Genomic DNA, 72,089 nt, shown 5'->3' with positions numbered 1-72,089 from the left:
AATGATTATTATGCTAAAAATGTGAGCTAGTCTCTCATTGTGGTCACTTCTGAGCTGAGAATCTGGACTGGAAAATTTTCCTGTTAAAAATGTCCTTTTCAACTCATATAGTTCTGTGAAATGTTTTGGCTTCAACACAATGAAATCACATGAAAAATATTTTAATCAGTTCTTTTCAAGGCATTATGATGTAGTCTTTAATTATACATGTTCTTTTTCTGTTCCCCAAAGCCCCAGCCCATTTTGACGTTATTTGTATTTTATCCATATTTTTATTGTCAGAATGCATTCCAGGGTGGAAAGCAGTTTAAAAAAAAAAAAAAAACAAACAAACAAAAAAAAAACAAAAAAAAAAAAACAGAATAAATAAAGGGAAATGGGTAGCTGTTTCTTTAATGTGTTTCACATAATAACAGTTGGAAACTTCTTAAATAAAAATAAAATAGTAGCATTTTTCACACAGACTACTACAGAGAAGTATCAGTGTCTCTATGAAGAGCCTGTTCATAGGCTCATATTTGTTACTCTAATAAAGTTCACTCCTTTTCTTTTGTATAAGTGTAGTAGCACAATAAATCAATAGTAATGTTACAGGATTATAAGCTTTTCTAGCAGCAATCCCACTCATCCTAAAACCAAAAGCTTTTAGTTTGTTGTAGATGCTTCTATTGTGACTAACTGTATTGATGGTTTGACACATATAATTTCAGTAGGTAGAATGCATTATTCTGTATCGTGCACAAAAATATGCATATGTGAACACGCGTACATCTACAGTACTTAGAATAAAGTAAATCCACATGCACACCTATGTCTATATTTAAAGTATCCTTCATACATACACAAGTCATAAATATTTATGGCATCAAAACTATGACATAAGGAGTTTTTCTGTGCAGATTGGGTCAAGATTTCCTGAGATCTTGTACAATAAATGTGGTACCATTTTTACAAGGTAGAATACAGAAATGTCTAGAGGATTGGGGTGTTGAAAAAGGCTCTTGTCTACCAGTAAAGACACAAAGTGAGAGGGTGGACTAGACTACAGTGAACTTACAAACTCACTACACATGATCACTCAGATCATACATGAATTATATGACAGAAATAGAAATCAGATTTTGACTACTCCAGTGCTGTTATATGTAAGATCAGCACTCTTTTTTGTTATATGTAAGATCAGCTTACCCTTTGCAATCAAAATACTTTTTTTTTTTTTTTTTTTTTTTTGTGTGTGAAACTGAGATAGAAATAAGGATTCCAGAATAAATAGAACAGGAAGAGACCACTTCAAAGAACTCTGAGGACAGGATACTTTTTCTCTTCTTCCTTGCCTTTACTATCAGAAATAAAATAAAATAAATAAAATAAAATAAAATAAAATAAAATAAAATAAAATAAAATAAAATAAAATAAAATAAAATAAAATAAAATAAAATATTGTGATTTCATGAATGCTTTCATGCTGATCTTCCTTGCAGGCTCTCATGTTGTTTTGCCTTTTCTGAGAGTAATGCACTTTCAGTCTGGGACCAGTGATCTCTTTGAACTTGCTTCAAATATGAGAAGGCAAATGGTGAAACACAGTTTAATCTTGGCATCTTGGCAGTAGATGGTGATGGGTACTGGAAAATGAAGGCTGAATTGTGAAAATAAGATTTTCTTTTATTTCTTTTTTTTTTTCTGGGGCTCTTTGGTCCCAGAATTATTCATATTCTGAGTCTCATTCATCAGCTTCTTCTTTTTGTTTAATTTCCTTCTCATTGCTTAAGTCCAATGGGAAAGAGAAAGAACACCTGTAAGAATTTCCTTCCTTGATTAATTCTAACTTTTATTGGGATACAATGAATGAGCCAGTTTTCCCCAAAGCGTCCTTGTTTTTCATTATTTATATGGGAGAAAAGCCACACTGATAATAGAATCATAGAATCACAGAATGGTTTGGGTTGGAAGGGACTTTAAAAATCATACAAGCTCCCTGTTTGAGCACCAAAGCATCTTCCCAGTGCATTCAAGCACCATTCTGGAGCACCCAAGCATCTTCTTGGATGCGGTCTTAAACTAACAGAGGATTAATTTCCCTTAGATATTTGGAGGAAATTCTTCACACTAAGGGTAGTGAGACACTGGAACAGGTTGCCAAGAGAACTTGTGGATGCCCCATCCCTGGAGGTACTCAAGGCCAGGCTGGATGGGGCTTTGGCCAACCTGAGCTAGTGGGTGGCATCCCTGCCTATGGCAGAAGGGTTGGAGATAGATGATCTTTAAGGTCCCTTCCAACCCAAAGCCATTCTGTGATTCTACAATTCTGTGATTCTATGATTCTATGATCTAATTCCAATGCTCCTGCCATGGATAGGAACATCCTCCACTAGACCAGGTTGCTCAAAGCCCCATAGTGGGGCAAAGTTTTCAGAACAAAGCAAGAAGGTGTGTGTGAGGTACTGTTTCTTGATGGTATTGGTCATCATTGCCATCAAGTCACTCTCTGAATAGCACATGAACCTCCTTCTGCTTTTGCTCTTCGTAATAGATCCTTGATAAAAGTGTGCTATGAAGGGTGTTGTCTCCCAAAGTTTTCTTCAAGAGAAACAGATCTGATTAGGACAATCCCTGAAATACTGTCCACATGATCTCCTACTACAGTCTGCATTTTCCTTGAATTGACTGTTACTACCATAATTTTGCCAATGTCTGTTCTTTAGAAATTCTCCAGTACAGGTCTCTTGAAGCATGACTTGCTGCCTTCTCATCAACAACAGGGAAGAATAGAAAGGTCAGGGCCAACTGCATAATTTTGTTAGTATTTCTATAATTCCAAAAGCTAGTTAAAAACAGCCCAAATTAAATCATACCTTCCATTTTTTAACTCTATTTATTACAAGAACTACATCTCTTGCACAGCAGCTTCCCTTCACTTTTTTAATGAATAAATAATTAATTATTTTTATATGTGTATATATATGTATCTGAATGTATGTAAGCAAATATAACATTTTATCTTGTACTCTTAATATTTTTCCTTTTTATTCTATCTATAAGTGCTCTGTATATAGTGGATATATCCTGCAGAAGGCTTTCTATCCCATGTACTAACCTTGACAATCTAATCTCTGTAGTTTCATTCTTTTTGCTTGCAAATTTGTTTTTCATTTGATGTTTGAAACATTATAAACCCCAATCCATATCATTCCTTGAGCTTGTCATAAGCAAATTCAAGGGCATTTAAAACAGAAGAGGAACACTGACATAGCTAGCTAAGTGTCTCTCATTTTTCTCTCAAGGCCTCGTCATCAGGAACACCGTTCATCAGTCATCCATGGAGTAACATCTGGCATCACTTTCTTCACAAGAAAGTGAAGTAAAAATTGTGCCTGTTTTTTTGGGAAGACTGGGAGTTTCTGAGTACTCACCAAGCCCACCAGTCAAGAATCTGCTTTGTGACTGGCTGTGCACAGCTTTCTCTTCTACTTTTCAGAGTTGTGAAATAATCAGTGTGAGAGTTTAATACAGTTGAAAACCTTCTCATTGTCATGGACCAGTCAAATCTAGTTTATTTTAATACCTTTTTAAGGACTCAGCTGCAATTTGAATGTTCACTGTTTTTGTGCTTGTACAAATAAATGATCATAAAACAAAAAGTTGAGAACCTTTGGTGTTGAGTAGTGGACAAGTATAGCAACGGAAGAGGCAAAGGATGGATATTTAAGTTATGCACATCTATTTCAGAGGCAGCCATCCTTTCAAGACTACTTTCCACGTCACCACAAATAACTACTTCCAAAGTACCAAAGTATTTCCACCTTAACCTAAACTGTAGGATAGGTCACCCTCTGGAAGCTCCTGTGTCTTCTCCTTGACTGTAAGGTGAGCTCAAGTTTATTTACAAGAGCCTAGACAGACATCTGTTGATAGCTACATGAAGGAAAGTGAGCCCAGCTCAAACTGCCTGTGGGTAGCTGTATCTGCATTCAAATGCTTCTGCTTCCTGTCTATGTTACAAAGTGAAGTTACCAGCAGTAAAAGATAGGCTTCAAGGTTTTGCTCTAAATTCTTGGAGGATGTGGGTTTGGGGAGTTTAGAAAAGAAAGGATAATTAACCTTTTGAACATGACCTGTACATAGGCTGAGCTGTAGACCTTCTGCAGAGTAAAATGTCACTTCAGGGCCTGAATACCAGATTAAGCTCAAGGCCAGTGCTTTACAGAACAGTGAACTGAAAAAATAATAAAATAAAATCAGCCTTTAGCAAACTCTCAGATGCAGTATAAAGGAGAACATTGCATGGATAATGTAAAACAGGATCAAATAGAAAAATATTAAAAGCAAACCAGGCAACACTGTAACTATCAACTGTTAACTAAGTATAGTTGTAAGTTCCCTCTAAAATGCTCTCATCAAATCTATTGTTATCTCAACCCTTTGAGACCCACATGGGGTGCCAAAATGGATTGTGGTAGTTTAACCTGCTGGGCAGTTAAACTTTACCACAACCACTCTCTCACTCCCCTATCCTCAAAAAAATAAAAAAAAATAAAAAAATAAATAAAAAAAAAAAGGGGGAGGGAGAAGAGGAAGAGGCTCATGGGCTGAGATAAGGATAACTTAATTAATGGGAAAGCAGAGGGAAAACAAATGAACAAACAAACAACAGCAACAACAAAATCAAGGAAAGGCCAGGTGGAATCACAGAGGGAAAAAAAAAATTCTCTACTTCCCTCCAATGAGCAATATTCAGCCACATTCTGGGAAGCAGGGTCTCAATTCACGTATTGGTTGTTTGGGAGGACGGACACCTCTGTAGTGAGATCTCCCCCTTTTCCGTCCTCTTTCCTACCTTTTATTGCTGAGGGTGGCATCCTAGGCTATGGAATATGCCTTGGTCAGTTTAGGTCAGCTGCCCTCCCCAGTTCTTTCCCACCTTCAGCGTACTGGCTTTGGGGGGTTTGGAGGGAGTCTCGATGCTGTGCCAGCACTGCTCAGCAATAGACAAAACACTGGTGTGTTACCAATGCTGTTCTAGCTACAAGTGCAGAGTACAGAACTGTATGGGCTGCTGCAGGGAAAGTACTTTTACACACCCATTGTTTTATATAGCCCAACACAATAAAGCTTATGGTTAATTTAATGAATAACACACACTATATTGGATGTAGCATATTTAAAAACTTGTAAGCTGTTCCCACAGTGTTGTACAACATGAAAAGTTGTGATAAATAGAGATACTAGATAGATAAATAGATAGATAGATAAATAGAGAGCTACTATTAGGAAGAACCAGAGATAAAGTATCTGGGAACAACTCAATCTGCAGTGTTCTCTCAGACTTTTTGCTTGGATATTGATTGAAGTTTTTTTCTTCAATAAACCTGTGGGTGAGATACAGAAGAAAAAAATAAAGATCAATAGAAAGCATAAAAATTTACATCTTTTGAGTAAGTACTATATTTCACTTCCCTCTTTTGAAAACTAGACAGTTTTATTATGAAGATAATCCAACACTCTCACCTTGATTGTTGCAGCTCTGTGCCTTTCATCATGCTCATCAAGATTGCTCTGTCTGTGGTTTCTGCCACTGTGTCATGATGAAATTTCAGTGTGCAAAGTCCCTCATTAGTACAGCCACGGGAGAGAAATAAAAATGTAAGATATAAACACCTCAAAATCATTTGTGTGTGTGTTGTTTTAGCTAAATGAAAACATTGTCACTCCTGTGTAAATCTGGATTGAATGTTTCTGTTTCCAGATTTTGTATTTTCTGCTAGGGTTAAAATGTGCTTAAAGCAAAAATACCAACATTGAAATACAGAACTATTGGTGTAGTGATCTACTCAGTACATGTCACCATAGCTTTTCATTGCAAGGTTTAGAAGTTACAAACTGATCTTCTTTTCAGTTACCCAGATGTCAGGATGTTTGGGGCATACAAGAATGAAGTCATCAGCTTTGCTTGAAATTTGGCAATTACAGGTAATCATTTACACATTAACATTTGAAAAGCTGACTTTACAAATGAGAATGATAACTAAATTATTTCTTCAAAAATAATTTTTATGTGTAAGATATTCAAATCTAATGAGAATATACATTTTCTCTGTAGCTTATGCCTGTAAGCATATATTTAACTCCCCACTGTATGTATTTATTTTATATTTCAAGCCATCCATTTTCTTTGCATACAATATTTTTGGACATTACAGTATAACTCTTAGATTTCAATGATCTATCAAGGTCCTTACCAACCCCTACAATTCGGTGATTCTGTGATTTCAAAAAGTAGACACTGTATTTACACTTGCTGCAACTCCAAAACTCGGCTTGATATCTCTTGTTCTGTGGCCTTCCAAAACTGTCCTGGAAATTGGTGCCCACTCTTCTACAAACTATGTGCACTCAAAATCTTTTGTGTGGCTTTTTTTGGTAAGTCTAATTTTAAGTCCTCTGATCTTTGATGGATGTACAAATTCATTTAATCAGTCAGTTATCCTGCAATACAGACATCTGAGTCATATGCTCTCCACCAGCCTTTGCTTGGTTAAACACCAGATGGATGAAACATCTGTATAAATCTTTAATTTCTGTGACAGTGTTTCCTTCATTTATTCTTTGATTTATGTGGTTAGTTTCACTTGTCTGTTCTTCCAATTAGTGAGTTGACCAATCTCTGTCAGTCAGATCTGTCCAACACACTTTACTTGATTTTAGCTTAAGGAATTTTGCTTTTACATTGTGTTTTCAACATGTACATTAAATATTTAGCTTTTGTTTGAAGCAATATTGATGTATTTGATATCATTTTTCATTATCTTTATTAATCTATCAACAATGTTGCTATAATTTAAAATACACATTATCATGACACTTTGTAGTTACAGTCTCTTTCTTTGGAATGGTACGTTACTGTTAAGAAGATAATCCTCTCCTCCAAAACTCTGTTACATTTATAACCAAAGTTGGTTTTTTGGTTTGTTTGATTGTTTGTTTGTTTTTGTTTGTTTTTTTGGTTTTTTTTTTTTTTTTTTTTTTTTATGTCAGTTTGGTTTGCATTTGCACTTTCACAATTTCTGCAATTTTATTACTACAATAAAATAATATAAAACTAAACAAAATGACAATGATTGAACAATCTCTTGAAGTGTACGTCCTTTTAAAGAGCTCAATTTATCTTTTTTTTTTTTTTTTTCCTAAACTATTGTTTAGAAAAAATAAACTATTGTTTAGAATAAAACTGTGTGGCCATGATTAAAGGACCTGACTCTAGGACAATATGTGTGGTACTAAAGCTTGAGGAGATTTCCAAAGACCAGATGCTATCAAAACAGTTTACAAACCCACACATGTACCATGCTCAGCTAACCTTAAAAGGATCTAGAATAAGACGTTCAAAGAGACTCATAAGACATGAAGTGGATCTAGAAACAAAAACATGGGAAACGTCATGCAAAGAAAGACAACTTTGCTTTGAATGCTTTGAATGTTGAGGAGGATGTTGTGAACTCCTCCCATCATAGAGCTTAGAGAGACAGTACAAAAAAATCCCTTGTGAAGAAATTTTTAGGAAAAAATAAAATTAAAAAAAAAAATAACATGTTCATCTAGTTTGTCTGGTTAGAGTTAAGGCATCTGTTTATTTCCTCTCCTACCCAGAAAAGAATGCATTGTTTTGGCCAAGATTCCAGTAAAACTAAGATCACTTTGCTACCTAAGAAAAAGGAAAATATGAGACTAGTAAGTAATATTATGCTGAGCTAGGAAAGACCATTGTGGTATTTGTAGGATTAATAAGCAGTGCTTTATTGGCTGATTTTAACACTTTGCCCAGAAATGTTGTTTACACGTTCCAAAAAAAAAATTACAGTCCAGAGCATCATGGGTACAACCTAAGAAGTCCTAAAGCTTTCAAATCAGAAAAGATATGTGCATATGGAAAAGAATGGGAGTAAAAAGTAATAGGAAAGTAAAAGCTTTCATATCTTTCATGAAAACTTGCCTCTGGCATATATGAAATAAATCTAAAACTCTAGCATGTCCCTAGAGATGCTGAGATGCCATGGAGACTCAGGAAGCTCTCTGATGCTCTGAAAGGTTGTGGTGCTACTGAGTCCCAAGAGATGCTTGAAACCATTTCATTTTCAAATTTCTTCTTCTTTATGTTTGCTCTTTCTTTTCATGTGTGTGTCTGTGTCTGTCTGTGAATGTGTTTTTGAAGCCTGTGGAAGAGAATACAAGTTGAGAATAACCCTTCTTAACTCACCCTCTTCTGTGTGTGAATAATACACTGTCTAAATGAAATAAAGGGAGTGCAGGTGTAAGGACACGTGAGGTTTCTCCCTTCTCCTTGGTGTTTCAAGGATACAATTTATAATAGCTCCATCATTTCAGGGCTGGCAGTTGACTGAGTTCATGCTCTCTTTCTAATAGCTTTTCAACAATGTGTGCTTTTGTTATCCTGCTTTCTATCCAGGCACGCTGGGATTTTATCAAGGTAAAAAGAATCAGAGTGACCACAGAAGAAAGAGAAGAAGCTCTTCCTTACACAGTAGCAAAAAAATCAGTGTTTCATATTCCTTATAGAAATACAATCTTGTGGTCAAAAATACTTTGATGTGTTTAATATATTTCAAGTATTTCCTGAAATATTTCCATGTATATTAATATGAAATATTGATATATTTTTAACATGCGGGAAGAACCTTGAACTTTAACTATGTATCTGAAATAAAAGGTCTATTCTTCATTCCAAGGTGTGTATAAAGTTTAGGTAAGGAGTTTTGCTCATTTCAAATCTATGGGACCATAAATTGTATGTACATGTATAGAAATCTACCTTTGAGCTTTTGGTTTGATACCAATACTGATTATGCTTGCAGTGTGACAACAGTTACACGTCCCTTGTTTATTTTCCCCTCCATCTGCATGCAAAGAAGTCCTTGCTGTCAATATCCGTTACCCACATGTAGCCAGAAGAGATTGGACCTCACCCCATTCCACCAGCATTTTTCAAACTGTTATAGGTATGAGATGAAATCTCATTTATTTTATGGCCACAAATTTCAACAGGAAATAGAGGGATAATTTGTTCTTTGTGGGGAAAAAAAAAAAAAAAAAAGAGTTTCTGATACCACCCAACACTTCATTCTCAATGAAGTTAGCTTTAAAGTTTCTTAAAGAGTTATCTCAAAAAGAGAGAGAATTTTTAAGTAACTTACAAAATTGAATATATAGTTGATGGTTGAACTTAACATGTCTGATTCTCTGTTGCTATGGAACTGGGAAGAATCTGCAATCTTTCATTTGATTTCATTGATGTAAGACAGCCAGTGACATATGGGAACACACTTCTTGCATTACTATTTCTAGAGTTTTCCTGATTCTTTACCTGTGGAGTTTGAACTGATAACTGATTTTTTGATCACATAGACAAAAGGACAATATAATATGCTATGTGATTTTAGAAATCCTTATTAAGCAAGACAGAGTGTTGTACTTGCTCTCAGCACATTTCATGTATGTGAAATTGAGTAATATTTTCCCTGCATGTCTTATGTAGACTAGACTAGACTAGACTAGACTAGAATCATTTAGGTTGAAAAAGACCTCAAAGATCATCTAGTCAAACGATAACCTAGCATTGTCAAGTCTATCACTAAACCATGTCCCTAAGCAACACATCTACATGTCCAGGGATGGTGACTCAACTGCTTCCCTGGGCAGTCTCTTCCAATGCCTCATGACCCTCTCAGTGAATAATTTGTTCATTATATCCAACCTAAACCTCCCCTGGTACAACTTAAGGCCATTTCCTCTTGTCCTATTGCTTGTTGCCTGGGAGAAGAGACCACCTCCCACACCGCTACAATCTCCCTTGAGGTAGCTGTAGGGAGTGATAAGGTCTCCCCTGAACCCCCTTTTCTCTAGTCTAAATAACCCCAGTTCTCTCAACCATTCCTCATAAAACTTGTTATCTAGACCCTTGTTTGTATACACTGAAGCACTTTAATGTTCTTTGTGTAGTGAGGGGCCCAAAACTGAACACAGTACTCAAGGTGCAGCCTCACCAGATCTGAGTACAGAGGGACAGTCACTTCACTAGTCCTGCTGGCCATGCTACTTCCAATACAAGCCATGATGTCTTTGGCCTTCTTGGCTACCTAAGCACAATGCTGGCCCATATTCATTTGGTTATTGACCTTTCTACTGGGCAGCTTTCCAGCCACCCTTGCTCCAGCCTGTAGCGTTGCATGGGGTTGTTGTTCCCCAAGCGTTGTGACCCAGAATTTAGCCTTGTTGAGACTGACCTAACAATAAGCCTACCTTAAATTTCACTCCGACTGTGAAGGCAACTGATAGAGCTGAGAACAATTTTACAAAGAGAAAAACATCTGAAACATCTTCTAAAGAATTATTATTCTTAGCTATGGTAGTCAGACTCCTCTTCCAAAAATATCTCAGTCTGAGTAAGTGTTCCTCAAACCTGCTGAGTCACAGCAGATAAATCTTGCCAATACTCAGGGCTTCATGAAAAGCTGGTGAAAATGTTTTGGTTTGAAAGATATTTTGTGATCTTCTGATTATGAAATATATTCTGTAATAAGCAGATCGTTTATTACTCAGAAATAATAATAAAATTTCTATATTTCTATATTTCTTATTTTTCTTGAAAAATAAAATAAAACAAAAAGTAAAATAAAATAAAAAAAAAACATCTCCAGACATGCTTTTCTGCAAATCAGGAACAGAATGTGTTTCTCCTTGCCCCTGCTTTATCTTGCCCTTTAGAACATGCAAGAACCAAAACAGAAAACAGGGTAGATCACAGTATCCATATGCCGAATGACCATTCATACAGGTGAAGCAAGATGAAGAGGGGAGGCAAAACAAGCAGGAAGGTCTAACTAATGAAATCCTGAGGAAGCAAAGTGAAAAGTCAAAGAGATCAAATAGAAACAAATGGCAAGAACCTCTCACTTCTGCTAAATAAATAGTAGCAATACATATGACAGATGATACCAGACTGGATGAAACAAAGAGTGGCATTTTTTTCACACCTTGCTTTTTTCAAAATTCACTTCTCAGCTAAAGCAGATAACACTCCAGCTGAGAAAAACTGATTTTCTGAGACTTGCCAGTATACAGAAAGGATTTTACATAGAGGAATTCTTGGCAGAACCTCTTATTTCCCCTTAAGGCACATTAAACCTGGGCTCCAGTCTCAGGTGGGTGATGGAAAGACAATGAAAAGGTAGATTATAAAGATGAGAAAGGAGAAAAAAAAAGAAAAACAAATTAACCCAGAGGGATTGTAGTATTACGGTATGTTTGTAGTTGTGCAGATCGTTTGCCTTGTTAATAGTACACCTATACTAAATAAGCTTTCTATGATAGTGTTAAACCAATTTGAATTTGCACTTTGACTGATGAGGTCTTCTCTGTGGTTGTCTGTTTTTAAAGGTGAAAGAAGTATTAGTCTATAAAACCTTTAGGTAACAGACTAGTTTCTGACACAGCTGCTTAGGGGGAGCCAAATTCATCATAAGCTCTATTTACTGTGGTAAAAAAAAAAAAAAAAAAAAAAAAAAAAAAAAAAAAAAAAAGAAGCCACAGAATGATGATGAATAAACTGTTTGCTCAAAAGAAACAAGCAGTTCATACACAAGATTATTGTATTACCACCATTTAGTATTCAATTCAGGAAAACACGAGTACGTGTTTTAAATCCATTAATTGTTGTTAATTAGTTGAAACTTTCCTTGTAACACTGACAGCTTACCTTTGAAGACACACTATTCAAATTCATTGCAATGTACAATTAATAAGGTTTTCTCTGCAGATTCATGTTCCTGTCTTCTTTAGCTTTTTTTCTTTCATGCCCAGAATGAGGACTGCTGCAGCAGGCATTCACAAGCCTTAGAGGCTGACAGAATCCCTAACCTGCGCCCTGTAGCTATTGCCTTTAGTTTTATTGTTGACTTTCCGGTTCTCAGTTCTGTGAAGTGCCTGGACTGAGCTGAAATTAATTATGACTGAAAGAATGGCATTTTCAAAGTTGTTATGACAATCTGCTTCCTTCATTGAGATGCATAAAACCTAGATATTCCATTTTTTTCCAAGGCCACTTGCGTAATTCTTGGAAAATATATTGGCTATGTGGTAGATGACTCAATTGTCTTGGAATAAAATACTGCTTTGACAAATCTACTTGTACTTCTGAGTGCCACTGAGTAAGTGATATTCATTCTTAAAGCAGACATTTCCTGCCAAATCCCCAATTGAAATTATTAGTTATAGTTAATAAAAATGGTTCTATGGGGACTTAATTACAATTCTCTGTTTTCAAGTCCCTCTTTAAAAAGACTTTGAATTAAAAGATCAATTCACTCTACCCCAAAACACATTATAACTGATAGGCCAGACTAACAAAACAGTTCAAAAGTTGCTAGTTCTTCTGAAAGCGTTACATCTCTTTCAAAAACCACCTTTTCATTCTGTTCCTTTGTTTCCTTTATTCTTTGAGGGAAAGGAGCCCAAAGAAACTCTGTCAGTGTTCTTTCTTATCCCAGTTTGATTCTTTCTTATCCCAGTTTGAACACATGCAAACCAGAATCCTAAACCTTGAAGCTTTTACAGTGAACAAAAAACAGCATGTGTCTTTCCTTAAGGCTATATATTCAAAAACAGCCTTGACTTGTGATAGCCACAGCTTTTGTGTGGGCATAAGCTTGTTTGCTCTCCTCTTCTTCTCTAAAGCAGGCATAGTGCAATAATCCTGTGAACACTGCTTCTTCTAAAACCTGGAAACAATCTTGTTTAACTTGATTTATTTTTTTTTTCTTAACAAAGTCAGTTTTTCCAGCCAACAGAGTAGATGTAGGTAGAATTTGGATCATGGTGCCTACAGTCAGTGTCCAAAACAGCAGTCAGAACTGGATCCTTTCCTAGTTCCTATGGGAAGAGTCAGAAGGATGGAGAAGTTCAGTAGGCTGCAGCAAACAAGAGAAAGAAATACATTCAGTCTGGAATAACAGAGTAGAATATCAGCAGGGTAGTCTGAACAAGAATAACCAGATAGAGACCTAACACAGCAGGAGGAATGAGGACGGGGACAAAAAAAAAAAAAAAAAAAAAAAAAAAAAAACTGCAGAAATACAGAAAATTTGAAGTTTCTTGTTGGTTGGTTATGTCAAATCAGGAGGCATGGAGATTTGGACAGGGTTTAGAAAGGGGTCAAGGAGTGAGTTTTGGAGCTGGAGAGTTTGAGCTCTGAAGGATAGCTGAGAGCTTAGAAGGGAAGGGATTAGGTGCCAAGGGAAATCTTGTCAGGACAACCCCCCCCCAAAACACAGAAAAATAGTATGAGAAAGCTCTAGCAAGCATAGTCCAAAGAGTCTGTGCTTTACCTGATCTCTATTTTTATTAGCTCTCCTACGCACAACAACCACAAAGCCATAATATTTACATAACAGAACATTCTTCACACAGAAACAAGTATAATACTGACAAGTCTGATGTAAGAAGTTGAAGGCTGGATGGATTGGTGAACAGGTGCAACCATAGACTTGGAAACGTGGGAACACCTTGTTATGGTTTAAAACCAAATGATAATGCAGGATTTGGATACCAAAACACTTTAATCACGACTAAAAGCAAAACTTGCAAATTAAGTGGTCCAGGAGAGAGGTCAGGTAAGTTAAGCTAGCTTCTGGCCATGACAGGCATAGTAATGATTCAGGCATTGGGGGTCCATGTGTCTTTTCCACAAGCAAACCTGAGCACCATCAGCTATAAGAATCAGTACAGAAAACCAGATTCTTGATTGTCTCATTGAAATTCACTTAGTACTGACAATCTGTTTGTCTCAAAAGTTATGCAACAATCATTAGGCTGTTCACACTGGTGTTGCTCCTCTATTTTTGTAACTAAGCTACTAAGCTATTTCCTTATCCCATGGAGTTAACTAAAGACAATATGCAAATAGTATTTGCCAACTAGATGTAACTTGATAACTGCTATGTAACCCATCCCTTATTAGGCATTTCTATTACTGTTAATTCAGATTAGTTTCATGCATTACCATTTGTGAGATTACATATACAATGCAACATTCTCCAGATCTTAATATAAGAATACTATTAATATGAAAATTTTAGATAATTCAGGTATAATTATTTATTATAAATGTGGTATTATTAATTTACCCAATTTTTCATGTAACATGCTTATCATTCTCTGTGTTGTTGCATACTAGATTTAAGATTTGGGCTTCAGTCTAACACAACGATTACCATATTTTGCCTTTCCCACAGGTTGTTGTACATGTATTGTTGTATGCCTGCCACATAATGACCGCCCTCCCCCTCCAAATCATTTCCCAGTCTGTTGAGAGAATCATGGTAGCAGAAGTGTTTGTGGGTGGATAGCATATGCTGACACTGCATTTAGAGTATAGCAGTCCTTTAAGCACAACTAAACCAATTGGGTATGTCAGGATGTCTGTTTTGACCTTGGTGGCCGAGATGGGTTATCCAAATATTTCCATCTGCATATTTTCTAGTGTTTTATTCATCCCCACATAACACTGACTGCCATATGGGAGTCAATATCAACATCCAGAGCAGTATTGGCAACTGGGGTACTAACTTAAATGCTTATTTTGTTCCTAGTATTTAATATGCCTCTTGGACTCTGTCATGTTCACCTTTCCATAACTGGATTGAGACACCAAAACACTTTGATCACAGATATATTCAATTTAGTGAATTACATGACTGACTTGTTCTGCAGGAGTGTCAATGTGCAGCATCATGCCTGGTGTAATCCTGGTGCAACACTGGTAAGTCCCTGGTCCTCTTCTGAAGTGATCCTGCCAGTTATAGGACTGTGTATAGAATACCCTATTCTTGCTTGTCTCACTCAAATTCATTCACTGCTCAGCAACAGTCTGTTACCATGGCTTGGTGTTTACACTTTGTTCCTCTCAAAGGTGCTCAGCATCTTCACCACTCTCACAGTAACTCAAGTATTTGCACCTTTCACAGTGATTAACAAGTTGCTTATGCTCAGGGTGGTCTTCTTTTCTTATCTTAAGCTACTCTCTTGTCATATGCAGTTAACAAATGTCCATACACTAAATCTTTTCATCTAGGCCTCATTTATTGGGCACAAGAGGGATTTTAAGTCTGTGCAAAGCTGACAAGTCTAGAGCAATATGTAAGGCAGACATAGTATTTTGAGTCTAGAAGAGATGGTTAGTTCATGAGTAGTGATTTCAGACAAGAGCAGGGCAGGCTGAGGGGAGGCCTCATGGCTCCCCTCACAAGGGGAGCAGAGGGGCAGGCGCTGAGCTCTGCTCTCTGGGGACAACGACAGGACCCGAGAGAATGGCATGGAGCTGGGACAGGGGAGGGTCAGGATGGGGGTTAGGAAAAGGTCCTTCACCAAGAGGATGGTCAGGCACTGGGACAGGCTCCACAGGGCAGTGGTCATGACACTGAGCCTGCCAGAATTCAAGAAGCATTTGGACACCACTCTCCAACACATGGTCTGATTTTTGGGTGGTGCTGGGTGGAGCTGGGAATCGGACTCAGTGATTCTTGTTGGTCCCTTCCTACTCAGGATATTCTACGATTCTATGATTCTAGCCTTAGAACCTGTGCATTGCTATCAGGGTAGTGATGCAAAAAGGAGATTGCCTCTTCCTCTTACTCCACACTGTGCAGAACAACTGAAACCACAGTTCCTTTATCCTTTTTAAAGTGTAAATTTAACCCTGGAAATACAGCAGTCAGAAACTGCAAACAAGAGAACAGAACTACTTTGAAACCTGACAGGGTATTTTGGAACAAAGCTAAAGAAGTCCTCTCACTAAGTAACCAAAGTGAAGTTTTGGAAGAGGAAAATCTGAAGAAAAATACTGTTTTCATCAGTTTAAATGCAAAAGACATTTTGCCTGGTGGATTGCAAAAGAAATAAAGGTTTTGATCGGGTTTGGTTCCTGAGGACCTTCCTCAGGTCCTTATCTGAATTCTTCAGTGCAACCTGTCTTCACTACAAAGACAGAGTCATGCAAGCCTTTATTAGACAGCAGAAAAACAAAAAGTTTCACTCTTCAATAAAATGAGTGACAATTTCAATTAGATTTCTCAAGCAATTTTTTCCTGGGCTCACTGTAAAAAAAAAAAAAAAAAAAAAAAAAAAAAAGGATAGAGTAGTTTGTTGGACTCAGTTACCATATAGCTTTCAGGGTCAGCCTAGTTTTTTAAAAGGAACAAAATAGAGAAAAACTGATGAAAAAAAAAAAAAAGACCTGTGTTATTCTCTGGCATTGTAATGAACTCCTGAATTTACCATATGTTCACTATAGCCTAAATGTGAAATTCTACCCCAGTGTGTAAGTCTGATTAGGTTATTGACCAAAATCAATTTTTTTGAATCCACCAGAGTAAAAAGAATGTTGTCACACTGCATTTAAAACATGAGGTGCGAGGTGCCGTTTCAGCCTAACAACGTCTTTGCACAGAATCCTTGTGAATGATTCAGTCTCTTCATATGCTGAATCACTGAAGGGAATACTTTTAAAAGGAGGCTGATGATCACTTTGACCAGTGGTTAATACCACTACCTACTGGGCTTTAGTGATGATTCTAGAGTTGTTGTGAAATAATAAAAAATAATAATACATAGATAAATAAAAACATAATTTTAAAACAGCTTTTTTAAAGCTAGTTATTAAATAGGCAAATATCCATTATTAAAGTGCAGCTTGCTCCCATCAGACAAATTTTGATCTCTGAGGGCTGATGATTCTTCTGCACTCAGGGGAACTGCTGGTGCTATAAAGAAGTTAATGCCTCCTCAGATCTCCAGCGATGCCTACACTGACTTGAAAGCCAATTGAGTTGAACAGGTGAGATCTCAAAACATGTTGCTTATTCATTTGTTTTCTCCAATTCAAGTCTTGTGAGAAAACATCTCTAGGGCCAGAACTATAAGAACAACAGAGACAAATTTAACAGTATATACACAAGATGCTAAAGAACTGCCCATTTTCAAACTGGGAGGAATTTCAGACACCAATGTACACCAGTTATTTGCAATAACTGCAATAATTGAAGGCTCACCAACAGCTCTCTGCAAAGATCTATCTGAGAGCAGTTGAACAGACAATAGAAATGTGGTTGTCTTGTGTTTTTTTTTTGTTTGATTTTTGTATTTGATTTATTTTTGTTTGTTTGTTTGTCTTGTATATATATATATTTTTTATATATATTTTTGCTTGGTTTTGTTTTTGTAGAAGACTCTTAATACTTTCTTCATGCTTTTTAAGCCATTAAATACCAAAAATATCTGAGATGGATATGTAAGTTCTTATTAACATTTTGTACTTATATATCTCCATTTTTATCTTCTCATATTGTCTTTGGTATAAAGAATAGTTTTTCCATTACTTTGTCAAGTTTCTGTGGTCAACAAATACACTGCCTTCAGGGTAGTATGTGAACAAATTTATTGGTACGACACTGACATACAGGTTCATACCTGTAGTGCTTAGAAGCCCACTAAAACTGCTTTTAGAGATTGACTGATTTTATTGGATGACAGGTCTTTTAAAAGGGAAAAACAGCCATGGTTCAGTATAACAGATAAAAAGCTACTAAACCTCCTATAAGAATAGAGGTGGAAATTAAGAACATTTTCTCAAGAATGAACCCTTTTCAAAACTCTGACCCAACAAATCCAGCAGAGTGTACTTTTTTTGCAACAGTTTTTACAGGGACATTGTGACTGAAATGTCTTAGACTCTGAGGCTGAAGAAGACTGTAGAAATTAGTATACAGTTTTCAAGTCAAAGCTAATAGTGGAAACATAAAACAGAGTTGTAATAGAACCTGAGTTTCCACATGATACCACCAAAAATCTGTAATGTTGCAGTCATGATGAAAAAAAGCTGTCTTATTCCATCTGCTTCCCAAAGACCAGTTTCAGTCCTCCTGCTCTTACCCACACAGTAACTTTAAAAGCATCTCTGTGGGATTAAATTAACTAATTTTATCTAAAATTTCTTAATTATTTTACTTTGTAGGTTTTCTAAAAGATAAAACAAGTTCAATAAATTGGACAAACCACTTCATCAATCAGCATAAAAAATACAAATGAAATCCCTTGTTGCAAATGAAATGTATTTCAGTGTGTTTGCAAATGCTACTTTTAGGAATCTAGACCTGCAGGAGTCAAGATAGATTTTCCTAATTCTTCCCAGCTATTTATACACAGGCAGCCTGGGATTTTACTTTTCTTACAGTCAGGATTAAATTATTTTTGGGCCATTATGAGTCAAGGTGGCATTACTCACCTGGAATTTTAAAGTGATTTTTAATATTGTTTAATGTGCTTATGGAACAACTTTAGGTTTATTCTGTACTGGGATAAGGTTTAGAGACCTGATTTGGATAGATGCACTGTGTTCTAAAAATCAACCAAACACATACAAATATCTGACTAAGTTTAAATTATCAAAGAGCGATGATTCTCACTGACTATGGCTTTGAGGGTAAAAGCAGGAGAATTTGCAGACGTTTCCATTCCTATTTCCTGAACTCCTATATGAACTTAAGACATATACCAGATAGACAGACAAATGAGATTTATTGATCCACACACTACCAATAATATCAGTAGCTAGATTTTTTTTGCAAGGGGCTGAACATTTAGGAATGGTGTTTCAGACAAACAGAACTTGCTTAATTGAATGTTCATTCATTCCACTGGCATCTTTATTACAGAAACACATTCTGTTCTGGATTAAATTGTTTTTCTTTCCATTTGAACAGAGGCTAAGAGGCATGCAAAATGATTCCTTTTAATTAATCCTTTTTTTTCCTTGGGTAGACAATATCTGTCATTCAGGAGTTCCAGAACAGTCTGAAAAACAGCTTAGACTTAGGCTTTGCCAGACATGCTAGACTCTGTATTTTCAGTTTCTGTTTCACAAAGCTGTGTTACTTGTAAATTATGCTTACAATTTCTTGAATGAAAAGGGAAACAACATAGGCCATATAATTCAATATTATTTTCTATTTGCTTGAAGCTAACATTCCGTGTCTCTGTGAAGTACTTAGAAGACTCTATTTTCATTTGGAAATTCAGAGACTGGAATTACTCTGGAAATCAGTAGAAGTTTGGTATACAGATTCCTAGCAGACCAAAAGACCGAAAGACCTCTGACAACAAATAACATCTCATTAATGTCAATAGACCTTGAAACAAATTTTAATAAAGCAAACACCATCATTATGTCTTGTTTAAAATTATTAGGCATTTGAATATTAATGCTTTTATATTTATTGCAGTTGAAATGAGATCAAATATGAGTATTTGTGCAGATATTTTAGATGTTATGTACTGATAAACAATAGCACTTCCTAGGAGAGATATATTATTTAAAGTTCTACATTGTGTCTTTTCAATAAAGTGTACAGAAGATGTTTCCAGACTATTAGATTAGATATTTTTTTTCAAACTTCAGAAGTAAACATGCTTGACCTATTATGCTGGTTACACTGAATGTCATGTGAAGGTTATTGCGAAAAGTGAAAGATTGTCTTCATCTTCTTGATTTTTCCACAGCTGTAAATTGACAGTCTTAATCTTGCTCTATTTATTTAAAATCTTTAGATATATAACAAAAGTAACTTTAGATTCCATGTAATATAAAAACTTCTCTTGATGGCAAGCACTGATGAGTACATAACTTTCAAATTAAATATCCATCTTGATATGCAGCTAAAAATTAGCATTTTATCTGTAAAAAAATATTGCATTCTACCCTTCTCACATGTATAAATTGTAACTCTAGAGAAGATAAGAGTTAAAATAGACTAAAATTGATGTGAGAAAAGACTTCAAAATGTAGATGCAACATTGTAATCCACATAAGTATTTCCCTTTAATTCAATTAGATCTTACAATAGTGATTTCTTCTCCTTTCTGTATAGATACCAAAAGTTTATCTAAAGAGACTGCAAATATATGGTAATAGAGTACAAAAATAGAGTCTACATATTTGTGGAGAATAATGATAAAACTAATAAGTGAGGAAACTGGAACACATCGAATGAAAGATGTCTTCCCACTGGATAGTTAGAATTCACATGCCCATTAAAATTTCAGTGACACAGAGGAAACAACTGTTCTTACTTTATTTTACCCTGACAGTTTGCAACATCATAGAATTTTCTGAAGTGTACATTATAGGATGAGTCATTGTAATTGAAAATGTTGGCCTGGTCCATCTTAACACAGCTTCATTGCTCAGTATTTCCTTTAGAATCTACCTATAAAGAGTTTGATTCATTTGTTCCAAGATACTTGGCCTTATCTTCAAGCTATCAGGTACCACATTTACCAGTAAAATCAAACTACAAATAAAAGTATCTTATAAAAGTCAACATTAAAGGGAGCTGAGGAAACAGGGATAAGCTTAATTAAATTAATAACCCTTTACAATAAAACATAACAATAAAAATGAATGGAACATAGATCATCACCAGGAAATTTGTAATAAAATTGGGCATATCTAAAAAAATCTATAAAATAAAGGACTGGGATATATTTTCATTAGCAAAGTAAAGAGGAAATCAATCTAACTATGAATGTTACATGCTGTGGAATTAATTACCCACTTCTACCACCTTGTGGAGACACAATATTAATTAATATGACAGGTCTAGATAGGAGAGAAGAGCCATCAAGTGACTGTATTACAAGCTAGCACCTGACAAAGACGTTTTATGAACAATTATAACTTTCCTGTGAAGAAAGGACTCTTCAAACATATCATTCTGAAGGGTAAATATGGACAGATATAAGATTCTTACACTGATCAAGTGCAGTAGACCATTCAGCATGCATTTTATTCTTGATAATAGCATGTTTTCCGGTAAATGCCAGTTAAGAGACTGTGGATGCTTAATTTTGTGAGACTGAATGAACAAAAGTAACAGCAGTCGCCTTATCACATTCATTTGTACATAGTCATCACTCACAGAGTTCTGCAGCCAGTTCTGTTAATGCAAAGCTTGATGTCCATATAAGCAACTGTAAAGACAAGTGTTTTCTGTGATTTTGTATCTTGATGGTTTGTATTTATGAATCTGATTCCATACTTTGAGCTTTATCCTGTCAACCAAACAGCAACATTATATAAGTATGAAGGTTTGGAAACTGAGTCAATGGGAAGAGGAGGGAAAGCTCATTTTCTCTTCTCATTATTACTGTCCTAGGTTATGTGTAGACCACTATCCAACAATTCAGCAACCCTTATGGCTGCATCCCACTAGGCAAAGGCCTCACAGCCTCGGTTCAAAGCTGCACCAAGTACATGTAGCAGTTGCAATGTCAACATTGGCTATCCCAATAAAAAGAAGGATTAGACAATTTTACAATAGAAAGCAGTGATGATTCCAGGATGGGAGGGTGTTTTATCATTCCGGGATGGGATGATTTTTATCATTTGTTTGTGTTTATCATTGAACAAGCTCTAGTCATTTTTTCCTTTTTCCTTTTTTTCTCAAGAAATTAATGTCAATTTCTGTCTGGAAGATCATATTCCATTTTAGTTTCATCTGAAATTAACCCAGTTCATGTTCTCTCAGACAACCCAATTCTGTGAATTAAAACACAATGAGTTATGACAGTCAGGAAATGCATTTGTGTATTCCTGACCAGAACAAGGGTAAAACTGTAGTCCATCTCCAGAGCAACCTTCTGGATCCCAGGAGGCTTTTCACATCAAAAGAATGTCGTAACTACAGGATCTCCAAAGGACAGTTGTCACACAAAATTCAGGCTACTCCATTATGCCACATACCCCAAAGAATTTAAATGGCACTTGAACATGTTATGTTAATAAACCTTAAGCTCAACTTCTAATCAGGTACAGAGCACTGAAGCTATAAACTGCAGTACAATTTCTTATTTTAGTCCTATTTCATTCATTGTGAGTTGTTAGCATATTTTCAAAATCTTAAAATCTTAAAATGTTATTTTTTTTCCAGACTTGTTATAAGATTCTGCTACCATATTTTTTTTTTCCAATAAGTCTTTCATAAAGCACTTGCACAATATGTTCATATTCAGTATCTCTCATGAGATCTTTCCACCTGTGGCAGATTTAATGAGATTGTATCTTCACTTAGATGAAGTAATCTGTCATCTAAGCCCAACATTATTTATGTGATGAAAGTCTTTCATACAGCCTGTTTTTTTCATTTTTCAGGCATACTGTATTCCAGCCTTGTAATAGGTTGTGGAAAATCTATCAAGGAGTTAGCAAGCCAACAGTTCACTCTCCACTCTAAGATAGATAGGAGAAGGAGAAAGGGAAGGGGAGAAAAAAAAAAAAAAAAAAAAAAAAAAAAAAAAAAAAAAAAGAGCTCAATGCACAGACTACAGGGAAATTTAGGTTTAGGTTTAGGCTTGCTGAATTAATTAATTCTCTGGTTCTTTACAAAGATGTGTCTGAAGAAGGTGAATGCAGTGTCAGTGCAGTGTCAGGTTCAGTTAGTGAACGGAGAGAAAGAGAGCATAGGTAGTACTCTCTAAAGAGACTCAAGCTAATGGAGGCAGGGAGGATGTTGGTGTGTTTTTTTTTCCTTTAGTTTGGCTCTGAAAATAAATAGGTGGAGGAGAAAGTTTTGGAAGCAAGGTTAAATTTTGTATTTGATGAGCTTGCAATGAAGTTTAATAGAGTCAGTGAGATAAGGTTCCCTATATGGTTCCCTAAACAGGAACTCTTGGAAATCTTTTTTTTTTTTTTTTTTTTTTTTTTGAGGAGGGGGCATAACTAGATCTGCAGTGCTGTGGAAGAGCCAGATCTTACTCCCTCCAATAGATAAATACATATAGAGATAGATAAGTACAAATTAACCATTGGCTTGTATTTTTGTTGACTATCAATTCTAAAAGACACCTGAGACTCTTTAGCACAACAAGTAACATACCCAACTATTGACTTAAGAAAAATAAAGTCACGATGATGTTGGTTCAGAAGTTCAGTATGAGAACTAGTACCAGAAATAATTCAGATTGGAAGGCTAATGAGTGGAAAAAAAAAGAAAAGAAAAAAAAAAGTAAATAAGAAAATTAAATATTTGTTACTAATTTATTGGTTTAAGACCAGCTGCTTAAATTTTTGATTTCTATGTAGAAACTCAAAATAATTTGTTTATAAACCACAAAACAGATCAAAACAAAATTTTGTGCATAGTAAACAATTTGTTTACAGTCAGATTGTGAAGGCCAGAATAACCCTTTGACATGAGTTAGAAAAGCTTATACAATTCCCATCTGTAGTAAACATTATACTCCAAACTAATTTTCATTTTGTTTTTCTAGGTAACTGCACAGACTGTATATTTGGTGGAAAATAAAACACAATTTTTTTGGACAGAATATTGTTAATCATAACCTTATGATAAATAGAATGTTATTGAAATGGGTATCTAAAATAATACATATTCAGTTTTCATCATTTCTACAGGTGACAGTTACACCAATGTAATGATCTAGTTCAAATGTAGAATAACATTGGTCTACTATGATTATGGCTATAAACTGTTTTTCAATAAATAAATGAATAATTTTACACCTTTTTATTGTTAAGAAAAATACAGTGAAAATCATGTGGTTGTAATAAAATCATTACCCTGAGGAAAAAAAAAATGTGAATTTTTATTTTATTTTATTTCTACATACAATTATCATGAAGAAAGTTTCTGAAATTATCTTGGTGTAAAACACCATTTAAAACTTTGTTATAACTTTTAGCTGATAACTGCATTATCAGCTGCCTCTACAATAATTTCCATGATGAAAAAATTTCAGTAAGCTTTCTCTGAGATAAACATTAGAACATTTTAAAATTAGCCCAGCTTGTCAACTGCTATCCACAAGAAGAGCATTCTCATTAGACAAAGTAGAATATTAGTTTTAGGGAAATAAATTGGCTTTTGATATAGAGATATAGATAAATCTCAATTTATGTCAATACGGACTTTCATCAAAACATAATAAATAGCTCACATTATTCAAAAAAAATCTATCTAATAAATGTTTCATGTTAAGAGATGAAAGCTTTTTCTTTCTTTTCTTGTTTAATATCTCTATTTTTCCAATATCTCATCTGGCACAAAAAAAGCTGAGATATTCACATGGTTTTCACACCCAAAAAAGGAAGAGTTTAAAAAATCTCAGTATGAGATTTGTCTTGTAATGTCCCTGATTTCTAGCACTGCTCTACTGCAATATTTTTTTGTAATTTTTATATGAATTTAGTCAGATATAGAGACTTTTATTTATATGAATTCTGGGATCCAGAGATTGAAGCTAGATATAAAGGAGAAAAAAAAAATCTATGATTTTCATGAATTATTGTTACATGACATTTTAAGAAACTTTAAAAAGGAGCACATTAAAAAAAAATAATAATACTTTTTTGTGTGTTAAGAAGAATGTATAGTGTGCATTTGCAGCACATTGATGCCTTCCACTGTGGCTTCCACATTATGAAAATCATAATAAAAATAATAATTTCTAAAACTATAAAAAACTACAACTAAAGTTCATCTGAAAAAAAGACCTCCATTTACAATTTGTTATTTTAGCTCAGTTCTCATGGAAACAGATATTTTAAGATTGTTTTTTATTTTAATGATAATAGATGCAAAATGGAGATAAATTACATAATTTACCTACTAAAAACAGAAATTCCAACTATGTGATGAAGGATTAAGAATGTAGCCATTCTGAAGTGTGTTACTTCAAGCACTGCCAAAGTTTGGTAATCTTTTCTCACCACTTTTAACCAAGTGAGCGATGTTATTGGTAGAAAGTTACACATTCAACCCACAGTTCTCCAGTTCATCAGCAATATTTCTTCTGCTTTATAATAGTTAAAAAGACTGAACAAGGCCACAGAAACCATCACAATTGTAAGAAAACAGGCATCATAAATTGCCTGAAACTTCTGTTTATTTTAATGTGATAAACTCAACAGCAAATTAAACAGAGTCTGGGGGGAATGTTTTAATTAAATGTTAGTGATCTACGTTTAAAAAATAAGAAAAGCAATAAATAAATGTTGACTGGGTGATTTCATGTTCAAGATTCTACATGTGTTGTGGTTTTTTTTTGAGACTTCTAAGGTGTGACTACTTGATATGACATTATTAACGACTCACAACAGAATCCTAAAGAGTATGGATGAGAGTTTGGGAACAGGGATTTAAATCCATTTATTTAATCTTTGAAAGTTGGGCTATTTTCCTTTGCCTATGGTCAGTCATAGAAATCTCTGACAGTTTTCTTAGATCCCTCTTATACGGTCAGCATCTTGGTGAGGTATCTGCAGACCATTTTAGTCTATCTGTGCAGTGACACACAATCAAGCTGTGCATCACAAAACAAAGGTGAGACCTGCTTCTGCCCAAAGAGCTAGCAATATAATTAAGATAGATCAGACAATGTGTTCTTGACGTCATACCTTGTTTTACTTATTGGCTTGATATCCCATGGTGTAAATTTGATTCATGCTCCCAACTTTGAAAATACAATTTATTATGTCAATACTAGCAGGACAGTAAGCTGGATAAAAGAGACAGAAATATGAAAGTCTCATTACCAATGGATCTACAGTGCAGAGAAGCCAACACAGAAAAATGTGGAAGGTTGTACCAGAGGGAATGCTACAGAACAATACATTTAACTGCAGATTTTTGTCAAGCCTAACAGATACAGCTTAGCTTGAAGAAGACTGACATTTTCATCTGCAACTGCAAGCAACTATTTGCACCATGAACAAAGTTTTCTTATGAAGCCATTCTTACTAAAAGAATTTTACTCAGCCTCTCATAACACTGAGTCTTTCAGAAGCAAAGCTGTTCTTAAGGGTCATTGCACTAGCTTCTGGGCATCTGACAAATTTCACCATTACAATGAAAAGAAGTAAACTCAGATCACCAAGTGTCAGGTGCTGACGTACAACAAGTCCTTGGAAAAATCAACTTTTAGAGTCAAAATTAACTGCTGTAACCCATCTTTTGCTGGAGTTCTCTATAGTTCCAACACCACTGTAGCTTTTTGCATTAATCACCACAGCTATCCTAAGGGGTTAAGCAACAATGTCTGGGAGAGGGCTTTTGACCCTATTGAATTGGACATAGTACTGCACAGGATACTAAAATGATGTATTGCAATAAAGTCTGTATATATTTTCATCTCTTTTTGAAAGGAATAGTTCACTAAGTGAAACTGTCCTTTGAACCTCTACAAGCTTTTTTAATGTAAGTGTAGCAGGAGTATGCTCTTCAGCTGAACAGAATCCTATGTGATTCAACTCTACTTGCACAAATTGTCATATACAAAATTATGAGTCTTGTTTGCATTATCACAAACACTTACAGAGATGTTTACCACTTCTTATTTCCTATATATATATATATATCTTATCTCTGCTACCAACAAATGGCTCACTAAAACTATAGTTAAGATGAAACTAGCTGACAATATTTTGAACTCTGTATTTGTAATATTTGCATATTTCTGTTTCCTAACAAGATGTTTTGGAAAATTCTGTGCAAATAAGATGGAAATGAGCAATAAAAGTCTTCTTGTTCTTGGGAAGAAATATCTCCTATGAAACATGCATATTCTCAATTATGAAAACATTTGCTTACTGAGTACAGTTCACATTTGCCAGCTTCCGTAAGATTATAGGCTACCCACAGCAAGCCAAACACCAGTCTTTCATTCACTGCACCATACTTTTTATTTGCAACAATGGAAATCTGGACAAATTCCTTTAAAGAATTTACTGCAGTGACAGCTTTATTCTGGTTTAATGTGAAAAGATTTTTAAACCTTTCAAGTCTGTCTTCTAATCCCATTTCCAAAGCATTGCCGAGATTCTGTTGCCCTTGGAGAAGAAGGAGTAGAAAAATATGATAAATTGTAAGCATTCTGCATAAAGGTACTAAGCACATTTAACCCAAAAGGTTATGTGGAACAAACAGACAGAATGACTTACCTTCAAGATTCTGTTATCGACTCATTTACTATTATCCTCAATAATACGAAATCCTTCATTTTATTGATTTGCCTGTTTTTCCCTTCTTTTCCCTTCTTTTCCCTTCTTTTCTTTTCTTTTCTTTTCTTTTCTTTTCTTTTCTTTTCTTTTCTTTTCTTTTCTTTTCTTTTCTTTTCTTTTCTTTTCTTTTCTTTTCTTTTCTTTTCTTTTCTTTTCTTTTCTTTTCTTTTCTTTTCTTTTCTTTTCTTTTTTCTTTTTTCTTTTCTTTTCTTTTCTTTTCTTTTCTTTTCTTTTCTTTTCTTTTCTTTTCTTTTCTTTTCTTTTCTTTTCTTTTCTTTTCTTTTCTTTTCCTTTCTTTTCCTTTTTCTTTTCTTTTTCTTTTTCTTTTTCTTTTTCTTTTTCTTTTTCTTTTTCTTTTTCTTTTTCTTTTTCTTTTTCTTTTTCTTTTTCTTTTTCTTTTTCTTTTTCTTTTTCTTTTTCTTTTTCTTTTTCTTTTTCTTTTTCTTTTTTTCTTAGTGGATATCCTCAGAAGGTAAATTATGTTATCTTACAGGCATGAATCTTGGGTTTTCCCCACCAGAATATAATTTTCAGTGCAATACCTGCTCTCATATATTAGTTTGATCTTCCACATACATGTATATTGCATCTAAATGAGTAACATTTTCTTCCATTCATTCTGCTGATACTAAGCAAATGATTAAAACTTCTATTCTAAAATTCTCACTGTTCAATCATCAAGAGTTAGGTTATGGAACACTGAACCCTCAAGACTTTCTTAGTATGACTACTAAGTGAATTTAAGCTAGCATTTAGTCCCAAGATTAACATACAATTTAAGTATGACTTTAATAAGTTCCATTCCTCCAATGTAAAAGAAAACAAAGGCAAGATAGTAATCTCACTAGATTTAGGTCTAACATTTTTTGGTTATATCTGCCAATACACTTGGAAAAAATTGAGTATTTTTTAGGCCCACAAGGTATTCATTAGGTCTGAGATAGAAGCTGCTGTTATCAAAGTTAACAAATTTTTCTGAAAACAAATTATCCTAATTACATCTACATTGCTTAGGCCATCTCAAAAAGAATGACTTTTGAAAGCTGTGGAGTCATCACTGCCAAGTATGAAAGTTGCAGTGGTAATGCAATGATAATCAGGAAACAGCTGAAGCAGGCTTTTAACTCTTGTGAATTTGCTTTAGTGAAAAATGGCGTCTCAGAAGAGAATCAAAAAGAACTGTTATGGATGATCACAAGGCTGTGAGCTCAGAAGATAATAAAGATGTGGCTAAATCAGGAATAAAATATATGTTGTTCTTCACAAGGGTTATGTTCATTTAGTCCAGGGTAGTGTCTGAACATCACTTACATTATGTGGGAGGAACTAACATTTCTCCTAGATATCAACAACACAGTTTGAAGGGTGTCTCAGAAGTAATTAAATAACAGGCCTAAATAAACGGCTGAGTTTTAAGCAGAGACTGGGTCCCGTTGTCTACATTAAATGTATTTGCAAGTAAAGTTACTATGAAAAATAGGCTGAATCATCTCTCTTTCCAGTCATCTGTAGTCACTTATGTGTTTTGACAATGGCAAAAACATTATCATGGAAATGAAATTAGAATTTTTATTTACAGGGAAGTCAATTGTTCAGATTAGTTGGAATGGGCCAGATCGCTCCATCCTGATTATAAGTGGCATCTTTGTCCCTTCTTACATTCTCTGTGACTGCTGAAAAGAGTTCATTAGGACTGGGGCAGTACCTGACTACACCATGGTCCATTCATTATACAAGTAACCAATGGCATGAGAGAGACTATCATGACTAAATTCTCCATTTTGAGAACTGTTGTCAACGGATTGTGAATCCAACTTGAATATTTTCTTGCTTGTCTCTAAGGTTCTGACTGTAGTTTTAAGGCACAGGTCTGTGGCTGCATTGAAGATAGCAGCGTTAGGATTGTTTATATCTTCTGGAGATCTAGATTGCAGATGATGCCAGCCCACAGGTGTCAAAGACATTCCTCTGCTGCCAAAGAAGCCAAGCAAAAGAGCAGCCTGATGGAGAACTCCAGATGTTTATTGTCACTGAGAGTTTCCAGGAAGGCTCAGAGGAGTTGAAATGTCAGCACACATCCGTACTCCATATTCTCTTCTTTCTAAATTCTTGGAGTTCTTAAATAACAAGTACTTGCAACAGAAGGGACGGTCAGTGATGCAATTTGAACACTGCAGGCATTTGCTGTTTAAGGGGAAAAAATGCAAATCAGAACATGATAGAAGCAGAGACAGAGAAAAAGTCAGACTATCACAAGCACCGGGCAGAAATGTTGAAAGGATAATAACACCTGTAGACGGCAACTGTCACCCAAGCAAATATGAGCAAAGAAAAGGCAGAAAAGACTGGTATAGTAGTGAAAAATTAAAGGAGCTTTGAGGCAGAACCAGACATTTAAAAAAAAAAAAAAAAAAAACTGACAGCTGTCCTTTAGTTCAGTCAAAAAAAGGTACTGTGAAAGAGGATAACGTTTATATGTATGTCTTCGTTTATTTTTTAAACAAACAAGTATAGGAAAGACCTTGCAGTCAGGAAATCCTGCAGTCAAGTCCTGATCTGCACTACCACAAATGGCCACAGTTTTATCATGTCTTTAGAACTCTTCTATACAGAGCTCCTAATAACAGGCACACTTGTTCCTGTGACTGTGAATTGCTATTAGCTTAATTATAGCCATTATTATTACAGATCCATGAATCTTGTACTAAATTTGTCCTTCAGTATTAATAGCTTTCCTTCCTTCATTATTTCTTTCACTCTTTCCTTCATCTACATGTATTTCTGTATATCCATGTACATGTATGTACACAGGTAAAGCTCCTGTATTATCTTTCATTTAACTAGCTAAACAGGGCTCTTTAGTCTTTTCTCATAAGATTGACCTTATTCACCCAGACCATCTCCTCCTATTCACGTTTGCACTCATCTTTTCTGAACATGAATGGCCTTCAAATAAAGGGCTTTGTCAGAGCCCTGTTACAGAACAGGAGAGTTTCTTTGACATTACTCCTATGTGATCAGTTCAAGGTGAGACGGAAAACTTTAGATTAAACTGAGGCTACAGCAATTACCTCTCAGTCCAGTCTCCAGACTGGTCTCAGTCCAGTGCTTTAACCAGGTAGTTTTAGCCCAAATGGACTGTTGTGATCTTATTGTGCCCAAGAAGTACCCAAAGGTACTTATGGTAAGCCATGAGAAAAAAGTGAGAATATAATCAGACAAGAAGTGTTTTAACAGTGAAGAACAGTCTCATACTGTCTATAATCCACCCTTTCTGAGTGAGATCAACATTTGTCTGTAAGCAATTTAGTGGAAGCTTGGCATGTAGCACAGGACCTCTTCTAGCTTACATTTTGAGATATTTTATTGTGAGTCATCAGCTGAGAAGCTGACACTGAGCAACTATATTTTATTATCATTTCCACATATTTCCACTCACTTGAAATTTTAAAATTATGTCCTTTTCCCAAAAGAAAAAGAGAGAGATTATTTGCCAGTGAATGAGGTGTGTGAATCAGGGGTCGACTCCAAACATTACAACTAGTAGCTGTCTAATGGGGTGTGAATGATTCTCATTGGAAGAGGTGACTGAGAGAAAGCTCCTGGTTTACTTGACACTAAAACTAGTGAAGTTTCTAAACAAATTTTCCTTTGTTCTACAGAGCTAGAAAAGAGAAAATAATCAGTTCAAACATAGCTTGTGAAAAATATTTCTGGGCTTGATTTTAACTTTACAGAAGTGTAAATGGATTAATGTAAATTGAGTTATATGAGTAGAGACCTGTTATAAATTAGTTCACAAAGATTACAAAATATAGGAATAATGAAAATTTTCAAGAAATTTAAAGAGAGAGAAAAAGATGTTTCAGGCAAATACCTTGTTGGAGCCTGTGTTCATGACAGAGTGGACAGTGCAGAGTGGACAAAATACAGATTTTCCTTCTTACTCTCTTTTATTTTCTCTCATTTTTCTAAATGTTTTAATTCCATTACATTACGTTAATTCTGACTTGCAGCTAGATGAGAAAAAAACAAGGCCCAAAAAAAGTTTCCTAACTTTTTGAAATTATTTTATTAGAAAGGTTCGAGCAAATGTTTTGGATAGTTGAGCTGAAAGGATGATCAAAGGAGTTAGGGAAATGCAGGGTGACTTTTGTTCTTGTCATTTTTAAACTAGAAATGTATATAAGGTAATGCATAAAATTATAAATGGTTTTTCTTACTATTAGAAAACAGGAGAAAAGTCAAAAGAGAATTCTATGCCTTTATTTGCCTGAGCTTTGCTGACATCACATTCAGAGAGGGACAGGTAGAAAATACTTGGTGTTTTCCAATGTAAACTATTCAGTTTTATTGCACAGATTTCCCTGGGTATTTAAGAGTCTTAAATTTTAATAATTTAATTTAATTTTTTCTATGACTTGGAGGGCTGTTCCCATGACACTTCTAATGTTACATCACTGAAAGGCTGTCTTCACTGCAAAACTAGCCAGAAGAACTCTGCTGGGAAAAGTATACCATGTAGCTATGGAGATGTAAATGCCTGTGCAGGCACTCTGCAGGAGTACAGGTGTCTTTTTCAGTATAGCTTGCCACTTTACCGTTAAACAGAAATTATGAGGGCAGTGTGGTTGCAATACATTGATACTTCTGGAATGCCACTGCCAATTTCTCTTAAAAAAAGATGAGAATAATTATACATGTTTTTGATGCATTTAAACCTGGGAACCCTGACTGTGGTATCACTTACCCTAATCTACAACAAAGAAGTCAGTGTAATAATACTAATGTGGCTACTCCAGCTACATGATCCCAACAACTCTTCTAATTTTTTTTTTTGGTTGGTTGGTTTGGTTTTTGTGTTTGTTTTTATTTGTTTGTTTGTTTGTTTAATGCAAGTCATTTTTGCTATGTATCTCTAAATATAGATGCTTGGAAAGCTAAAATATACTCAAAGGAGTTAACATTTTCATGGACAAAAATAACTCAGCAACAAAATAGTCCATAATTCAATCAAATTAATTGCTTCAAAATGTGTCATTAAGCAACAAAGCAAAAAAGAAAGATGAGAGGTAAAAAATATATATATATACGTTCACTCAGGTAATCATCAAAAATATACAATTTTTCAAACAAAAAATGGATTTTGTGATGGTACTATGGAGGCTGGTAAAAGGAAATAATGAATGCCTAGAAGAAAAGAAAACAGTTGAGAGCAGAGTTTGAGAATGTCTGAAAGAAACAGAGATGCATACGATGAATGACATGAGAAAAAAACGTCTGATGTAGTGAGCAAAGCAGAAGGAGAAATGATAGTTCCAGTATAAAGGAAAATGAGAGTTTCACCTTTCTGCTCTAAAAAGCAAGAGTAGGAACTTTACTACAAAAGTAAATGGAATGTATGAAATGTCTTTATGCAGAAAGAAATGAACTTGTGGTTTGAAAGCATAAAACTGGGTAAATATGAAAAAAAAAAAAATCAACTGTTAGAACAAACAAAGCTTGTTTTGAAAAAAAGAAAAAAAAAAAAAGAAAAAAAAAAAGAAAAAAAAAAAGAAAAAAAAAAAAAACAAAGAGGAAGTAATGCTCGTTCCTGACTAACTCCAGAAAACTGATGAAGCTAAACTTGCTTCTTCATTAAAATTGATAGAATTGTGATATTACTTCCCAGAACTGAAGAGACAAAAGGAAAAACAAGTTGTCCCTCACTGACAGATTCTGATTGTCCTGCAGAGCTTAGCTGCCATGTAAATTAGCTAAAACTTGGGCAGTCATAGTAACATTCTTTGAGTCTGTTAATTATTTGTACTCTTTATGGCAAGTGTGCTCCATTGGGTGCAATTATGATTGTTTATTGAATAATTGCTGTCCTTGTCAAATGTTTGCTTGAATATTTGCCTGCACTGTATAATATTTTTACTGAGTAATTGTCTGCTGTGGATAATATCTTCACTCAGTAATTGCCTACTCTGAATAATGTTTTCACTGAATCATTTCCTATTCAATGTAATGTTTTACCGCATGATTTTCTCTTCTGAGTCATGTTATTGTAACTTAGTTGCTGAATTACATATAAAGTTACTGTTAGATCAAATCTGAGTTTGTCTAAGTGCACTGAATTTCAATAATTTCTCTTTAAAGCCTGTGGTGGTGATAGCGTTATTTCCCTTTTTAATAAAATAGAAAGGGATGGTGGTTGAAATTCAGTATTAGAGAGGCTGGAGAGTGAGCTAATGTACTATTAGAAGAAGGATGCTTTCAAAGTGAAGGATGCTGAGACTGGAAAAAAAAAAAAAAAAAAAAAAAAAAGAGAGAGAAAAAGTGAGCAAAAGAAGTAAGAACTATATGTGAGAGAATTGAAATCTAAAAGAATATTCAGAAAGGGAAGGAACAGACAAAAGGAAGAAGAAAGGAAGATAGACTGTAAATGAGTAGGCAAAGAATCAACCCCAGGGAACAGTAAAAAGGAGAATGAAATGGAAGCAATACATACCAATGATGTAGATGTAATGGTCAGCCTGACGTCCTCTCACTTTGTCTCTGCATGAGAACAACTTTTCCTTTTACTTTTACTTTATTCATCTTTGGGCTCCTCTTTTGCAGCATAAGGAGACTGGACTGGAAAGTGGTTGGGCTGTTAAGGAAATGGCTATCCAGCAGAGCAAATTTCCTCTTGGCTTAGAATTGCCACAGAATCTATTCTTGCCTCTGACTATGTTTGTGTCCTGGCTGGAGTTGGACAAGAACAGAAGTTATCATCCAAAGATCCTGCAGTTCTGAGCTGATGCATGTATGTGAGAAATGTCAGTAAATTCAAGTTTGTTACTTTTCCCACATTTGAGCATTAATTCTATTCTTCCCCCCCCAAAAAAAATCCAGGAGATCACAAAAATCTGATTAAACTTCCATAAAATATTTAATTCTTCCTTGCTCTTTTTACAGAGTGGAAAAATATTCCATTCTTGTATGTAAATATATGTTATTACAGTTCTTCATAGTTAAGATTTATTCCTGCTATAGGTCAATTGAGCTTATGTGACTTTCACAGTTGAAGATGAATTTGATCATTTCTTATTCTGAACTTCTCTTTTAGATATGTTTCTGTAAATTAAGTCTGCTTGTTTCCTTGCATCCTGTCAGGGATGATATTGCTCAATTCAGTTTTCTGATGTCTCAGAGCTATACTGGAAGACCACATGAAGAAACAGCTAATATTTAAATGTCATTTTGAGAAACAGTCTAATAATTATTTTCTTCTTTAGTTTCCATGTCTACACACCTTTATTATGGATATTCTGTAAACACATTTGCACAAGAGAGTACTTGCATTGGATTGCAGAATTTAGAGATGATGACTAAATAAAACAATAAGGATTGGAAGTATCCAAGATGTACAGTTCTTCTTCCATAGTTATTTTATTGCTTTATAAATCATTTCTATATCCCATATGAGAAGCAAACATTGGCAGTGTGTCTGATAACAAAGGAAACACATTGGTATTTGAACTTATGCCTACTTCTATTTTATTCACATTTTATAACATAAATTCAATATGCTCATTATTTTTGAATGACATTAATGAGTTGTGAAAGAAGGTCTAACAAGACTGGTTGTGAGAGCTTTGAAATAGTAAGATTTAAAACAGAATATTCTGTATGTATTACAATATTTCCCACTTAATTATATGAGAACACCCTGGGCTGGATTCCATAAAAAAGTGAGGTTAGGCTTCTATATACTGGACATCTGTGCCAAGATGCACAGGAAACCTTCCAAAATATACATTATGATGTTGATTACAATTTCAGTCTTGCTCTATAGCTCTTGTGTAGGCATCAGTAAATATAAGAAAAAAAAAATGTACTTTTGTTTGGCTTTTCATCTCTTCTATGTCTTTGGGATAACTCACATGAAGTCAACCTGGTTTATATTCAGAGTTTTCAGCTGAATGTATTTTTCTGTTGTTTGACTTTCTGAAGAAACAGTGATAGCCTGTGAACATTACTTCTATAATCCATGACTTAAGACAATAACAAAAATTATTATTATTTTTTTTTTAACCCATCACTTCAAATCATGACAGAACTTTCTGTTTCTCATAAACTTTATGAGAGAGCCTAGGAAGTATCTGATCTAACAGAGGTTCAACATACATAGAAATCCAATTTAACTTCTGTTTAAAAGCTCTATCAAAAAGTCTGTAGTATGATTTAAACTACAGGTTTGAATCAGTATCCAATGTCAGTGAAATAGGGAAAAGAAAGTAAAACAAAAGATAAATAAGAGTGAACCAGCTATTGACAAAAAAAGTGGTTGTGGTTAATAGCTGTGTCAAGCATGGTTTGGTCAGACAAGATTATTATACTTGAAAGGTCTATCAATACTAAAATTAAGAGAGCTTGTGTTCTTGGAGAACAAAAGAAGCAGCACAAGGTTCAACAGAATGGTGAAAACTTATGAATAAAACTCCCCTAAGAAGGTTTGCTTGTATTCTTTACAGGGAAATAATATTAAAAACAAATTTTGCAATGCTGAAAGCCAAGAATAGATTGTAAAAAAATCCAGAATGCTCCTTCACATCTTTAGAATCATTAGAATCTGCTACAGATCTCCTCATCTCATTCCTGAGTAATGCAGCATACTGGAGTCTTTCAGTGTCTTTCAGTGCATGGTTTATGTTTTTTCTCCCAGAAAAAAAATTACTTTATTCAGATTACAAAACAGACACTTTAGTGGATAGCTGCCACCTCAGCCTTCAATTAGGAAAAACAAGGAAATTTTCTGTATTTATGTATTTTTTTCAGAACACCAAACAGCCTCAAATCTAATGTTTTGGAGGACATAGACTCGAAATAATACATTAAGGTGAAAACCACATATCAAAGGTGCAGGGCAGAAGAGGCATTACCTTTACCTGGGACAGAAAGATTTTGCCTCTAGCTCATGAAGTCTTTGATACACAAGATACTGAAGATTATGAAAGTAATCCCATGTTTAAAAAAAAAAAAAAAAATACTGCTTGGGCTGCCCAGAGTCTGTGTTCCTCTCTAGGAATACACATCAGCTAATGATGGACAGAGGAAGGCAACAACTTAAACAGAGTTTGGTATGGCAAAACTATTCTGGCTAAACAAGTTTCCTACCTTCTTGTAGAATCAGAAAAGGATCACAAACCTTGGCCAGTTCCTGGCACAGGAACTGATTTCTACATATATTAATTTCCTAATACAATTAATTTGGGCAAGAAAAAGAAGCCTGAATCTCCAGGATAACTTTTTTTAACCTAGATTAATGCTCTTTGGATACCTAGGACATTCCTTGGACAAGAAACTCTCATTTAAAATAACCCACATAACACTGCTAAATATTTTCCTTTCTTCTTTGGTAGTAGATCTTTCAACACCTGCTTAGCATTTAAGACCTTTCCAAAAGCATTGATACCAAAGACTCTTGAATCACTCAAGTCTCTGGAGTCTACAGACTTGGAGCCAAAGTACCGCACATAGACTTTTCTTACTTTCCTCTCTGTAGAGCCTTCTGTTTCCCTGGATGTGCAGCCATGGTGCAATCAACCTTTCTCACAAATGATTTCAGCATGCTAAAAGTTCTAGTCAGAATCTGGATGTCAGCAAACAAAATAATATACCTTGGGAAATAACTTAGGAACTTTGTTCTTTGAACCTGTTGATTATGCTATGTAATTAAGTAAAAAGATTCAGTTTGAGATCTAGCATATGTCCTGTGATACAAGTGGTTGTATGGATCATTAATGCACAATATGACAGTGACACTTTTTGCAAATTGCTTGCAAAACACATGCTTGTTGACAGACAGTGTTAACTGAAGTGTTCAGTGCGCACATTTAAAATCATTCTATAGTGAACCCTCTAGGGTAGGTAAAGAATTAGCATGAGTGCAAGGCAATCACACACCTATGACACTGGAAAGCATGGTGTCACTTCCAGTCTTACAGCCACTCGTCCAGACCACAGCTGGATTCAACTTTGCATAGTCCTATGATAAGGAAAGAATATTTTGGTGTCCTTGACCAGCATTTCTTCTCTGATACCTTGATGACAGGAGTTACATTCACAGGTCATTGGAAATACCTTTCTAAAATTTTCTGGTCTTCACATGTTTTTTTCTGACAAAAATAAATGACATTTGTCAAGGAGCAAAGGCTGACTTTCAGCATTATCTGCTCAAACAATTTTCTTGAGAGAAAAATTCCCTGCTTTTTCATTTGGAGATTCAAGGCCAGTTTCTCATCAGCCTCAGAGGCCTGCTGTGCCACTGTAATAGTACAAGGAGGCCATAGATTTGGTGAATCCAGCTGGCACAGGATTTTTCAACTTAAGGTAATTTCTTGTTGGCTGACAGCCAGGGTACGTAGAACTGAAAGCAGTACTGAACTGCTTCGATGGTAGAGTCACTAAGCTTTTCAATATATTGTGGTATTTCCTTTCCAATTTGTAAAAGAAAACAGTTTGAAATTCTCTGCCAAAAGGAAGAGTGTCCTGGTCCTAAGGTAGCTCATCAGAATTGGTGCAAAGGATCTGGACCAGGTGCTTGCCCAGGTTTGATTGGAACAGCAATAAGATTGCACCATCTGATTTCGAGTCTGATAAATACACAAATTCTGAGAGCAATTTGCATCCTAATCTGGCCAATTACATCAAACTTAGAGCTTCCACTTCCCTCAGCAGAGATGTAGTGGGGAATGAGAATGTAATTGTGGTCTCTGAAACAACCTTTACACAGAGTTATCTGGAATCCTCCTGTGAAACCTTATCTGAAATGCTCACTGTCCAGTCATAGTATCTTATTTAAAGGTCTATTTAAACTTAAGCGTTTTCATGAGGTATTATCTTTGTTTCAGTCAAGACCTTCTCCTTTATTTATCATCTTGGACTCACACATAGCATTTATTAGTTTTATGTCCTCCTCTACTATCTGTCCTCAAGGGACATGTCACTACTTCAGAAGAGCCCAGATTCAGCAGCAGATTAAATATTAGTGTCATGGAGCAAAGGCACAGCCATGACATCACCCTGAGAACTGATTGCTGAATCCAGGTTATTTCCCTGGATAAAGCTGACCTCTGTATCCATATGTGACAGTAAAAATCTTTCCTGTGTGCTCATATAATCCCTAGCACGATGAGCTCCCAGTGTTGTCTGGAACATCTGTGCAGTACCATTAGTAATATATAATGGGAATCACTTGAAAAAAAATACAGATTAAAAGAAACGGGAAAAAAGTATAGGTGTCTCAGTCCACTTATCTACCTAATTGTCTAGTTAGAAACTTAATGGATATTAGTTTCACCCACAAAACTTTAGTCTCAATCAAATTAAAATTTCCTGTATAGCTCTTTGTTGCTCATCAGTAAGAAAATTGTGTTGTTACTGATACTTGTGCTGATGCTTGAGGATAAAACACATTGGAAATGGCTATCAGTGCTTTATTATAAGTGACAAGAATGATGTTTCCTTGGCAAAGAAGACCCGCATCTAAATGTGTAAAGGCTTGTGGCTCCTGAGAACATATTTAAATCTGAGCAGGCTTGAACAACTGCAATAGTTATCAAACTGACAACATGTCCATTTTTCTTAGAGATTAAAATGGCATATTGATGATGATTACTTTAATCTAATTTTAAGTACCTCATAAAATGCATGAGAGGTTTGAAGCAATCTTGAGTTCAGAAGTTTTCTTCTAATTACAAGCCCTGTATACAATTTGCAAAAGATGATCTACTGTCATTTCACTCTTACTGGAGAAGGCTGGTGTAGAGTAGAAAGGTTATAAGGGGAGCCTTCACAGACTGACCTAGTTTCAGAAGCAGAGTACCCACATTCATCTTTCACAGAGGTTGAATCTAAAGAAGGATATGCTTCACTTTTCTAAGATCTGTACACCTGCTTTAAGATCTGAAGTCTCTATCTCTTTTCTAAAAATATTTGGGATTCCCTGAGTTCAGTGGAAGGATTACTGTGTAGAATTCACTGGCCAGTGATCCAGGTCACACATAGTGATTGCCATTATCTTTCCTTAAACTGAGTTAGCAACTGCTAACTGGCATGCCATGACATTTGCAACTGTTTTTTCCATATCCTGCAATGGGTTTAGTGGGCCAGGTTTCCTTGATGGGTACAAATTCTGGGAATGGGCATGGTCTGAAGAATATAATGTGGCAGATACTGAGCAGCACAGCTAAGAGTTCACCACGGTCTTTGTATAATGACACTGTATGAGTAAACAGTTTTTACCAGCGAATTGTTCTTAAGCGATTCAGCCCAGAGAAGTAATGCCAAATTGCCCATTCTCTCATATCTTCTTCATCACCAAACTCCCTACAACCACTATCCCTTTTAGATTAGTGAAGTAGAGCATATGATAAGGCATCTAATGTCATTCCCTAGGTAAGAAAATTACACTGACTTAGGATGGTGTAGCTGTTAAATTCCTTTAAATCAATGAGTCTGAGTTCATTCTGCCAACTCACATTTCCAATGCCTTTTAGAAAAGCAATAGCCAGCTTGTGCTGTCAGTATCCGAATCAATTTTGCTACATCTATTTTTTCTGCCAAACCATCAGTTTGTTTAATAGCTTTGTTGTGGTCTTTTTTTTTTTTTTTTTTTTTTTTTTTTTTTGGTTTTGTTTTGTTTGTTTTGTTTTGTTTCATTTTGGGGGGGAGGAGGAGGGATCTTATCACATCATTTAATCTTCTAATGCCCAGGTTATGCCTTATTTCTGTTTTGGAAATATTTGGAAACTTCATATACTGCAGAGTGTTACAAATAAGTGATGACAGGGCTACTGCTCCGATAAAAATATTAAATCTGGTCATGTTAGACCTTACCTTTTATTGTTTTCAACTTAATCCTTTTTGTTTTTAGTTCAGCTGTTAAACTGAATCACTTTAAAATTAAAGCTTACCTTCAAATACAGGAGTAAAGTTTTTTCTGCTTATTTTCAGTGATCACAGTGTGTATGATTTATTTGTGCTTTTTCTGAAACAGACGTTTTTAGGCAGACAGCAGATTTACAGACAGCAGGTCAGATGAACAGAGTCCAGATGTGGATAGCATAGTTTCCAAATCCACTTGATTTATGATGGAAATCTAGCCCATTTTTTCCTCAGATTTTCAGACTGCTATGTGCCAAGATGAACTATGACTACATCACATCATGGACACCTAGATTCAGCTAATTGCAATATTGCAAGTGTGATGATCTTGACTTTATTCATATTGATGACAATTGAACTTCCTAAAAGAGTTTTGCAAACTTAATTAAGAACAAAGAGAACCAAACAGAATTATTACAGTCATTGGAAATGGCTTCGAGTGTCTCCCTATCAGACAATGGCAGTGGAAGTTGTTTGGTCTTTAAATTAGCATAATTCCTCCAGGGATATTGACACTGAAATTTTCAGTAATTCAACTTGAAAAATGGAATAGGAACTCTTTTTAATGAAGCTGAAATCCATAGGGTTTGATGAAGACAAAGATGTCAAGACTTTCTTTTTTATTCTTCCTAATGGAAGACTTAGTGAACAATTGAAAGTAAAACTCTTTCAATCTACCAGGACAGTTTATTAAGTTATCTGATAGCCTGACTGCTATTAATTTAAGTCGGAAACACAGGTTCAAATTTATATTCAGCATGTTTATAGGTACCTTGCTGAATTGGAGCCTAAATCAAGGAAAGCTTTCCATTGGTTTTATTGGTAATGGCATCAAACCAGTAGATGCTAATCAAAAAATACAGAAAGGAGTTGAATTCAGACAGGTTCAAATGGAATCATACAATTACAGAACGACCGAGACTGAAAGGAACCTCAGGAGCTCTCTAATCTGAGCTCCTGCTCCAAGCAGGCTGTGCTGTGAGAGCAGATGAGGTTGCTCAGGGCTTTGTCCAATCTGGTCTTGCAAAGCTCCACAGAGATTGTATAGCCTTCTTGGGCAATATGATACAGGGCTTTGCTGTTCTCAAGGTGTAAAAGCTTTTCCTTTAATATAGTTGATTACCTAGTTTGTTCATCCAGATGAAACCTCTCTCTTTTCAACTTATGCCTGTTGTCTTTCATCATCCCACCATGCACTATTGTGAAAATCCCTGCTTGGACTTTTTCACAGCTCCCCTGCAGGTACCAAGGACTGCCATTGGGTGCCCCCAAAACCATTTTGTCCCCATGCTAAGCCAGTGCTGATCCCACAGGTTCACCTCACAAAACAAGCGCTCAAGCCGTGAGCAAACTGGTGTCCCTGTGCTGAAGTCACTGTAGTTTATTTATGGGGTAACGTTACTCCTGTACTTGGGGACTCAAAACTGGGTGCAGTAGTCCACCTATGGTTTAAGTGTCAAGTAAAGGGAAAAATCACTCCATTTGATCTGCTGGCTGTGGCCATGTTAATGCAGCCCAGGAAATTGTAATCACCTGTCATGCTTCCAGGGCACAGTGTTGTCTCATATTCAGCTCCTTGTCCTCCAAACCCACTAGGGCCCTTTCTGCAGAGCAGCTCCCCGGTCAGCCAGTCCTCAGTGTGTCCCATCACCAGAGATTCTTCTTTCCCATATGCAGGACTTTGTATTTCATTAATTTCATAAGGTTTCTGTTAGCCCGTTCCTCTCTCCTGGTTAAGTCCCCCAAGCCCTGCCCTTGACTGTACTGACTGACCTGCCCTCAGTATAGTGTCATATGGAAGTTTATGACAGAAGAACACTCTGTCACCTCTTTCAGGACACTGATAAAGATGTTAAATAAGACAATTCCCATGTGGTACTCCTCATTACCTACTGCCTGATAGAGTGTGACCCATTAAGCACTACCCTCTACAGCTGATAATCCAACCAGTATTTTCCACCCACAATAGTGACCATAATGTCACAACCTTGGAACAAGTATATTGTGAGGGACAGTGTCCAAGACCTTGATAATATCAAAGTAAATGACATCCACTGTTCTTCCACTGTCCACAAATCACAGAAAGCAATCGTGTTGGTCAAGTATGATTTACCATTAGAGAATCCATTCTGACTGTTCCCAGTAACCTCCTTCTTGTGACCAAAATATGTTTCAAGAGGACTCATTCCATGCTGTTTTCAGGAACCAAAATGAGACTGACCAGCTTGTAGTTCTCTGCATCATCCTATTAGACGTTTTTGAAGATGAGGCTAATATTTGCCTTTGTCACGGAATTCCACTGATTTATAAAAGAGAGTGCCTTTGCTACATCAGCTGGTTTTATCAGTGGCTTGGTTGTAACCTAGGTCTCATGGACTCTCAAAAATTAAGTTCTTTGAAGTAATCCCTCACTTGACCATCACCCACAGCTGGCAGCTCTCTTCTTGAACTCTGTAAGCACAGAGTCCTAGGAGACTTTTCTAGTGAAGACTAAGAAAAACACAGCATTGAGCGCCTCAGCCTTATCTTGTCTCTGGACACAAAATCATCTGCATCATTCATCAAATGGGTCCACATTTACTTTGTTCAGCTTTTTGCTACTAATGTATCAGTAGAAGCTCTGTTTCTTGTCCTTGAGGTACCTTTCAAGTCTTAACTGCAGATGAGCTTTGGCTCTCTTGACATCATCCCCCTAGGCAGCATTTCCAAATTCCTCATTTGTATCCTGTCCTTTATTTCTACCTTCTATATGCTCCCTTGCTGCACTGGAACTCCACTAGGAATTCTCGGTTTAGTCATTCTGGCTTCTTGATACCTCTGTAGGTTTTCCTGAACATTGGGATAACTGTTCTTGCACACAGGCAAAGCTGTCCTTAAATTTCTGGTAGCTTTCCAGAGTAAACCACAACACCTTGCCTTTCAGAGCTGACTTCCAGGGACTTACCTATGACTTTCCTGAATAAACCATAATCTACTCTCATGTAGTTCAGGTTCAGCAGGAAGTTGAAGTTGGCAGGACCTAATTGTAGTTGACAACTGCATATAAGTACATGGAGAGTTATCTTTGTTACATTCCAAGCTAAACTATGGCAGATTTCCCAGCAGAAGCAAAGATCTTCCTTGGCATCACATTGCTCCTGTTTCCTACTACTTCCTGTGTATTTGTCAACATCCTTTAGGAAATAGAACAAGAGAGCTCATCTGGAGTAAAGGTACATCTCAGAGATGAGGCAATAGTTGCCAAAGGGAATGAAGGAAGAGATTACAAACATGGCCTCAAGGGGGAGGAAAGGAGCCAAGCAGGAAAAAGAGACAGCTCGAAGAGCTGATGCCAGCAGGAGCACAAGATTAACCTGCCAAGTCATATCAAAGGCCTTTAACTTTTTTCTGACAGTGATCATAAATGGATGTCCAGGGAATAAGAACTTCCTAGGCTCCAACAACATATAACTCAAAAACTTGAATACAGGGGTATTGTTTTTATATCAAATAACCCTTAATGTTTTGTTTTGTTTTGTTTTCCTAGTTGCTTGTTGAATCCATGCAAACTTTTGATATCTGCAACATGTTGTAGAAAGCAATCCCACAACCTAATTACATGTAGTGATACATAGGTACCTTCCTTTGGTTATTTTGAACAACCCTTCTCACCTTATTCATTAAAAACTCAGAGAAGTGTATACATTTGTGATATCTTCCCTTGGTCTTCTCTCAACTGTACTGAGGAGTCCCATTCCATGTAAATGTTTCCTGAAATTATATCCTTACATATCTGTGATCATCTTTTGGATCATTATCCTTTAGCAAAGAAAAGGTGCTTTAGAATAGGGAGAAAAGGTCAAAATATGCGAGGCCTGAAGAAGGCTTGGGAGAGCAAATATTTAGAAAAATATGGGAAACTTCAAGTGTGAAGAAAAAAATCAGAAGTGAATGAAGGAGGTTCATGCTCTTTCCTTATTTGACTACAACACCATTTTGTAGAATTATTGCTGACACCAGCTCCTACTACAATTACAGTCAATTACTACACTTATCTTAGAATACTGCTTTGATCATGAAGATACTCTAGTAGAATCAAAGACAAAGTAGAAAGATGAGAAAGCATATAAAGAAAAAAAAAAAAAGAAAAGAAAAGAAAAAAAAAAGCCTTCAAAAGATTGCCCAGGAGTTAACAAAAGTTCCAGAAGTGTTATGAGTTGAAATTTTGACCTTTTTGTCTCTATCTTGTTTCAAATTTTTCCCAGATGACTTTTTAGAGGTCATCTCTGCAATAAATAGCAATCTTTGCAGTTAGTTGGGTTGTTTTGATCTCTCTCTAGAGCATCGCATGCTATCCAGATGATGTCAAATCTCTGGACTTTTTGAACTGTTACTTTAATGAAAATGACTATTATTTTGCTTATTAGTTGGAACTCCAAATTCAGGTTATTTATTTAAACTCTGAATAAACTGACTTCTTTTCTGACATTATTGTATTGGAATAAATTGATTTGCTGTACATTTTCTTTGACTGATGGCTTGAGTAAACCTTTCTGGCATTTTAAGTTCTTTACTCTTTTATACGTATAGTTTTATCACTCAACACAACAACAAGAACAAGGAACATTGCTCTCTTCCTAAGATCAATAAGACCAAAAGTAATGCACGATTCTGGACCTTCATTCATACTAACTTGATTCAGTTTACTAAAGAAAAAAGGTTTAATTTTGTATTAGAATCCTGGCATAAAAGCTGCAACATCATGGGTAGTATATGAATAGCACAGAAAATCTGAGCTGTAAACTGCATGATAATTTTTCAACATTTGGAATTATTGTTCACTCAGGACCCAGTTTAAGAGTATTAACACCTGATGGGGACCCCTTCTGAATGGAAGCAGTACCCTTGACTTTGGTAATATTCTGCTTACAAAGCTAACTTTTTAATGCCCTTGATTGGAGGTTTCTCCATTAGAAGTCTTCATAGATAGATAGATAGATAGATAGATGGATAGAAAGATACATAGATAGAAGCAATATCTCAGGAACATTATATCATGAAAAACAAAAATAATTTCTTACATTTTTCACAGAAACAGTCAACCTCATTGCTGTAGTACAAACCATGTAACAAATGGTTTGAGCAATGACATAGCTCACATGGGTTTTGCTCCAAGCTACTGGACTCTCGGACAGACATTTAGAGTGATGGCATTTGTCTTCTTAAGCAGCCGTTGCACACGATGGAGGCCTGCTTTCCTGGAAATGGTTGAACATCTGCCTGTCAATAGGAAGTAGTGAACAAATTCCTTATTTTGCTTTCCCTGTGTGAAGTTTTTTGCTTTACCTAGAATATTAAAGAGTTTTCATCTCAGCCCATGAGATTTCTCACTTTTACCTCTCCAGTTCTCTCTCCGATTCCACTGAAAGTCAGTGAGTGAGCAGCTGTGTGGGGCTTAGCTGCCTACCAGGTTAACCCGCAACATAGTTCTAGCAAAACCAAGGAGTTAAAGATTTCTGAACCAGTGCTAAGCAAAGCTAAGATTATTCACATTATACATATATGTTATTGAAAGCCTAACTGCAGATAAGATTTAATCTAGCTTGTTGTATCTTAAAGGGATGCATTAACATAGAGCTTAAATATACTGAAGTGCAAATCTTCTCACCACTCTAAGTCTTGAGAATGGAAATGAGTACAACAGATAATGTAAAGCCACTTGCAGAATTAATATTCTAAACCCATGTCTTTGAGAAGACATCAGTACATACTGTATGTTATTCTTCTTTCCAATACTTAACTTTCATATTTATCTCTATGTCTAACATCAGCTAAGGGGATTTACCACTTCTCACAGTTGGAAGACACTTCTGTAAACTAAATGTTACACTCATAACTACTGAAAACATCCACAAGAAGGAAAACAGTTGCCTGTTTTCCAAAACGCTATTTTTTGTTCAGCTGTGTGCATCTTTCCAAATTGAGCATAAATTTTAAAGTCAGTAGAGGTTGTTCTATATAAATATGAACATTTTTGAATGGAGAAGCATTCATATTTGTCTGAGGACAAGGGCCTTGACCACAGGATCAGACAAGGTGTTTTCCAGACAAGGACAGACAAGAAAACTGAATGTAAAGTTAGACTGACTTCAAATTTGATCAGTGGAAATCAAGGTGGATTTAACAATAATAATTGTTTGTTTTTATGAGGAAAAAGGACTGACTGATGTGGAAATGTATAACCCAAGCTTGTATGAGCATAAAGTTTAAGAAAATATCTCTGTGATCAAGTTTATCATCAATCCATTAGTCTGGTATACTAGATTGCCTCCTCATAAGATCCGTCTCAATAAACTAATCCAATTGTACCTTGAAAATTAATTGGGATTTTGATTCCTACTAATCATACTCGAGAGATAGTGAAGTATAGTTTTGAAGGTGACAAGAGAGAGAAGACAGCTCAAATCACCTTCCTGTATTCAAAACTCACAAAGAAGCAGATTATTGCAGATTTCTGGGATCATGGGAGGGTTCAGTGTTGCATCAGTTAAGTGAGAGGGGAAATGAAGTAGGAGAAGAAGAAATGTTGTTTTTAGCAGCAAATCTGTACCTGATGAGTTATTTTGGAAAGGTAGCCATAATGAATTGCTTGTGTGGGTGGGGCAACTTGAATGGAGAGGGAAAGAATATTAGTCAATAAGACTAGAGGAGCTGTGAGGAAGGCTTCTAAGGGAGGCTGGATACACAGAGCACTTCATCAACAGCAGGAGATGATAAAATGAAGGGTCCTAAGAAGGCAAGAAGGACAGCAATTCTCTGAAATGCTGGGGGTTTTGCCTGTAGCATTTAATCTTTCAAATGTGGGATGGTTTTTGACATGCTAGATGATATCCATAGCCTCTGAATCATTCAGGATTTACCGGGAGAGGAAGTAAGAAGGAACTTGATGGGACAGAAAAATAGTAAACAAAAATATCATTTTTTATATTATTTACATTATATTGGTACCCATTGCTGCCATTTTATATCTTTGCTAAAAGATACAGATTAGTTCTTGTAAGGAATGCCAATAGATTGATCAATTATATGATGAATGACAGACTGATTTGTGTCTGTACTGTCTCCAGTCATGAGTTAGGAAGGCACTGTTGCTAGGAAGCCAAGAGCAGTGAGGATTTCAGCTGCAGTAAGAAAAAACTGAATTCATTGTGCTGCACTCTCTAAATCCCTTTAAACTCCTTAGAGAAAGCACATTTGTTTTCCCAGTCTGTATATTTGTCTTTTTCCTCTGACAAGTATGCAGAAAACTGCCTAGGTGAATGCATGACCTTACAATATAATCACTCACATTAAATCTTTTAAAAAATATTTAAACTCCCCTTGACAATAGCACTTTTCCTCTTAGTCTAAAAGTATAACATGCCTTTTCAGTCCTACACCTGACAATTAATAAAGCCACAGAGCTAATCTGATAACAGACAGAGAAGAATAATTTGAGGGCTTAAACTTAACTTTAGGAAATAAATTAAAAAGAAATTAAAAAAAAAAAAAAAAAAAAAGAAAAGATGAGAAATAAGCAGTGAGTCAAAGAAAGAGCTCTGAAAATCAAACCATTACTCTGGTACATAAATATGGATCTGAAAGTCAATGAAAGTCAATGAAATGTTAGCAAGAATATTTTAAGTTCATTTAGCTTTAACAATCTAACCTTAACCTCCAGTTTATGCAAAAGTTTTGCTACAGGTCATATGTGGAAGAACTTGGTTTTTTTAGAATTTCTCAGCACTTGGTGGTCCACTTGGAAATAGCATAATTCATGGGCACTCAGTTTTCCTCAGAAGAAGGCCAAAGGTGTCTCAAATCATTGTTGCAAAAGGACATTCTGATTCTGAGTTTTAGGAGTCATTTACTTTGAAGGGAAAATTATGTTTTTTCTTTTGACCATAACACCAGTGCAGCATTACTGTGGCAGTGGATGGGACTTCTTGATACCTGAAGAGGATTTGAAGTCTGGTAGAGGAGTCTGGATGAGGCTGTGAAGCCACAGCACATATCCCACAAAGCAAATTCAGAATTCCCAGTGTAAGCACAAATTCAAGTCATTTCCAAACCCCATTTTTCTCCACAAAACAAATTTGCCATACAAACTGACCAGGTATTTTCACACATATTTTTGCAAACAGATCTTCACAAACTTGATTATAACAGTTGTCAGTGCACAAAAATTCATGCAGATCATCATTCTATTAGCTGGAAAGCCTCTGTATGTAATAAGGTTCTGTAGACAATTTTGGGAAGGATTAGTCTACAACTTTATAAGAGTTTTTTAATTTGCTCACAAGCTTTAAATATCACTATTGAAAGAAACGAGGAGAGAATGGTAGAGAAAATTAATCTTTTTTCTTATTGTATATGTTGTAAGACACTGGAAGGAATAAGGGAAAGAAGGAAGGAGGGTTTGGATTAAAGCGCATTTTCAAGGTTATATCAATGTAGGGGGAATTTTTAAAATATACAAACATATAAAATACATGCCCAAACTTTCAAATCACCCTCCAAAATTAACATAGCATGTCTAGATAGCTCTTTAAAAAGTTTGTGAAAGTTTGACTATTACTGTTATACCATTTTTAGAGTAAAATTATGAGAAACTAAAGCTATATCAAAACAAATCATGTGTGACCTCCACAAAAGCTAAATTGGAATCTGCACATTTATTTTTAAATGATTTTTGTTGGCTCCTATGATCTAGATGGGTGGTAGGCCAAGCTAAATCCCTCAACTCTAACTGAAACCCAATTAACTAAAATAAATTGTCAAATCACTCTGGAGAGGTGATCAGCATTACTTAATCTTCAAAGTTGAGTCTGTTGGCCAAAATACATATTCAAATACATATTCCACTAAGAGCATTTGCTTTCGAATCCACCTTTTCTCTAGTTAAAGCATTTCAGGTTGTAGAAAGATTCCTTCAATTTGGGAAACTGTAAATCTAGTCCCAGTGTTTGTACTGTTTCAGTCCAAGGCAAACAGAGAGTGACTGCTCCAAAACAACATGACCCATTTTTTTTTCTCTTTGAAGGAGCTACTCTTTCCAGCCACATTGTTAGTCTTTCTCAAACATAATTGACAAAAGCCCTGGTCCTTCAACTTTCCTGTTCTGCACACCACTTTAACTGCATCAGTGGAACCACAGAGATTCTGGGAAGTAGGGTTTATTTACTTTTCCATGCAGAGATTTTGATATTACCAAACAGAAGTGTTAAACACAGGCTTCCACTATTTTACCAATGTGGACCTCTGTCCCCTCAGACTGCCCCTCCAGACCACTTCTGAATCCAGCTTTCTTGCTCTGCCTGGAGGCTCAGTTCTGTGATGAGCTACCAGGATCTGTGGGGCTCCCTTAAGATTCAAGTCTGGGTGAACTCAATCAGAATTTGGGCATAGGCATTACCTAACTCCTATCATATGATAGGATATTGCTAACAAAGGGTAATGCAGGTTTTTGTTCTGCCCAGTATCTTCATCTCTTGCCTTCCAACTTCGAAGTATGAATTCCTCCTTGCCAAGATGAATGGAAGTACAACTTTCTCTGTGTTATTTCTAGCAATCAAAGATTAAATGCCAGTATATCTCCTCAATATATTGAGGGTTTTTAAAGGTTTTTTATATTTTGTATCTTTAAAGGTTATTAAATTGAAAAATTTAAATATATGTAAATATTTTTCCTTGTGTCTATGATTATATTACCTTCTTTTTTATTTTAGCTCTAGTGTTGTATTTACATGATAGACCCACAATGTTATGAGCAGAACCCAGCAGGTATTTTCATTGTTGTTTGGGTTTTGGTTTGGTTTGGTTCATTTGTTTGTTTGGTTATTTTTTTTTAGATACAAATAAGTTTCTATGATCCAAAACTACTATGTTAGTAGTATGTTAACTATGTTTGACTTATTTGGTTTATCTTTTTTATCTGTTAGGGTGAGGAACCTATTTAGAACTAGAACTATTGCATGAGGCAGAGGGAAACCTGGGGATATTTTTTTCTGTGAGGATCTGCTCTTGGTCTTGCATTACTGATTGTATATAAGATTCATGGAGCACAAGGAAAAAAAATCAAAATATGGGTTTTAAAATAGTTCTATTAATTTGGTAAAAATATTGGCTTTGCATGGAGAAGGTGATTTATGCTACCTAAGTATTGACATTAATATTGATTCAGACATACCCTAATAGACAAGATGAAATTCTGAAGGGAAAAAAAAAAAAAAAAAGGACAAAGTGTACAAATCACCTTAGGTTAATTTCCTTTGGTGAAATGTTTTATTTTTTTGTACTTTGGCTATCAAATTTTTTTCACCTAGATTTGTGAATGATTAAATAGCTTATTTCAAGTAAATGCCCATGTCTTCTGATTGTTCTCATCAGAGAAAAAAAGATGGTAAAGAACAGCAGATCATCCTCAATTTCTATCAGTCATCACTTATCTAAAGATGAAGTTACTATCTTCTCTCTTTAGGGACCAGAGACGGAGCTGAGATGACTGTCTTAATCTGGACTCAGGACTGTTAGCTGAATTTTGTTGAGATGAATCTTGTCTTTGGTTAAAAACACCAAAGCCCAATATCTGAATGGAGTACTGTCAGTGAGACTAGAAGAAGTTTCACATGACAGCATTTGTGAATATGAGACTCTGTACTTAGGTGCATGGTCTTCTGATGAGTAGGCATTTAAGCACCAATTAGTAGAGTTTATTTCATCATATATAATATAATCATCATATATACATTAATCAGATGTAAATATAATGGCCAAGCACAGCAATAAAATTGTGCAAAATTAAAAAAAAATAAAATTAACTCACCAATAAAAAATGAACATTGAGTTTCCAGAAGAAAGCTAAAACTTAAATTACAGAATGGAAAAGAACAAAGAGAAGGATTTGACAGACAGCAAGGTCATAAAGTCAATGTGAAACAGAAGGATGCTCAAGGCCACCAAGGATAGCAATAAAATACTAGGGTTTGAAAGGCCTTAGAAGAAGTCCACATGGAAATAGAATGTCATATGTAACATAAAGCAAATGTAGTAAAGTATTATAGATGTCATTATCCATTTTTGGATAATGCTAAAATTCAGGGTTTCTCATTTTAATTACTGTTTTATTAATAAGTAAAGACACATCTTAGGCTGATATGTGATGTGGTAAGGGAAGGGGCAGCTTCATTTAGCACGACTTGTTCTCTGCAGAGAACAAAAGCCTTTTGTTTTTATGATTAAATATTTATTTATTTTATTTTTTTGACAAAAGAAGCCAATTAATTGCACATATGTTGTATTCTGTCCACAAAACCCAAATGGCAAATGCTCTCTGGGCAGATACTTGATGTAGTAGGAAGGAATGGACTTCTATATTTGTAAAGACAGATGACTTCAGTGTCAACTGCAATTCAAAACAATTTTTCCAGAGATTGAAGGCAATCATGACTCAGGGAATGAAAAGATCTAAATCATCTAAAAGAATGTTACTTCTCAGATGAGATACGCAATGCAAGTATCTTGAAACAAAAGAATTCTCTTGTCTTTTAAAGTTTGTGTTTTAAAAAGTCAGTATCATTAAAAGCATGAAAATAACTTATATTATCTTTTTATTTTGTCCATACTTCAGGTTAACAAGGTATGCTAATTCCCTGTCAGAAATATGAATGTCCACCTTTGTCTTCTAATAAAAAGATCTGACTTTATTGAAACCTGCTTTTTACTCCCTGAGAAAACAATTTTTTATTATATTTACTAGCTTCTTGATTTTCCTCTAAGATATTAATGAACAATATTTATAAGATTTGCCTGTTACGGTTAAAAGAGGCAGAGTCAGAATGTTAAGACTTAGTAGATTTGATGGTGCATGGCACAAACAAGAGGTACCCCAAATAATTTCTAATATTTTTAGACTAGAAATTAGGTTTGTTACCACGTGTAAGGGTGGAAGGTAAGCTTCCACCTATATGTGGAACTTCATAAGTGTGGGTGGTGAGCAGTTGCATTGTAAATCACTTGCCTTGCGAATGTGTATATTTATATTATTATTATTGTTATTAGTATTATTATTATTCCTTTCTTTTCTTTTCTGTTTGTTTGTTTATTTTTCTGTTTTTAAGTCAACCCATGAGTTCTATCTTTTTTTTTTTTTTTTTTTTTTTTTTTTTTTTTTTTTTTTTTTTTTTTTTTTTTTTTTTTTTTTCCAGTTCTCTCCCACCTCCTAGTGCAGGGGGAGTGAGCAAATGACTGTGGTGCTTAGCTGCCTGTTGGGTTAAACCACAACATTGGCTCGGTTACTTTCTTCTGAACCTCACATGGGTAAGCATTGACTTGTCTACTAAGAACAGCAAAAAGAATGTATTAATTACCTATTATGTGCATTTGTTCAGGACATAGTTGTTATTAAAAGTATGCATGCTCTCTACTATCTATTGAAGAAAAAAAGTCCAAAACCAGATTGAAATGAGAAGGAAAAGAAGGGTATTTTTCTGTGCCAGGTTTGAATGATATGTAAGGCAATGCTATTCAAAGTGCCAGCAGCATATGCCAGCTTCAATTAGAACGCAAAAGGAAAATCTGTTGCTAAAATATAACAGCACACTTTGAGGATCTTATATCTGCTTATTCTGAATGTAGAGGGATGAATATCCTTACAAAATTCTAAGTTTTGACATTTCATTGAAGCTGTTGTTAAGTATTGGCATTATTGTAGGATCCTCTGATGAAATACTTTGGCCCGTGCTTTACAGAAGTTCAGAATAGATTATCATAATGATCATTTCTGGCCTAAGAGCCTTTCTGTCTAAAAAAGTATTCATTAAAGTTATTACATCTTGTCCTTCTGTGTCACCTTTCCCAGACTCCCAGACAACTGCCTGCAGCAAGAATGAGATGGCTGCATTTTAAGTAAATATCCAAGTGGGCTACTGTGCTCCCTGCCACCCTGCCATGCTGGAAAGACAGGGAAGTGCAAAACACTTTGCTCCAGAGAGTCTGAGGTTGATCCGTATGACATAGCCTGAACCACACCAGGAAAAGAAGGTTTCTGCTGTTCTTTCCAGTTCTGTTAGTCAGCTCCCATACTGTTCGTAAAACACATCATGGTGTGATCTACAGGACAAACTGGTGTATGACAGTCTCACATGAAACCCTTGAGCTGCTTTTTCAGCCAAGTACAGTTCAGAATCCTTTATTCTATGAGTCTCTCACTTCCTTTGGTACTTTTTTTCCTTTTTTTTTTTTTTTTTCATTTTTGCTGCAATTGGTCATGAACCACAATCCACACCTTTGAAGATTTAATCTTTCACAGTCCCAATGTACTGAACAGAGTAGGCTTGGAATAAGCTCAAAGTTCTTATTTATGATCTGTACCTGCTACCCATGGTACTTTCTAGGAAAAAGTTTGGCTGGTCTCCATAGCCCCTGTAAGTTACAGTGACTGACAGCTATCATGGACTGCAGTCCATTATGGAGTCTATAATAAATACAAGTCCATCTTAAACATAGATCTTTTATTTTCAAAGCACATGGAGGAGAAGGTGATCAGGAATAGTCTGTATGGGGAAGTCAGGAATAGTCTGCATGGGGAAGTCATGCTTGACCAGCATGATAGCCTTCTATGATGGAATGACTAGCCAAGTAGATGATGGGAGAGCAGTGGATGTTGTCTTGATTTCAATAAGGCTTTTAACACTGTCTCCCATAACATATGCATAAGCAAGTTCAGAAAATGTGGAGTGGATAAGTGGCCACTGAGGTGGTTTGCAAAGTGGGTGGATGGTAGAGCTTGGAGGGTTGTGATCAGCAGTGCTGTCTAGTTGGAAGCCTGTAGCTAGCGGTGTCCTCCAGGGGTCAGTACTGAGTCCAGTCCTGTTCAGTTTATTCATCAGTGGACCTGGATGATGTGTCAGAGGGCCCCCTCAGCAAGTTTGCGGATGACACAAAAATGAGAAGAGTGGCTGATACCCCTGAGGGCTGTGCTGGAGAAACCAGGGCAGGCTGGAGAGTTGGGCAGTGAGGAACCCCTTGAAATTTAACAAAGACAAATGCAAGGTCCTGTGCTTAGAGAGGAATAACCCCATGCCCACTACAGACTGGGGGCTGACCTGCTGGAGCGCAGCATTGTAGAGAAGGACCTGGGGGTCCTGGTGCAGGTTAACCATGAGCTAGCCCTTGTGGCTGAGAAGGCCACTGGTGTCCTGGAGTGTATTAGTCAGTGTTGCCAGCAGGTCAAGGCAAGTGATCCTCCCCTTCTACTCAGCCCTGGTGAGGCCACACTTGTGTCCAGTTCTAGGCTCCCCAGTATAATAGGGATGTGGAGCTCCTGGAGCAAGTCCAGCGAAGGGGCGAAGGGCTACAAAGATGATTAAGGTACTGGAGCACCTGTCATAGAAGGAGAGGCTGAGAGAGCTGGGCCTGTTTAACCTGGACAAGAGAAGACTGAAGGGGGATCTTCTCAATTTATACAAATATCTGAGGGGAGGGTGTCAAGAGGATGGGGCTGGACTCTTTTCAGTGGTGTCCAATGACAGGACAAGAGGCAATAGACACAAACTGAAACACAGGAAGTTCCAGCTGAATATGAGAAAACATTTATTTACTGTAAGGGAGAGAGAGCACTGGAACGGGTTGCCCAGAGAGGTTATGGAGTCCCCTTCTTTGAAGAAGGAGAAGTTGTAATCTTGTGTAATGTACTCCAGGAGTCGCTGCTTGGCAACAGTGTTGGACCAGATGATCTCCAGAAGTCCCTTCCAATTTCAACCCTTCTGTAATGCTGTGATTCTGTGATTCTGTCATTTCTTGTAAAATACACACTAGCCAATTACAGCTTTCTCTATGGTACAGTTAAATTATGTGTTGGCTTTATGGTTATTCCAAGGTTAGGATTCTGTTCCAGTATTTCAGCATCTTTTTCACTTGGCTCTACTTGGCCACAGTCAGAAGTAACTACAAATGCAAAGAAAGAACCAGATCCTGTTTCTAACATCAATGTCAACTTCTGAGACAAAATTCCTACTTCACTGACTACTAGGGTTTGCACCTTCTCACCTTTATCTTGCCTTCCATACTGCTGCCTTCCTGACAGATCTCATCTGTTAGAAACAGACCAAAAGAGCCTCAGAGGTGAAATAGAGAGGAATGTTCTGGTCTCTTCTCCCTGGTAACCAATAAGATGTGTGGCAATGGCAAAAAGCTATACTAGGGGAGGTTCATACTAGTTATTAGGGAAAATTTGTTTAACATGAGAGAGGTCAAACACTGGAACAGGCTTCCTAGGAAGATTGTTGATGCCCTGTGCCTGTCAGTGCTCAAGACACTTTTGGATAATTCCCTAATTAATATGCTTTAACTTTTGGTTAGCCCTGAAGAGGTCAGGCAGTTGAACTCAATGATCATTGTAAGTCCCTTCCAACTGATCTATTTATTCTAGTCTAGTCTGCTCCCTTCTTCTGATTTTTCCACCTAACCTCTTCGCTGCATGCTGTAGCATTTCCTGATCTCCTTCATACTGTCCCAGACACTCTATTCTCTTCCTCTTCTTTTTATTCTCTTTTCCTCAGCATCATTCCTGTCTTTTCCCACTCAATATAAGCATACTTTAGTCATTCACATCTCTATAAACAGCATTTTTCCATAGCCATCTTCAGTTATTGATCCTTTCCATCACTAACTCATTTTCTTACTGTCCCATCTTAGATCATCTTCAATCTGTCTTGTCTATCTTGAAATCTAGATAAACATGAGATCTTACTAACCCCTACATGTAAAATCCCAGGATTCTACCTTTCCATTCTGACATAGGTGATCACGTTCCTTCCTTGTCTTCTGTTGTTTTCACCTCTCCAGCTTCTCCTTTTACCTCTCCAACAGTTTCTGGACAGTTGGCCTTTGCTGATTCTCTTATTTTCCCTCCTTCTTTCCATGGATTCACAAAGTAATAAAATTCAAAAAACATTTTTCTTATATTAAGCATTTATTTGTCAATTTGAGCAGAATAATAGCACATCTTTTTTCTTGAGCTAAAAACATTAATTAAGTTCCTGTCAGAATGCATGAAATTCTCCCCCCCCCCTTTTTTTTTCCAGTTCTGTGATACACTTTTTCTATCTTTACACTTTTCTGTGTACATTTAGAAGGCTTCTGTTAACAATTGCTAAATCTCAATAACACTTCTCTGTGTCTCAGTTAATACAAAAGTATTTTGTTAACTGTTGAATTGTTCCAGTGCAGTCTACTGTCTTGAGACAGTGCAACTTAGAAACTGTGGTCATTAAGACAAAGCAAAAACAACTTCTTCATCTTTGACATGAATCAAAATATACCCTCCCTCTTACAGAAAGAATGGTCCCTTGATAGCCAGTACTGTCCTTTTATAACTAAAGAATACAGAAAAACAAGGCAAAATGCCATTTGTTTTTAAAAGGTCCCAGAGTAATAAAAGTTGTCTTTGTTATCACCTTCCTGTGCAATATAGGGAAATTTTCAGGTTACCACCATTTACTCTTATTAATTAAAAAATCTTCAAGATAAAAGTCAGATTTTTAGTAAGTTGCTATATTTTTTCTCCTGAAAAAGTTTTTAAATGTTTCAAGTGTCTGGACTTTTGTTTCTAAGACTTTGTTTTAGCACAAAATTACTGTTACCATTCTGATCCTGATGAGCAGAGCCTCATACTTACCTGCTAACCTTCCAAGCACAGCTTAACAATCTACTGGGTATTACATATGAGGAAAATGTTAGTGGGAGTAAAAACAGAATCTAGATATTCCTGCCTGAATATACACTTGAATATCTTTAGCTAGAATTCACTTGAAATGCTCAGTAAAATATGATTTAGAGTAAAAAATGGGATATGAAGCTATCTCACTCCCAGATCTCTGACAGACATAGCAGACAAAGCTTTTTGGATTATTTGCTTTTCCACACACAGCCTTAACATCTATTGAGCAGAAGCTGTGTTACCTGATCTATGGAAAAATAGATGTGGTCTTTGTTAGTCTATCTTCTTTCTCTCTGTGTCAGTAGTTGTAGTACTTTTCCACCTTTCACCCATACAAAAGCTAGAGAATGAATAAAGGAAAAAAAAAAAAAAAAAAAAAAAAAAGAGAAAAAACACCAGAAAGAACAGAGAGGATAATGAAAATGAATTTCCCTTGAAGGGCCTTTGGGCCTTTCCCTTTCCCTTGAAGGGCTCCTCTGCAGCCCTTCAATATCTTCTCTCCAGCTGCAGGGCTTTTCCCTAGGAAGGCAGAATAGAGGTTGCAACAGAGGGAGAAATTACCCCAGTAGCACTATACCAAACCACACATTAAAATATCAGTCATCAGTCGTCTGAAAGGTACAAAATTTTGAATTTTGAATAATTAAGAAAAAAACATGTTTTGGACCAGGATAAATTGTTCCATTTATAAGTAAGAAAAGCACTTTATGATTTAAAGCATTTTAAATGTTTTTTATTAGAGATAACTTTATAAGAAGAGCACAGATAATTTTATGTACCTTTAGGTGCTGGGTGCCCCAAGCAGTGTAGCTTCAAACAGGGCTCCGACCCACATGCACTATGCCATGCAGACCCCATGCATAGTAGAGATACTCTTTCTACATGGCACAGAATTGTATTTTTAGAATATTGCTCTATAAAGGTTACGGAATTCTACAAAATCAACCAAGTGTCATAGGAAATCATGCTGTAGCACCAGGGTGATTCTCAGGGTTTAGGATGATTATTTTTATTCACACTCTGATAGACTGCTCTGCAGCCAAGAGACAGTATGTTAGAAAACTAAGAAGATGGACATAAATAAGCCAACAGAATGCACGTGTGTCACGCTATGTCCTAATACCACAAAATATTTTGCCCGAATTAGACACAATTAGAAATTCTGTTAGGACAGAAGACAGCACAGTGAAGCAGTGTTGTCAAAATTAGCAGATATCCTTCTAGTATTTATTTCACATGAATTAAAGCTGTTAATCCTTCCCTTTTGGGAACATCTAATTTTCCCAGAAAAAAAAAAAAAGGGGGGGGGATGGGGGGGCGGGAGGGAAGGCTTGGGCAAGAAACAGTTAGTCAGTTGTCTAAGTCCTTTAATAAGGGTTACTGAGCTACATTGTTAAAAGACTGCAGTGACTTACTCTCTTCCAGAAGAAAATATGTGGGATGAATTAAGACACTCCCTCGCTGAAGTAGCTTCAAGGACAGAACATTTTTGTGTCATTCATACTGAACACTGACTGGAAATTTAACCTACCCCTTTTTTCTTTAAATTTGTAAGTAAATTTCCATCATGTTTTTGATTACAAGAAATAAAAGAAGCAATCTGGAGATGCCCAATGAAGTGAAGTTTGCCACAAAACATCAGAAGTCTCTCTACATTTGCTCTACATTGTTATGAGAGGGGAGTGGGCAGTTAGTTCATCAGCAGGCTCGGTACTAAGAGAAGGAAGGTGATGGAGGCCATAGACAGAAAAAGCCAGTGAAATAGAAATAGTCTTTGAACACATTAAAAACTATCAGCTTTATAGTTCTTAGGAAACAAACAAACAAACAAGCAAACTATCTTTTCATAAAATACGAGGGGAAGCAATGGGGAGAAATAGGTTTATTGCAATTACTGTTTTAATATTAAATGCTCAAAAAATAAAAGAGTAATGAAATACCAGAAAATAAATATGAGTAGCAACCTAAATTTGACACTGCAATCGGTATGTAAATAAATTTTAACCTAATGAAAGCTTTTGAAATTTCAAAGAGAATCCAGGCTGAGTAGAAACACAAAAAATAGGTTTGAAAATTTTAATGAAACAAAACTTCTGGAAAAAATATTATTGGGTCGACCGAACTATTTTATTAAAATAATATATATATTTTCATTTCTCACTTTCTTTCTGTTTTTAAACAAGAATAGTTTAGAACCAAATAAAAACCGAAAATTAAAAAAAAAAAAAAGAGTGAAGACACTGAAATTTCATGATTTAAATATACTTTTCATCTGCAGCTTAGCAGCTTGTTTAATAAATAAATAAATAAATAAATTTTATGATTCAGACGATTTTTTTTTTACAGGTTGAAATGCATCCTATACCATGAAGTTGAGGTCCAGAATGATTCGAGCAGAATATTTTTGTAAAAATCAAATTACTTCAATAGACAGCACACTGAAATAAAAATAGAAAAATACACTTTTTAAAGGCCAGAGGGCTGTGAAAACTATTAGCTCTTTTTTGAAGGTGACTTTCAATAAAAGAACCATGTCATAAGCAACAGGAGAGATCCTGCCATTTGTTGTAATTTTGCTATAGTCCATTTCCATTGACAACTCAGTAACAGAAAATTCATTAGAAACCTACTATAATGTACAAGCTAAATCACAGAAATATTTAAACATCACAGAAAAGAACCACCTGTATTAATTAAAATAGGAAAATCAGATAGGGACAGAATATATATACAGAAAACACAGAACAGTGGTCATTGATTTTAGTGATCAAAGGAAAAATCGATAGATTAATGCATTTAATTCTCAGAGATAAAAAACATTTTGTGAGTCTTCCATTTAATAATAGTGCTCTAAAATCCAAGGGCCACCAATATAAATGACCTTTTCTTTCCAAAGGAATGATTAAAAATGGGTCTGTGGATTGTAAAGATCATCCATCTGAACTTCAATTCATCTGCTATCATGCTGTCGTATCATATCCTACACATGGTAGGAAAAAAAAAAAAAAAAAAAAAAAAAACATGAAAAAAAAATTCTTTTTATGGTAGAAAAAAAAAAAAAAAGAAAAAAATCAAAAACGTTTAGTTCTGCCTGTGTTCTGCCTTGCATGTGCAGAGTTAGGATGACATATTCCTGAGGACTGTGGGCTATTTTATATGAGCTAAGTGAAGAAGTCTTCTAGATATAGCATAGTATTGCCATCATCTTGTCTGAATCAGGAAAGTGATACTTTCATCCATATATCCTGTTTTTCTAGCCCTATTTCCTTTCATAAGCCTGTAATTCATATAAATAAGGAGATGAAAAGGACAATGTTATTTTTAAATGATGCTAAATATATTCATCAACAACTCTCATTGGTGTCTCTTTTTCTGTACATCCTCAGAAGATCACAAGTAGCACACAGAGCAAGTGATATGGAATCTTGCTGGGGGAAAAAAAAAAAAAAAAAGAAAAAAGTAAAATTGTGTCATTTTGGCTCTTATAAGTGTTAAAATATTATCACATTGCTAATGTATACATCTAACTTCACACTTTTTAGAGTGCTTTAGGATATATATGAAGGCAACATTTAGAGTAAGAAAGGAAATCCAAGCCTAAATATTAGGCTATCCAACATGAATATAGATTTGGGAAGTAAATATTTTCATTCCTTTTCTGATCAAATGATGCATCTTTCCAACTAACATCCTGTGAGGTTCATTATATTCCTAGTAAAACAAAAGCATAAATATTACAGGTAAATTCACAAAATAATAGAAGACTGTCATGTACTGACCTGGGTTCTCTGTGAAGTACCCTGTGGGCTGGGTGATCCATTCTACTTTATCTTCTCAACTAAGCATTGGAAGAAAAAAGAGATGAACTTACTAGAACCTTAAGTCAATACTGCCTAAAGGTCAATGACTAGGAAAGAAAGAGAAACTGTAAAAAATAACATAGAAGGACTGAAACAATAATATTAAAGGAGTAAAATGGATACATCTGCTTAAAGTAGAAGCTTTTAAGTGAAAAATATGAAGTCATCCCAGACTAGAATCTAAGAAAAATTTCCTTTGATGTGTAACATTTCAGAGGTAGGGAGATATTTAGAAAACATTAGTACTGAAAAAACAGAGGTCAGATATAACAATGAATGGAAGAATTTGTGAAAGAACATGCAATGAAGACCAATTTAATTTTGGGCTGCTTAAAGAAAACCCTGCTACCATGATTCCTGCATGAAGGTAGTTCATACTGACTACAGAGCACCACAAAAGCACTAGGAAGCCATACCAGTATAAACAGCAGGCATGGCATAACTGTGATTAAAAAAATGAAAGAAAACATTTAGTCCATGTGTCATGCTGAATTGAATAGTGAAACAGAGGCTTGGAAGAGCACATATGTGAGGGGAAAAAAAAAAATAAAAAATAAATCTCTTTTAGTAGGTCCTCCAGCTACTTCTTAACATCTCTGGGCAGGGTTGTCCTTTCTGTGTGTAGCTTTGTAATTATATTTTCTCCTGATTTTGGTTCTTAAAGTCAGTTTCCTAACAGTTCAAGTTTGTTCATTGAAGAAAGAATATCCCCCTGTTCCACTATTATTTCCATATTTTTCACCTTTTTTTTAATTTTCAAAGTGTTATTTTCAAAATTTTCCTTTTACACATAATATTACTTCAAAATCTGCTGGAAAGGAGGTATGCTATGTGTGCTTTCACTCCTATTTGGGATGAAAGTAAGAGAGAACTACATTGGCTTTAGTCATTAAGCTGTATTAGGATCTGAAGTAACCATCTGACCAAATGATCCATAGTTTCAACCACTGAAAACAAGGGTGAACAAATCAATAGAAGTTGGAGTTCTCAAAAAAAAAAAAAAAAAAAAAAAAAAAAAAAAAAAAAAGGAAGAATAAAAAATCACAGAGGGAGACTGTTATAATCATAATCTTTTTCTTTATTTCTTTGATTTCACAGGTATTTTTCTTTCTAAACTGAAGTGGTGGAGGTAATGACATACTTGATGTGTGACTTCATAAGCCATTGCATTCAGATTCAGAAAGCAAATATTCAGTGTTGATGAGAAAATAATCTCTTTTATTTTGACTAGCTGTCATTAGATGACTTCACAAATTTTATCACAAGAGGAGCTGCGTGAAAGATAGAAGACTTCAATTTGCCAATAATTAATAGATTTGGAAATATGGCTTAATTCCAGATGGAAAGGAAACTGAAGTTTTCAAAATTAGATCTGAAAAAAAGTCTGGAAGAGGCAGGACAGAAAAAGGATACGTTTTTCTAGTCATTACAATAATTTTATTTCAGTGTTCAACTTTGAAATTTAAAATTGTTATAAAATGAAACAGGATTTTAAAATGAAAACAGTCTTGTAAAACAATAACCATAAATCTTTCATGAAAAAATCAAAAATGATTTATTCTGACACTGTTGAAACTTTGTCCCTGTTCTTTTTAAAGTTAAAGCCCAGCCAAAAATACCTTATTTCATTAAGTAACTGGATTTCAACAGAAAGACGTAAGATGAAGGAATAAAGTTCTATCTAAGTCTCTCTCAGCTTGTATAATAAGTCTTGACTAATAGGATTCCCAAAGCAAACATAGATAAACCCCCAACAGCTGCCCTATATAATTATCTGATGGCCACTTTGAAATTTAACTTCCCTGCATATTATTTTTTTTATTTTTATTTTTTTATTTAGAGATTACGAAGTGCAAAATTGGAAAATTGATATCTATATCACTCGGTGATGTGAAATAAATATATTAAAGTCTATCTGGTTGCACTGTAGCAAGCTCTAGTGGTAATAATGTGAAAAAATCTATAAAGGAAAAACATAAATGCAAGATCTAAACAGTAATCTGTGCTATAGCATAATCCAGCATTAATTTAACCCTCCTTATCACTATAATATAGAAACGTATTATTTTTCAAGAGTAGCATTCAAACCCCAACATTTGTGGTAGCTTATTTAGAACCAGTATATGACACTGAACCTAAGTCTATGATAACATCTGCAATTAAAAAACACCTGTTGTACATTTAAACTATTAAATATAGCCCTAAATTAGGCCCAGTATGTCAAGCAAAATTCTGTTTATAAATATGCATAACATCTCTAAAATACTATTCTACAGTTACCTGTACAGTGGAGTCTTTTCAAATTTCTGGCTTTATTGTGTTTTGTTTTATGAATTTCAGTTACCTGGTTCCAGCTAAATGAGCAGTCCTTTAAAAAACCTGCTCTGTTTTCTTCCCCGTACTCCTTTTACTTGTGCCTATAACAAACAACTCCCCATCAGTGTGGCAATTTTTAAAACTATATTGCATTTCAACACAGAAGCCCAAAGTATGCGGTTTTCTTCCTGATATGACTTTTATTCCCTTTCCATATAGAATGTGCTCCACAGGCAGTGACCAACAAAGAGGTTCTCTTCATAACATGATTCCTCCTAGTGTGTTGTATCCATTGCTGCAATAAAACGAGCGTTTTTATGTCTTTATTGTTTTAGGGAAAATGTGCCAATAGTGTGGATGCACTGCAGATAACTTTGTGACTGGACATAGTTGTCCTCTCAACATATGCCATGACAGTCCCATAACTGAGCTGCAGGCAACTTCAATACCTCTCTGGCCTGCTAACATAGGAGGGTTTTGCTATGTTACCTATGGAAGGAACTAACAGAGGAAAACCTGCACAGTACTGACATGGGCTTGATGCACAGTGTGAACATAGTCCCTTGTGGTGCCTTATACCCCAGTGCAGTGTGATAAAAGGAACGTTCCACCACTGTATTGCAATGCTTCATGAGAGGGGACTCACGAGCCCAGGGAACCCTCTATAACACCCAACAACAGATCCTAAAAAGAATTTAATCATTATGCCTGGTAGGGGATATGACCCAGGGCATGACCCTGGCTAGGCTAGGTTGAGATTCAGAAGGAAGTTCAAGAATCAGCATTTTGGACTTAGGCGCCACTTGCAAACACCTAGCCTATGTATAAGTCTGTCTATCTGGGTTTACATCCTGACATAAAGTGGACATTTTCATCAATAAATCTGCTGCCATCCTTCTGAGGACAACATGAAGATGACTGACCTTAATATATATGTATTGAGAGGACCTAGCTTCTGAAAGCAAGTAAATCTAAGATGGCTGAAGTAGAGATGAACATATAGAAGAGAGGACATGGTGGACATAGCAGAAAGAAGACATAGAGGAGAAGTTTTCACACAGCAGGGATGCTTAGGAAGCCTTTATCTATTCTGTGTTCCTTGGTGTCTATTTATGGTATGTGGCTGTCTATATAATTCATTAAGATCCCACTTTTGGTATCATTAAACCTTGGAATTCCTTCATCTGAAAAGCTTTTCAATGGAAAACAGTAGCGTTTTATCGGGTTCACTTGTTCTACTTTCTGCCTCCACGTCTGTAAAATATTTCATGGAACTGTTTTGTGGTGTGTCTCAAAATTAAAATTTCATAAGACATCTATCAATAGTATCTCCTGGAAATTATGGTTCAAACGCTTTTGTGCTCACCTGTGTTCACCAGTGCTCACCAGAGCCTTTTACTGCACTTCATTTCCCTAGACAGCTTACACTGATTCCCATCATAATTTTTCACACATACAGACACACACAAAACAAACACAAAGCAGCAGTCATGCTAGAAATTTCAAACAATACATTTTTGATAACTTTTTAGCCTAACTTTTATGTTGATTCCATATTTCCTTTTCTTTTCTTTGCACAGATATTGTGTGGACAAAATATTGATATCAAAAGAGAATTGGCAATAGAATTTGTTGTAGGTATTGGTTTATAATGGAGAAGTAAGATAAATTAAATTATTCTTTTGAGATGCATATTACATTAACTGTTGAATTACTCGAGTTTAAATGTTTATTTTGAAAATAAATTTGGATAGATGGTGGTCTTTTCAAATTTAAAGTTCAAAAAGACAAACTATAGGTTTTAATGTAAAAATATATATCAAAGGTAACATACATTAATTTTCAGAAAGGTTAGGAAAAGTTAGCAAGGAACATCCTAAAGAATAGACACAACAGAATTGTGAAATAACATTTACTGTGCCTTAGTGCAAGAAATGTTCTTTAACACTTCATACTGTTTCTGACTGCCTTTTGTGAAATACTTCTGGGAAAACAATTAACTAGTATAATTTTACCTTCTGTATGTCTTACCACAAGATATATTAAATGTATTGAAAGTGATTCATGGTGATGCATTGGACTTCATTATAAGTAAATGGTCAATATCTTCATCTTACTTGCATGAAAAAGCTTGTTTCACTGGCATGAAGGTAATTGTGTTCTATACGTGCTACTGTTGCAAGAAATTTATTTTATTAAACTAAAGTATAATACTCACTTAAAAATAAGAAAAAAATAAATGAAGTATTCAGTAGGTCTTATGAAACATTAAATTAGGACTAGCCCCTTGAAGTAACATTTGGCCATGTAATTCATAATTCAGTTAGCTCCCTTCAGTTGGCTGCCTTCAACTGGCCTCCTTAGTTAAAAAAGAGTGAATTCATACTATTCTGAGGAGAAAAGACATTTTATAAATGTTTAGGATATATTTTTGCTTTGTAGGCAACTTGGGTTAATAGACTTACTAATCAGACTGTCCCTTTTCCTGATATGGACACTCTTTGGGGAATCCAGTTAAGCAAAGAGTAAGACTAAGATATGGAAATAGTTTTTCTTTTTCTCTAGCAGATTTCAATATTATTATTTTTTCACTTAAAAAACATGAATATTTAAAGCAAATGCAGTACCAGAAGTCACTGAAATGATCATCAAAGTTTTTTCTACTCTTTCTGTTCATTAACAGCTGTGGTTAGTGAATTTTATTGGTTTGGAATTATTTTTATTTTTTTTTACTACAGATTTTTTTATTTTTTTTTTAAAACAAACTTCTGTCAAAAACTTCTACCAAACTTTTTTTTCCTTCAATGAATTGTCAGCTGTAACAAACCCCCAATAAAACTTCAGGTCAAAGGATTTCAGACTGGTATCTTGCTATGAAACATAATATCTTCTAGTTATCAGTTATTTCACTCTCTCTCTCTAATAACCTATTTGAAGACAATTCATATTGAAATCTTTTGCAATTACCATCTCTATGCAATGTTTATTATTGTTATTTACATGTAGAAAATATGTGCTATTTTCAATGTTAGAAAAATTAATTTCCTCCCAATACTGGGAGGTGTTTTTTGGTATCTTTACCAGACTCAAAATTAGGTACAAATGATTTCAAATTCACAAGTTTTCTTATACCTGTAGACAATAGAGCTCCACCAGTTCCATCAAATCCTTGCAGATCAATCCTCTGAAGAGAGCATCCTGGGGAGAAGCAGCCACCAAGCATAAGGAATTTGTGAGGGTTTTGTCCAGAGAATGATGCCCTCATTACTGAGGGAGAGACTCAACCCTTTTGCTGACCTTGATCACCATCAAGAAAATGTTATCTGGAATAATGACAATGAAGTACAAAAAGACAAATGAAGTTCAGTATGTTTGCATCAGTATTGTTTCATATTTAGGGAAACTGAACAATGAGCTATGTGAAGGCTGCAGGGAATAGGAGACACGAGCATTACCTTTCCAAAGCCCCTCAGGGTTTTTGCTTATGATCATGCTAGAGAGGAGCCTAGTTGGAAGTTCATGGATGAGCACTACTCCTCACAAATCCGAGGTAAGCTGATACAATGACACATAATTCCTAGTTTTATCTCTGTCATTATTACCTATATATCTCCTCTGTCTTAAGTTAAATTCTTTAAACACACTAAGAAGAAAAGAAAAAATGTGTTGTTCCATAAACTATAATTCCATCTGTTATTGCCTACTGGGAATACCTTTGTATATTGCCAGATTATGGTGCCAGAAAAGAAAATCTTTTAAGCCTTTTTTACCTGGCTTAATTTTCTCCTCAGTTATTGTCTTATAAATCAGGATTTATTATTAGACATCTCATCTACAGAAATGATAAAAATATGAGCCAGGCTTCAAAAAGGATGGTCTGTGACAAAAGGATTTCTTACAGAGTCTTAAGAAGACAGACTGGAACAAATAGGCTCAACTCAGAGGCTTTTTGTTTCTTCACTTCCCCTCCTTTGCACCTGAACAGGTATGTGGTACAGCACATCTACACCCACATCTGCTCCACTTTGACTTTTCTCAACAGCAGATTTCCAGTGTTCGCAAGACAGGTTTACTCCTCTTGTGGCCATTCAGATGTTTTCCTCTCTTCTATGACTCATTCTGCCTGTTTGTTTGCTTTTTTAATCTTTGCTGTCTTTTCTCTTTTTTACCTGCATTACCTATAAGCTTTTTCCTTTATGCTTCAAATATCAGCACATATATATGTGCTCCTTCATTGCATGTACATTGATATGTACAAGGATGTGTGAACTGGTATAGCTGAAAGAGAGAAATGGCATGGAGAGGGGAGCAGAGTGCCAGTGCCATCTGGAAATGCAAATATCACTGACTGCTATACAGTCAATATATAATATTTAGATGAGCAAATCTAATTTATAAGTTAAACCCCAGTTTTTTTGTAGGAATCTGAAATATGCATAAATCTGGTAGTAAAAAATATCTATAAAAACAGGAAAGAAGGGTCTAATGTTATGTTTTTTTTTGTTACAATTTATTTTCTTTGAATATTGTAATGTCATAGAAACCTACTGAAATTAGTAAATCTACACTTGTGACCTATCTTTCTCCACCACGGACCCTGTAAATTAATAGATATAGACCATATCAGCTCACATGTTCACATTATTCAGTATAAAGTCTACATAAATAAATTAAAGATTGGTTTATTCTTTTTCAGTGATTAATGAAATTCTAATTATAATTACTATTTAGTTCTGGCCTGAATTATTATGATGTTTTCAAGATTTCTAACCATGCAAAACCTATTCTAACTTCAAATACCTTTCAAATGCAATCAAATAAAATTAAAGAAAAGAAGAAAGAAAAAAAAAATCCCATCCCAACCATTCTATGATTCTATGAAAATAGAAATCCAGCAGCTGCTCTACACTGAACAGTAATAAGCACATTAAAAATTAAGCTAAGCAATACTCCATTCCTGATATAAATATTGGTCATCTTCATCTCGCTTCCTCTCCCCAAATCCCACTAAACAAGAAGGCCTTGCTGTAAACAGTGAAACAAAATCCCATCAGATTGAAATACAGAGAAAAATTCAAACTTGTAATTTCTAATTAACAAAAAAGCAACATGAAAACATGCGTTTCTTTTCAAATGACAACAAGACAATGAAGCTGTGGGGAACAACAGCACTGAACACTGTCTCTTGTCTTTAATCAATCTACCTAAAAGACAAGCTGTTTTTTGCCTTCCCCAGAGCCTGGGTGAGGGGAGGGAAAGGTGGAGGGAGGCCTAATTGTCTCTGTCCAAACACAGATGACTGAGGGACCTGTCTGTGCCAAACCTTCTCCTCCATGTTCCATGCTCACCATCCCCTCTGAACTCATGTATGGCACCATGTCACAGTGCTGTCATCATTTCTCTCTCCTGGTGCCCCAGTCAGCATGAAAAGTCCCACCTTGTGTTGTTGTACATTATTTCTATTGAGATATTAATTATTTTTCCTGAAACCTTGTGAAATATTTCCTTCAGTTTAGCTATTTCATTATTGTGGCTGTAACCCTCTGGCCTTTATACTTACAGCCTGTCATTCTTCAAAATGGGGAAAAGACCTTGTGTTCTTCATTCGACGTTTGATTTTCTTGACAGTACATGTTGTTCCTTCTATTTCACAGCTTCCTCCAGTGTCCTGTCCTAAATGTCTGTTATACATTTATATCAATTAATCACTTTATATAGACCAAACATGTTCAAATGCCAACTTTAAAGATTCTGTTGGTGCTAATTGTATGCAAATTACACTCAGGAATCTGCCAGGAGATTACTACTTTTTGGGGACTTGCTTATTGTTCTGCCCTGGATAGGAAGGTTTATGGTAAGCACAAGGTGATTTTATTGATATACTGAAAAATATTCTGTCAAAGAGAGGATGTTGTAGGCATATCAGGTAATATCAATATAAAAAAAAAAAAAAAAAAAAAGAGGGTTAATAAAACTAAATTTTCTTGTGTCATTTTCTTTACAAGTCATTTAATCCAGTATTATTCTTTCTAAAATTAACAGCATCATTGCTAATAATGCTTTTAGGAGTTGCATCATGTTTATTTCAAATACAGAGCCAAGGTTCTGCCACAGTCAAAGAAAATGAATTATAAGTGTTTCCTTTCAATTTACTTCTCAAATCTTCATGGATCATATCATAAAGATGATGTATAACATATCTTGTTCTGTAATGGTTCTTGTGAAGTATTTAGAAGATTAGGAACCTTCTGAAATTTATATATTTAGAGGTTTTAATTTCTGGAGTTGTTGGGGAAGAATTAGCTGGCAAAGACAGACATGCTTAATTTTATATCAATATGGATCTTAGTAAGATTCCCAAATGGAGCTAAGGATTTATCTTCATTATGCAAGCCTAATCTTCCCAACAATTTCCCCTTATGAAACTTTCCTGCTATAATACAAGCAAGGCAAGCAAACAGTTATTTCAAACATTTCTTCTATTACATTTGTATACTAACCATCTCTTCCCTTGCCTTTATCCATGTAACATGCAGATGCAATTCTGACCACTCAAATCTCAGTACATGATTCAGTAATGTATTTTCTATAAAATAATCAGCAGGTAAAGTACAGAAATAGTCTCGTCAGCAGGCTTTCATTTTTTTCTGGCTGTGTTCCAGGCTAGAGTCATAACTTTGAGAGTTATAGCCTCAAAGTAAGTTACATACAACCACGAATGGTACAGAGAATGGCCACGAGAATGGTGAAAAAAAAAAATAATAATAAATATCAGAATAGTTTAAGCACAAGATTAAACAGACAGTGATTCTTCAAGCATGATATAAAGGGTATGATAGATACCTATGAAATTACATTACATAGAATCATAGAATCATAGAATATCCTGAGTTAGAAGGGACCCTTAAGGATCATCAAGTCCAACTCTTGACACCGCACAGGTTTACCCAAAAGTTCAGACCATGTGCCTAAGTTCACAGTCCAATCTCTTCTTAAATTCAGACAGGCTCGGTGCAGTGACCACTTCCCTGGGGAGCCTGTTCCAGTGTGCAACCACCCTCTCTGTGAAGAACCCCCTCCTGACGTCCAGCCTAAATTTCCCCTGCCTCAGCTTAACCCCGTTCCCGCGGGTCCTGTCACTAGTGTTAATGGAGAAAAGGTCTCCTGCCTCTGAAATGAGGACAGAATGGATGCTTACCATGTCCCATAACACCTTAAAACCACAGAAAGTGATAGATCTGGAATGGGATGAAGGAAATACAAGTTATCTTCAAGACAAAAAGAGATGTTTATCAGCATATCATGCTGTAATGTTATTGAACTCATTGTTACCAGTCATGCTGGAGGTCCATGTTCATCAAATAGCAACTATAGAAAATCATAGAAGAAAAATCTTTGAAGGACTATTAAACCGAAATGTGTAACTTCTTTTTCAGAAAGTCCTCCAAACAGACTTCTTGGCACTGAAACAACATCCTGAGGGATGAACAGCTGGATTACTTATAACTCCTTTGGGTTAATCCACATAGCTGTTCTAAATGAGAAACACCACTGTTGTCCCCAAGGCAGTCAGAGTCTGAGAACATACATGAGGCAAGAACCAGCTTTCTTGTTCATAGACTTTATCTACTCCTTGTGACACTACTTCAGAGTAACCACAACCACCTGCAAAACTTCAAAGTCACAGAACAAATTCCAGTCACAACAAAGAATTAAATTAACTCTTCTGCCCCTGTAGTACTGATGCCTAATCAGGAAGAATCTAGGGCTAGCCTGTCACATCAGCTGGAGGAGAGTACCATAAACTGGAGTTGAGCAATGGGCTTTCTGTGACCTATTGTACACAGCCTGTGAGAAAAAGTTCCAAGATAGGGGATTTCTTCAAACAGAAAAGGGAAGGCTGATGGGAAACAAAATGATCTTTCAGGATGTAAAAAAAGTTGCTAGATGGGTGAGCTCTACCTCTCCATGCCCAATGGAGTTAAAACGTGACAAAATTGGCTTTTCTTCTTAGCAGAATGGGTGTATGTCATGCATTGGGAAAAGCTGCTAGCCAGAAGGGTCATAAGACACAGAAATGAGCACTACCAGGTAACAGAAATTTATTTCTCCAGAAATTCATAAACTGGGCAAGAGTAATTTCTGGTAAGTATGACATATAAATCTACTATTCACTCCAGAAATAAGATGGAGAGATGGTCTTTTTTTTCTTTCTTTCTTTCATTTTTCTTTTTTATTTATTTTTTTGAGATTGCATTTGTGTTCTAAATAGGTATTTTGTAGGAATTCCCTGTTCTTTTGCCTTTCAGTATGTGCCTGAGTTTGGTGGAGACTGAAGACCCTACTACTCATAAAATTCTCCATTGTCATTTTACACTTGAAAAATTAAAGGATTTGTTTACTCTATTTTACTGATGTGTTTCACCGCATTCTTATCTCCTTAGTAGAGGAGGTAATTGTATGTTTGATCTGTCATTATTCTCCTTATTTAGAAAAGAAAAAACAATGGGCTTGATAGATAATCATTCTTATCTGCTACAGAGGTTTTATTATGCTTTTTTCAAGAGAGTCATTTGGGCTTCTTGGCTAGTTAATGGAATAAGAGCAACAGTGTTACAGCAAACCAGAATATATTATTTTCTCTACTTTACGTCTTTAACTTGATATTCACATCATAAGCTGTTTTTTTAAGGTGCTCATTTCCACTAGTAACAGAGAGCTGAGGACAAGCTTTGATTAGAGACTTTTGTGTTACAAAAAGGTTAGGTGAGGGAAAATTGTCCGGAGTCACAATGTGCCATTTGTTTTCTAAACTATCATTAACCTCTTCTCTGTTACTAGCACAGTGCTAACACTCTGCATTACGGTCAGTATTGATGAATTCTGACTCTGTAGAGAGGACCACTACATAACTAAAGTAGAACTTAATCTGTATTTGACTGAATCGCACATTACTGTAAGGGCTGGTTGCAGGAGAGTAATTTCTGTTTCTCACTTTCAGAAGGATTTCTGTAACTAGGACGGAAATAGGAAGTATTTGTTGTTCTTCCAGTTTCTATCTGTTCTACTTCTTGTAAGAAAGTACCCTTAAAAGTCTGTGGATACAAGGCACCTGCAATCA

The sequence above is a fragment of the Aythya ferina genome (genome assembly GCF_964211825.1).
Source record: "Aythya ferina genome assembly, chromosome: 2".
In the NCBI taxonomy this organism is placed as follows: Eukaryota; Metazoa; Chordata; class Aves; order Anseriformes; family Anatidae; genus Aythya; species Aythya ferina.
Note: the sequence above shows the minus strand (reverse complement) of the source record.